Genomic DNA, 72,089 nt, shown 5'->3' with positions numbered 1-72,089 from the left:
TCAACTCGCCACTTTCACTATCCTTGACACACGCCCGCAGCAGTTGAAAAAAAAAAAATGTTTCCCTTGTTATTGTTTTCCCTTGTTTGTTTTCATCCGGTTCCCCTTTGTTACCCCCGTTCACCTTATTGCCGGTTCGTCTGTAGTTAGGTTTCTCTTGTCATGAGCTGAGCCCGTGCCTTTTTCCTCGCCATCTTTTCGAGCAGCAAGTTGAATATGTTTATCTTGATTGCGGGGTTGCGGTATGTATATATGTCTGTATTTCTGAAATAAACGCCAATTGCTAGTCAGCGCCTGTGTTGTGTTCTCGCTCCGTCCTGTGTTAGCGATGTTCCCAATATGATTGTAAAACGACAAGCCCAACTTTCCACTCTTCGGAGTCTATATGAACATTATGCTAACGCTGTGTTCGATGATGTTATTTTAATGATCAAGCAGTTACTGGAGAACAAATACAAATTATTATTTACTAAGGACTTCAGATCATAACCAAAAACATCTTCAAGCGTTGTGGCTCGGAAATTCTCCCACTTTTCGTGCAGTAATGATGTTTTTCAACACGAATTTCCAGTTAAATATATGTGAGGATTCCTGCTATAGATCGCATGCGCAGCCCAAAAAAATTAATGAGAAAACTGTGCGTTACCTATCCGCCACTATTACTTACGGCACCGTTAACGGCTGGCTATATAAGTTTGAGGTGATGTTCTCCCTTTGAAGTTACGCTTGGGAGGTGCATGTACGAATATTGGTGCATTTTAGTGCGTGTCGCCCTTGCTGCCCCATTCTCCTTGCAAAGTGTTGATTGCAGCTTTGGCAGAGACAGGCCTGGTCTTGCACGATGTTATGCCTCAGCCCCCTGCCAGCCTAGGTGGATTGGAACGTCGACTCTCTCGTCCGGCGTAGCCACGGCAACGGCAAGTCTCCTCGGGAAGTAGACAGTGCACCTTTGGCAGTGCACTCTGTATACATGCCGAAAATAGCTCTCAAGGCCTGCCGTTATGGACATTGAAGAGAGGACCCGGGTGCCATCTGGTCCAAAAAGTTACTGAAGACACTTAGGGAATTCTAAAGTGTGCTTGGCGAAAGCCTCGACTGCAGCGAGGCGTCTGGCGAAGGAGCGGCGGTGCAGCTGCCACCGCCGACGCGCGCGCGCGCTCGTTCTACCGCTACTGTGTGACGTCACGGTTGCTATGCACAGCTGCGCACCCCACCGGTGCACCGGTTGCCAAGGAGGGAAGGAGGTCCCAGCGGTAGCAACGGAGCGCCGCAGATCCCCGGCAGTAAGAGAGGAGACTGCGTTCATTTCGAGGAAAGGAAAGGCGTCTTATCAACTCTGTGGTTTAGTGGAAAGCTCAATAACACTTTAAGCTAATTCCGGCGTTCATAGATGCCCTCTCACATAGACAGCGCTGTAGACTGCGTTGATTTGAAGGAAAGGCGCCTTACCAACTCTGTGGTTTAATGGACACCTCAATAGCACTTAAAGCTAATTCCGGCGTTCCGTGCAGCACTCAGGCTTTCGCCGTTCAATACTTTAGTCGCTAAAGTTGCTCGTAATTTGCTTTCGCAACCTTCCGGGCTTAACCAAGCTAAGCCTCTGCCCATTTTTTTCTTCTATTCCTATAAAGTTTAAGGCGACTCACTCGTTCCTGCACAGCTCCTGATTGCAGCGGCTCCATGCGATTACATCTACACGTAAAGACGATCATGCACCAGGGACAAAGGCATGGTAAAAGCAAAGGCAACAGCCAGCGGAGGGAGCACCTCCTCTGACCGTTGTATAGCCCGTTGAGGCTCCACTTAGCCCGCCAAATCACATCTATCATACATACAGCCGCACGGGCACCCAACGCCGATGACGTGATGTCGGTGACGTGACAAACTTCAGTATTTTGGTCACATACGCCCGTCTCGCATTTCAATAAGGCAGCAGAAGAATAAAAGAACAGCTCAAAAAGATGTGGAACGATCAGCAAGCCTGTGAGATACCCTGAAAGCTCAGGGTAGCGCAGAGTGAGAACACATCAGCTACAGATCGCGGAATCTAAAAATTGTTTCAAAGGCAGAGCACAAGCAGGCCCGGGAAGAAGGTTTAAAGTTTTTATAGTGCGCAAAAAAAAAAACTATTCGAACATGTCAATACAAGGAGTAAAAGGTGAAATGTATAGTGCGTGACAGCTGGTCAAATGATGTCTTAGATCTGGACAGTTTCCACGTGACTCAAATCAAGCAGGTATAACGTAGGCAAAAACTTTCAACATTCAGTACGACGATGGGAGGAAAATAGAGCAAGCGCCAAATCAGACACATGAGAAGTAGGCAAAACATTCGTCGTATCCGTTAAATACGAAAATACCGGCCTTGTTCTGGAACGATTAGTTTTTTCCAAAAACGAATTTTATGGGATTCAAAACCGCACAACCGTATTCTAAGACCGTGCGAATCAGAGTTTTCTAGATAACTTGGGTATCCAGGGGAGAACACGCAAAGTGCAGTGCATAAATTAAGTCTATGGGGGCTCTGTTAGAATGCCTTCGATGTGTCTATACATTGACATAATGTGCGTGATTTGTATTCCAAAACTCTTTATAAGAGACAGTCTGTGAATGAATGTGGGAACAAATTAGATGTGCGCCTCAAGATTTTCATGAAAGCAGTTTTGGATAAATTAATCATCATTTCTCATTTAGCACCATACGTAGCCATATGCAGAAATTTGCAAAATAATCGTTAAGAAAGGCATGAATCTCAGATCTCAGGACGTCTCCAATGAACAGCGGTGTTCTTTTCCCACTGAGGCACGTTTCGCTTCTCACGTAACACTTAGAGTAGGCGATGTATTGCTACTTATCGGCCAAGGTGAGAGCACACTGCAACTCAGCAATCATGCACGCGCTACACATTGTACATTAGCTGCAGGCCGCAAAGTACAGTACAGGGCAGTTTTCAAATAAATTCAAAAGCAGCAATAAAGAACTCCATGAGCGACAACAAACTAGAGGCAGCGTTACGCAACACTTTGTAAAATACTTCCCCTTTTTCCACCTAGTGCTGGCACTTAATGCATACAGCAAACTCAGACAGTGCGAGGTGCTTACAGCTGTTGTGCGCCAAAACTAAATTTCGATGACGCAAGAGGGGCAGAGTCCACGTTAGGCGACACCCAAAATCCAAGCAAGTTGTTCTATGAGTTCGTTTCGGGTATTCTCGGCTTCGATAAGCGTAAACATGGGAACATCACAACCTCAGTGTCAACAGCCTTGCAGCAGCGTTTCTCATTATTCTGATACAAAAAGTTTCAGAGTCTCCAAGCTATTTCCAAAACAGTTTCTAGAGGATTAAATAGAACAATAAACAACATAAACAGACTAAAAAATTACGGGAATCTTGATGTAACCATTAGAGGAATTCGCTAACTAAGGTAAGTGCGGCCCCACATACATGGAATTGGCACTTTTGTTACTGAACGTCAAAAACACGAACAATAATAAAAGTCACAAACGGCTACGCGAGGTCCTTTCAATGGAAGCACGAAAATCTAATGCAAGTTTTGGCGGCGGTGGGTGAAGGCTATTCCACTTTGAGTCGGTTTTTCCAGGTGAAGCATTATTCTTTGTAGAAGTGACGTTGCAGGCGTGCCTCTTGGCCATATGTTTCGAGCTCTCGCATTGGAATGTCCTAGAGAACGTTCCAGCATGCATTAAAGGAATGTTAACATAGCTTCTGCTTGCCTGGTCAGAGCTTGCAGGACAGCGGTAGAACGCCTCGCGAATGTAAAAGTACTGGCTGTGCGACAAGCTCCAAAAGCTTCCCGTCGCTTCAACCTTGAACCAGAGCGGCTCGGAAAAGGACTTGAGCACCGACGAAAGGCCCAGGGAAGCTGCCACTATGTCTACATCGCTGAAGGTAGAGAGTCCAATCGTGCCAGCGGCAAGGTAGTGCTCTCGGAAGCAGCCGACGAGCTGTTTCATACGAAGGCGAGCTTGGTCCGACCACAGCCCCGTCTCGCTGAGGAGAAAGCGCCAGATGGATTCCGCCAGGGACCAGGGGATGATGGGCGTGTTGAAGACGTCTGTGTGGGCGACGTCGTTCCGTATGAACGCATAGACGACCGGAGAAGTCAGGATGTTTGTACCCTTGTGGAGTGAAAGGTAATGCCGGCCTCTTCCACTGGTTTCCTCCGCACTGCTTGGTAACGGCAGGCCCCAGCGCGCCAGGCTGAGCCGCGCCTCGAACTCGTAGGCACGACCATCGAGAATCCTCTCGAGGAAGCTCTGCGTCAGACTCGTCTCCCTGATTGCCGGACGAGCGCTTTCCCACGGCATGACCAGGGCCATGCCGGCAAAGAAGGTGTCCAAATATTTTTTTGTCGACGCCGCTGAAGAATGAGCTGACAATGCGGTCGGTCTGTATGGCCTCAATGATGGAATTCACAACTCGGGTCACCTGGAGCTTCTTGTCGGGAGTAATAAACTCGTCCGTGTACATTATGTCGCGAATGCTCGGCATCAGCTCGAATTGGCGCGTGCAGAAGATTAGCCTGTCTGGCTGAGTGTGCACGGCGGGCCAAGCGAGCTCAACTAGACCGTTGTAGACGCTACATGCGAGCAGGTAGGAGGCTCCAGCGTCACTCACGCTTTTTTCTTGGGAGGTGAGGGCGTCAAAGAGGGCGTGGATTTGATCTGTGCCGCTCACGCTGACTTCTGTCACGTGCTGCAAGCCGATCGATGTCACCTCTAAAGCTTTCCTGATGTCCCACTTCTGCAAGAGCGCGGAGAGGTTAAGGCCAGTGTAGTGCTCAACATTGACACCTGCCGGATCAGGAGCTTGCAATGAACCCGCAAAAGTAGTCACCTCGGCAACTTTTACATACTTCCCAGCAAAATTATTGAGCTTCTCAAGGGAGTCGTTCAGGCAGTGTTGAAACCGGTGATCATTCAAATCAAGGAGCGGCCTCAGGGAAATTGAAATAGCACTGTTTCCTTTTAAGGTGACCCCCACGAGGGACGGAATACTGTACTTGAGATTGCTGAGGATGAGATAGGCAAGCAGATTCGTGGTTCCACCATCCCGCAGGTATACTCCGCACGTGCTGACAAGAAATGCGGCTAGCTTTCCGACCACGGCGTTTTGGTCCGCACCCGAATGCAGACAAGAATCGAACATGGACCTCAAGAAGGCGCTCACCTGGCTTCGAGACCCGCTAGGAGTCATAACGGAGCTGGGCTTCATGCCTCGGTTCGAGCTGAGAGGCGACGGTAAGGTGCTGGATACGTTTCCCATCTTACGCCAAGCAGTATTTGAGCACACGAACTCAAAGAAGCTGTCGCAAGGCTCCAACGTCGCGTTCACGTATCTCACGAGTTCCTTGACTTCGCCGGGACAGCAGAAGTGTGAAGCACCACCGTCGCCCGGCGAGTTTCGTATCGCCAGGGTCGTCTTCAAGGCCATAACTGCGGCGAACGCCAAAACGACGAGGAAAGCGAAGCAAGCGATGAACGGCGCCACACCACAGCCGCGGTCCACTCGGCGGAAGACAGCGTCGGGGGGAGCCAAGATGGCGGCTGGTGCTGCAGGCGCTGTGGCGACCGAGTCTTCGTCATCAAAAGCCGACCGTATGGGAGACGTCTTCGTTCCGGGCGCTCGCAAGCCCTTGAACGCAGCGGCTGCATTGATTACTGCGGGCGAGGGCTCCTGGTGCCGGTCCAGATGCAGCTCGGCATCGCTCGGCGTCAAGGCGATCACCATTGCCGAATGGGCCTCGGCCGGAACGCCTTTCTCTGCAGCTTCAAAAGGTTCCGTGCCCAGTGTCTCGTGGTCCTGGAGAGACTTATCCGATGAGGAAGACGGCGACGATGGGTCTGAAGGCGCGGACGGCGAAGACACCGCAGGAGACGTCGGGGGTCCGAGGCCCGAACCAGACGGCAGATTCGTTTGCTCGTGCCTTTCCATTTTGGAGCCAGCCGAATTCTGGGTGCAACACAGCGCAGCAGAAAGACAAGACGTGGCTCGGCGCTCCGACACATGCTCGTGCGGGAGTCGTGGAAGACACGTGGTAGCATTGAACAAAAAAGAAGTACTAGCGGATGCTATTTTAAAAATTACCCCTTGTAACAGCCAATTTTTTGTTTTTTTCAAAATAACATCCTCGTCTGTGTATAATTATTAGAAAAAGGAACTCAGCTTCTTCACACGCATTCTTATACAATAATCCTTCAATGTTTGTTTGTTTGTTTGTTTGTTTGTTTGTTTGTTTGTTTTCTGGGCACGAAACTCCGGCCAAAGATTCATATCGGGACAGCGCGCCCCGCTAGTGGCGCGGCTGTCGGCGAGGGGGCACGAATGGCTGCGCGAGCCCTGTTCGCAGCGGCGGCTTTCTGGCCAGTAGGCTCATATTCGTTTGGTATTCGTGCTTTCTGGGGATCGGTACTTGGGCTCAGGATGGGGCTACTTAATGGTTATCACCTGAAAGCTTGGCTGCAACATGGAGACATTGAAAACCCTGTGAGACAGCGGCCACTAGTAAACCTTGATAGCGGCTGTTTTCTGGCCAACAATTAACGCGCTTCCTTTCTCTCGTTTCTTTTTATAAAAACGCGATTTTTTTACGTGGGTCCAGCCTGCGCATTCATTTTCAGCGCAACTGTCCTGCAATGTCACTTGGAAGATCGAGCGTAGCGGTCAGTAACATACCTATATGTCTCTGGGTTGCGCCTGTCTCGGCCGAGTCCTCGCTTTCATCTAAGTGTATAAGACGGCTCACATCTGGCGTTTACCATGTGAGAAATACTGAAACATCCGTAATGTTGAAAACAAGACGTCATGGCTCCATTTTAAGAACTGGAATGCGCGCTAAAAAAGCGATCACGTGACGAATGCAGGCGCAATTTGGTAGCTCTATCTCAATTTTTTTGTTGTTGTTGTTGACACTTTGGGAGGCCCGTGTACTGTGCGATGTCAGTGCACGTTAAAGAACCCCAGGTGGTCGAAATTTCCGGAGCCCTCCACTACGGCGTCTCTCATAGCCTTAGTCGCTTTGGGACGTTAAACCCCATAAACCAAACCAAACCATTTATTTACACTTTGTCACGCTGTGACTACGGGGGCGCTGGCGAGTGGAATAAAATTGTGATTTTTTTGTTCATTGCTCACGTGCTGGCTTTGCGCTATCAGAATAAAAGACAAGCTGTGAGCGGCCACACAATAAACCAAAAATGAGCAATGATAAGAATCATGGAACGACGACTTCTTTTTGCCACATCCTGCAGTCTTTCCTCGCCGTGACCACGTTAACAAAATAAAACGCATCACATGCCGTTCATTGCTCTACGCGAAATCATTCATTGCTCGCACTATAATAGATTGGAATAACTTGCCATCACACATAGCTACTGAGGTTAACCCACAATCGTTTCAGCATTCGTTAAAGCGAACCATGGACTAACAGATTTGGTATTTTTGTTGCATTATGTGCATTTACTGAGTATTTTATTCTGCGTTGTTTGTTGTTATTTGTGTACATTACTAGTTTTAATTCATTATTACGTGTATTTTGTTCAAATTCCTGTGCCATTTTTTATGCTTGTATCGCCCCCCCCCCCCCTATGTAATACCCTCGCACGAGGGCCCTTAGGGGTATTGTAAATAAATAAAATAAATAAACATGTACAAAACAATAAAAAGCGGTAGGGGATTAACGTTGTTAAACCGAGCAGACATGCGAACGGATGTGTTTAGCCTGTTTGGCTCATGGTTTTGCTTTGCTGGGTCGTCGGCCCGTCTGGCGACGATATTACACTCAATCTAAGCTCTGATCGAGATTAAGCTGGTCTAATATGCGTTCGGTCCACAACTGGAAGTTGATGAAGACGACGGTGTGCAATGCATGCAGCGGGAGAGTGTGTTGCAGTTTAGCACGATGCGGTGGTGGTGGTTGAAACATTTATTGCCAAGCAATGCAGAGGGGGCAAACCCTGCCTCCCCTTACGTGGCACGAGGCAACCCTTAAGGGGTTGCCCTTAAAGGGCAAAGGACAGTCCTTGGAGGGCTATCCGCTTCAAGGCGTCGGTAATTATCCGGCGCTGGTCAACAGCAGCGGAGCTGGCCTGTAGAGTCTCCCAGTATGACTCCGCCATGGTTGGGGATGGAGACTGTGGGAAGGTGGGGCATGTGAGAACGATATGAATAAAGTCTCCCAGTTTCCCGCAGAGCTTACAGGAGGAAAGGAACTGATCGGGGTAGCGGGCATGAAGAATAGGGTAAGGAGCAGTACGGGTCTGGAGTCGGCGCCAGTGGGAGGCCTGGGTTAGGGTTAGAGAGGGAGCCTGTGGTGCGTAAACACGCCGGGTATCTCGGTAGTGGGTAAGGATATCCCTGAAGGTAAGCAGACGCTCCCGGGATGACGGAGAGGGTCCAACTCCAGCCTGGAAAGTGAGACCTCGGGCGAGGGAGTGGACCTCCTCGTTACCCGGGAGGCCTGCGTGAGCGGGGGTCCAGATAAGGGTTACAGGGCGGGTGGGGTGCCAGAAGCGTAGAAGCCGAGCCGCGGTGCGGGATATCAAGCCTTTAGCGAAATTGGGCAGGGCGGATTCTGCCCGCGCCTCTGCCGATAAAACTAACCCTTTATAAAACATTAGTACGACCAAAGTTAGAATATGCATCTGCAGTTTGGGATCCTAATATAATCACACTGATAAACACACTAGAATCCATTCAAAATCGTGCAGCACGTTTCATCTTAACTAACTATTCCCGTTACGCCAGCATTACTTCTATGAAAAACACACTTGCCTTACCAGACCTTTCTTCGCGCCGGAAGTGTTTTCGACTATGTCTTTTCCACAGACTGTATCACCATAACCCCCTGTTAAAGGATCATCTTTTTTCGAGCCCTTCATACATTTCATCCCGTTCCGATCATATATTTAAAGTCGGTGTTCCATTTTCGAGAACCAAATTGTGTCATGATTCTTTTATTCCTAAAACCAGCGTTGACTGGAACGACCTTCCTTTCTTCCTGACCTTCCTGATGTTAGACGGTATATCATTTATGTAGATTAGAAATAGAAGTGGTCCTAATAGTCATCTTCTTCGACAGGTACAGCTGTCGGCGCGGCGGCGCCGAGTGCTGCTCCATCGTCAGTTAGTGTGCGACAGCTACTTGAGGAGGATGGCTCCCAAGCGGTGCAGCCGTAACAAACATAGGCAGTCACTGACAGTCGAAGTAGCGCGACAAAGGCTTTCGCCTAGCGCACTTTAGGCTGCCAAAGTGCCCCCATAGTTTTTGACCCCTCCTTTAGCAGAAGCTGCCAGCACTGTAGAGCGGTGTCTTCGGACATCTACCACATGCTGTGGGCCTGCCCCTCCTACGCGGCTATCCCCCCCCCCCCCTTCCCCAACCCAACCCGGGAGGACTGGGAGGAGATCCTGCTCGGCTGCCACGACTTACAGGCCCAACAAGCCTTATTCGGGCGCGCCCGGGCGACGGCCACCGCCACTGGGGTCCCATAATAGGGACCTGCACCTAGTGCTTGTAAGGATCTGTGCATTACGGGCTGATGCAAGCATACCTCCTGTCCTTTCCTAATAAATGTTTTCACCACCACCACTACCGCCACGTACGTAAAAGCACGACTGAGATATCCACTCTCCAAGGGGCCATTTATGCGCCTTTCGAAGCTCCCGCTCTTCATCGGTTTCGTAGCTTAACGCGCGACTAAGGTGTCTACTGTCCTGAAGATTTGACCTTGGCTGAGCCTTGAAGGTCATCGGCAACGCACAGCGATCTCAGCCTCTCAGCCCGAGACCTCTAGTAGTGAAGCTACCGCTTCAAAATAAAAGTGTAATCGCACCCATTCTTCTCTACTAGGAAGGTTGGCGAGTGTTTGTACTTTTCTCGGCATTGTATATAAGCATGTGATCCAGCTGCATAAAGCCAACACGTGTAAGTTTAGACCATAGAATTGACCATATTGCGATATTACATGTATAACTTGGCCTTAGCGCACATTTGTAAGAATATTGTGAATCTTACACTGTGATATGTATTGAAACCTGTCCAAGCTTGAGAGCCAGATGAACATGTCTTTTGTACTGCATACTTTATGGAAACAATGCATTCTCTTAAAATGTCTCATTTAATACCGGACTCCGAATAATTTAAGTCAATCGGCTACAATGCTAGCGCGTGTTGTGATTCATTTATCAATTTCTTTGACTGCCGGTCATCCTGAACAACAGACCAACTACTATCCTGCAGGGCAAAGGCATTCCCCACTGAGGATCTAATTACCCTATCGTGCGCCCTCCGCGGCCACCCTATCCCTGGGGCAGACTTCCTATCTCGTCTGCATACCTGGCCTGCTATCGCCCCGTGCTACATGTGCCTTTCCTTGAAAGATCATTGGCTGTCTGCTCTCCCCCTAGTCGAATTAGCGCACTATAATAAGTGCAGCCCGAATACTCCGCTCGCTTTTTTCGATATCTGAGATGCGCCTACCAAGTTCTAAAGGATTATGTGGGGAACTTCTCACCTGCATGATTGCCACACGAAAGTTGACGGAACGACTATACGTGCGTTCCAGCCGCCTCTTGAGTTGTTACTAAGAACTGATTAAAAATTTAGTGATCTAAATTTCCTTCCAGGATACGCGCAGAACTGTGCGTTTTTTTTAACGTGACAGCGTTAAGGGCCCCGTGTCGCAGAAAAGCCGGCGTCGTCGTCGGCGGCGTTGGCCGTGAGAAAAAAAAAACAGATGCATTAATAAGTCTTTCGGGCCGTAGCTTGGATTAGTCTACAAAATTTTAACTCATCTAGTGTACTGACTACCAGGACGCCCTGTCGTATACAAAAACTTGTCGTGCAGGCTTTCGTCGGTACGGAAATGCGGCTACCGTGACTCTGCAAGTTTCCAAGCATACACATGAGGGAGGGGGGGGGGGGGGGGGAGGGGGTGAAGCGATGCAAGCAGGCAGACAGCCGTACAAACTTGACACATTGATGCTTCGACCAGTTGCTTTCGCACACTCGCGCCCCTGCGCCATGATGTAAACTACGCGTGAGTGCCCCGGCCATGTTTTAATTTCTACTCCCACTGCTCATCTGCATCCTTGCGACCGAAGGCTAGCACTCCACGGTCGCGTGTGATACTTCACAACCCTCACATCTCACTCTGGAGTTAAGGTTAAAAAACAACAAATGACATGACGGTTACCACGTGTCAACGCGATATTCAGCGACAGTAGTTAATGCGATATGTTGTGGTGGAGAATATGAGCGCGACATCTTATCTGTGTAGTTCTATGGCGCTCTTTTGGTTTGGTTTGGATTGGTTTGGTTTATGGGGTTTAACGTCCCAAAGCAACTCAGTCTATGAGAGACGCCGTAGTGGAGGTCTCCGGAATAATTTCGACCACCTGGTGTTCTTTAACGTGCACTTACATCGCACAGCACACGGGCCTCTAGGATTTCGCCTCCATCTAAGTTCGACCGCCGCGGCCGGGATCGAACCCGCGTCTTTCGGGTCAGCAGCCGAGCACCATAACCACTGAGCCACTGCGGCGACCCATTATAGCATACAACACGTAGTCGTTTACGCACCGGCGTATACAGCTCGTTCGACCGAAAAGCCGTCGGCGTCGTAGCTGTAGTTACCGGCACCGCGCGTCGGAAAAAAGCCTGTCATGCCAACCTTTTGCTGCAGACTGTTCCAGATGGTGTACTGTTCCAGATTACTCATTCAGCTTTTCGAGCAGCATAAACTCACTAATTAAGTTAGCTTGCGGCAGGAATTCGAACCGGCGACCTATAATCGGGGCTGCGGGTGTCCATCGAGATGTGTGGGACAGTCCGGTGTCCACCGAGATGTGAGACAATTACTGTTTCCTCCCCTCAAAAATGCGTTGCGTTCAAAGCTGTTTCCAACGGACAAGGCGTCGTCGCGCTGAACGGGCGATGGGGTTCCGTGGACTCCCTGGCAGCGCTGCAACACGCTGTCGCATTCCACTCCTAAAGGCGAAGCTTAAGCGTCTTCCAATATTTTTTTTTAATGCGAAAGCATTGTATGTCCCATCAGAACGAAAGCCAGCGTCCACCGTCCACCGTCTATATCATGAAATTCAGTGGATATATCAGAACATCTCATTTCGGTGCCGCGTCATTGTGGTCAACGTCTAGGTATACACGCCACCATCATCCTAATTCTCTGACGCCGTATTTTTCACGAACAGATTTATTCAAGTTTTCATTGTTTCCTCGCACAGTAACCGACTGGAATGATTCTTTATTGCCTTTCGCCACACTTTGATGTTTACTAACTGTGTTATTATTGTTTTGTTTGCCATTTTACCCGCCATGCTTGGACCTGTATAAGGTTTGCAGTATTGAATAAAGAAAGAAAGAAAGAAAGAAAGAAAGAAAGAAAGAAAGAAAGAAAGAAAGAAAGAAAGAAAGAAAGAAAGAAAGAAAGAAAGAAAGAAAGAAAGAAAGAAAGAAAGAAAGAAAGAAAGAAAGAAAGAAAGAAAGAAAGAAAGAAAGAAAGAAAGAAAGAAAGAAAGAAAGAAAGAAAGAAAGAAAGACACATCTGCTCATGAACACCATGTGCTGCACATGATGAAAATTTTCGCCTGCCAGCGTCAGAGCTTTGGCAGTGCCTGTATCATCATCCTACGTCAACATGCGTAGAGTATTGTGCACCCGGACTCCACGTGGCGTCGCTGGCCTCGTGCTGGCTTTGCAGTCACTGGCCACGGCAGCATCGGAAGCATGCTGAAAACTATTCTGTTCATTTACCTTGTGCAGTTCCACATATTGATGCATGCACTCATAGCCGACAAAGTAATGCATGCGTTGGTAGAAACAGAAGTTCGTGGGCCTCTCGCACCTCTCTTTATCAAAACTTTCATGGTCTCTATCCCCCTCCCTGTAAAGGCCTCACCAGGGTGGAGGAGCGCTGGCTTCTCCGCCTCTATACCAATACTGTACTGTGCCCGGCAGAACTTAAGCACTTCAATTCTTCTTTCTCGGGCGCGTGCCCACACTGTGAGGAGGAGTTTTCGGACACCTACCACATGGTGTGGGCATGCCCTTCCAATCCTGCCTACCCACCCCACCTCCACCCCACTCGAGAGGACTGGGAAGCTGCCCTGCGCGGCTGCTCCGAACTCCATGCCCAACAGGCATCGGTAGCTAGAGCCCGGGCCGCTGCGGAAGCTACAGGGATCCCGGACTAGGGATCCCTCCTAGTGTTTGTAAGGGGCGGGCCCTTCCGGCTCGCCCCATCGACCTCTCACTGTAAATAGAAATAAAAGTTTTCCTCCGCCTCCTCCTCCTTGGACCACTTTCCGCCCACCACTCTGCTTCGCTATTCAGCTCTTCTTCGGCTGGTTCTGCTTCGTGCTCTACATTACAGTCTGGTGGAGCAGTGCTGGGAACGCCTCCCGACCTGCGCACGCCATCCACCATCAATACGGAACTCACACCGGTTCACCGGTGACCCAGCGCCGTCTCGGCGAAGGGTCTTCTGAATTCGGGCCCCTTGCCACCCCAACAAAGACTACGTAGCCTTGACCATCGAGTCCTACGGGCATGGCCATTGATACCAGGCTCCCGGCGCCGGTTCAACAGCAGCAACTTTGCCAAGAAAAAAGAAGCGTTGCTACTTGTGCCGTCACAGTTGCGGCCCGAGATCTTCAGTGCCTGTCATGATGACCCATATATACGCCGGCCACTTTGGAGTCTGTAGTACACTAGCACGGATTCGTCAAAGGTTCTATCGGCCCAAGTTACTCCCATCTGTTCGGGCATACGTAAAAACATGCAGTGACTGTCAAAGTCGGAAGTCTGTCCCATTGCAACCCGCAGGATTTCTTCACCCCATCGATCCATCAAAGACCCCTTTTCACCACGTGGGCACGGACCTCATTGGTCATTTCATATATCCACGTCTGGAAAGCGTTGAATACTCTTCGCGACAGACTGACTACATCACCAGGTACGCTGAGACCACGTCCCTAGTCAAAGACTGCTGAAGTGGCGCAGTTCTACGTCAACATCGTCTTGTGTCATGGCGCCCGTGCCGTTGTTGTTACTTATCGGGGGAAAGCTTTCATATCCCACATAATCGAGTCCGTGATGACTCTGACGCACGCCAGCCATCGACGTGCTACGGCGTATCACCCGCAGACAAACGTGTTGGTGGATCGCCTCAACCGAACTCTGGCCGACATGCTTTCTATGTATGTTGATGCAGAGCACAGGACTTGGGACGCACTTCTGCCGCACGTAACGTTTGCGTTCCACACCGCCCGGCGAGACAACCGTCGGCGTCACCACTCCGTTGGACGCTGCGTCGCCTCTTGAACCCTATTGCGACTCTGACTTCGACGTAGACGTATTTATTCGGAGTGCTGAGGAAGCGCGGTAACTGGCATGCCTACGAATTCACCGCCTACAGGAGACTGACGCCGCTAGGCATAACGTCGACCACCAATTCGTCAGTTTCGTTCCCGGCAACATTGTGTGAGTTTAGAAACTTCCTGAAAAGTTGCTGCGCAGATACTTCGGCCCTTACGGAGTCGCGCGCCACATCAGTTTCTCCAGCCACAGCGGCTCGCTCATCGCGCCGGTCGCCCCGTACTGACGTCATGAGCATTGCTCGCATGATGGCTTGACCACCTTACTGAACTTGCGGTTAATTTCAGCTCTGTCCTCCACTGAGCTCCGATCCTTTCGCTGACTTTTCCCTCCTAGCCGCGCCACGCCGCATCGTGTCGATGCTACAGAAGATGGTGGCAGTGATACGTGCATTTATAGCCGACGAAGTAATGCATGCGTTGGTAGAAGCACGAGTTAGTGCCCTCTAGCTCGCGCTCTCGGCCTACTTTGGACTCATTCAACTGCTTCACTTTTCGACTCTGCTTCGTGCTGTACGTTACAATATAATGTTTCGCATTCTCACACGTAAGCAGTCTTAAGACTCTCTGCCGAATTTTCTTAAAACCCTGAACGGTGCAGCATTCCTCCTTGCACCGCCTCTCAGCAGCTACGCACCGACGCCGGCTGGCACGGAACAGCGAAAACCGCAACGCGGCAGCCGTACGATCTCGGAAACCCAACCGCGCAGACGAGTGCGCGGACGGGCGAGTGAGAGGGCAAGCAGGTACGGGGATGAGGAGCGATTGCGTTACGCGTGGGCATTCTTCGGCATGGCGATGCGGATAGTCGTGCAGGGGCGAAGACGCCTGGTTGTGGAGCTAAGGGTGTGAGGCTCCTTCAACATTAGCACTCTTTAACCGCTACGCCAGTAGGACGTAAACCCAGACCTGATTTCCACGACAGCTTTGCTTCAGGTAATGTTTCCTGCATTTTTGTTTTTGTAAGCGATTTCCACGCGAGTGACTAGCTTTATACTGAGACAATTCATGCATGTCAACCTTGTTGATTCGATTACCTGCGTAGCCCTCAACTTTATCACTGCATTCAAGATGAAATTTTATGCACCAGAGCAACGCAGTGACGCCTTACAAGACATGTTGCTTGAGAGGTAGTCTTGACATTCGCCTTCGTTGTGCCCGAGACATTGTCTCCTAATTAAAGCGCGGCAAAGAAAAGTCGATAAGGCGTCATATATTGCACCCATGGAAACCGGGCAGTCGAATTACTTTAAGAGCACAGAGTAGGTTAAAATAGACAACTAATCATTTTTGGGGGATTTCTTCCACTGCCGAACACTGAAACAATCCTGAACATCATTCAGTGACTCAAAACACGCTTCCCCGCCCTTAAGTAAAGTCAGAACACGCTGGTTTTCGAAACCATGTGGCGCACGGGCTCGCCCAATTTCTTTGGAGCTTCTACTCTCAGATGAAAAATTATGAAAGAAAAACGAGCCTTTTCTTAAATGAACTTATTCTATATCAGCCACCAGGTCACGACGAAATCTATATTACATGTTTTATTGAATGCTGACAAGTTTTACTCTCTGCTGTTGTTGCTTCATGCGATGCATGCAATTCCTTCTCTTTCGAATGCTTGTTTTGGAAGTCGGTTTAACATCCGGTTCGATAGTTAGAAAATATGCTACAAAACGTATTTGCACGTGTTGCCTTCTGACAGTCAACGGGCTCCCTTGAAAAGATCCCGGGACCTGATTTTCGCACGAGAGTCAGATAATGACCGACCCTTTTCTGCACGAATCCTCGCCAAATTCATTTCTTAACGTCAAAAAGCCCGTTTTCCTGCATGCAGCCCAGCCTGAGCGTCTCAGGAAATGTCATCACGGGTGAGCCCGAATGCCAGTCCTTAACACGTCGACTCGCAGTCCACACAGAAGGATGCCATTAAAATGCACACCTTAGACGCACCTCTAATATTCAGGCACTGCAGCATGATACCGGTTAATATCCTTAAAGCACCTGGGATATCACCGAGGTACTAAATCCTGATATGGTTGCGTGGGGCGGACCGTCATCTAATATACTTCATTTGGAGAGGTTCCGAACAGGTAGCATAGGAGCCCATTGGGGCAAACGTGACAAAGAGACGACAAAATTAACACTGGCACTCAATACGTGCCTTGTAACTACCTAAACATACGTTTCAAAGTACGTTGTTAGCAAAAAACACCCAAAAGGGAGTAAATGGCTTGTCCTCTAAAGCACACCCAAAAGGAGGTTTTTTTACTCCATATGTATGGTGTTTTTTTATTTACTCCCTTCTATAAGGGAGTTATTTTGGAGTGAAAAGGGAGTAAATTTTTTACTACCCACAGAGATGGAGCCCAAAAAAGGCGTCATATTTATTTATCCTCATTCAGGCTCATTCTTACAGCAGCGACAGCGGCGGAAACGTGCAGTAGCTCTGCGGGCCGCCGGCAACCCAACTTGGGAAACTGCGCTGCCGTAATTTGACCCCGCGTCACGCATTCTTTCCGCCGTCTGCTAGCCCAGCGGCGGCGTACGCGGCAGGCGTCGTCTGCATGTCGTCTCCTTTTGCTGTACGAGCTCGTTTGGTTGGCCATGTTCGTAGATAAAGGGATGTAACATTATAACCAGTAGCTCAAAACTGAAAAGGAGACGATGGGTAGTTTTCACGTTCATGCACCAAGCTATATTTGACCCAAAACCAGAGCAGAAAAGATGAAAATACACCTGATGGTAGTTTGGAATGGCAGTGTTTGCTTTCATATTCGCTTCATTCAGGCTTGGGTTTTAAACATGGCTGAGAAAAAATGTGGCCTCATGAGCTCAATCAAGAGCTCAGCGTTGACACTATGTTCTATCACAGTTCCATGTTCATGAAACACACAATCTGCTGCAACACACTGAAAAAAGCCTGTGAGAATTAGGCCTAAACGGGGGCTGTAACGGGGTGGCGACACAAACAAAGGAAAGTCAGGTATCGTTAGAGCACTGGAGGTTTCACAGGAGCAATTCAATTATGTAACGCACTGTAGCGGAAAACGGCGACAAGTCGATATCTTGCACCACGGCAGGCGCCCGTGAAGGAGCAGAAGTCAGCAGAGATCCAGCGACGATGGTAACCAAGCGGTCGTCACTCACCGCCATTATCCGACAACTGGCCAGAAGCAGACGAGACGCTAGGCGGCGGGGCGGATTGCACAAAATGGTGTTTTTTTACTCCATTTCCGCACTGGTGGAGTATTTGGCCCAATTAACTCCCTTTCTAGACTGGAGTAAATGCTAGTAAATCCTAATTTTAACTCCATTATTCCCTCTGGGGAGTAAAATGGAGGACAGTCCACCTTTTTACTCCCCACTCATGGAGTAAATGTTTTAGCAAATGGAGTAAAAAGGGTGGCCGCCACCATTTTTACTCCCTTTTGGGTATATTTTTGTTTACAGTGTACGTTGTTTCCGGCTCTAGCAGCTGTAGTAAACATGTTCTTCTCTTTGACCTTGGATGACTGAAAATATAATTTTATTGTGAAATTTAACTGATTACCCGATGAACACAAAAGCAGACAGCTGATTCTTCTCCACCTCAATCTGCACTAAATTTATCAACGCCACTAAACTATAATGGCGTACATATACGCTGCCGCTTTATTTCTAGAAACGCTTGCTTGTAAAATGAAAAAACTTTGAATCCGCAAAATATTTGAAAAAAAAAATTTAAAGAAGACTAAATGGGAAATAGAAACAAAACCGAATGAGCTATGTGCAGCAGTCGCTGAGAAAATAAATCTTAAATATGCCTTGAAATATGTGGTAAAATAGCGTCCCTGTGTCCATACAAACTCTCTCTCTCTCTCTGTTGTTTTATCGGTCAGTAGAAGCAGGAAAGAAATTAACAACAAAACCGGCCCAAAACTAACGGATCCTTCACCAGTACAACGTATGTGTGAGAATAGCCGCCTCCGTTTGTTGGTTTTGCATATTGAGGTTCGCAGAAGCCAAAGACGGCGACTGGAGAAATGTACAAAACAGCACGCGTTGTGTGTATTTCTGCTGTCCTCGGTTTTCGTTCCTGCGCTGTTAACGTCAAGTGCGTAGCAACTCATACGCGCACTAACGACCAACTGTACCGCTCAAGCGGCGGCAAAAGCGCATGCTTTGCCCAACTGCTTCACCTCTTCAAGTTCTAGTAAGAATAGCCCCATTTAAGTCGAGCATTCGTCAATAATACTTGTGCAGAGTGTTATCCGTACCACCCTTGTTGAAGACTTTAGTGGTGTGAACATAAAAACAAAATTATTTGCGTAATCAAACACTTCGACGCCATATGCGCATAGCCTCGCGGAGTCGAACCTTGTGGACATATGGCAAAATCGACATCAAAAATTTGGGGGTTCGCGTATCCTGCAGTGTATATTAGGGAGATGACAGAAATTGTCAAAACCACTAAGGAAATATATACCTGAATGAAGAAATTTGTCATCAAGCTTAAAGTGCCCACACGTTGTATTGGAAATTCTACTTGTAATTTCTCAAAAATGACTAACCTTCAGTATTCTACAAGCCCTAATCTTACGGATAATATACTCAGGGTGTAAATCTAAGTACATGCGCGCGAGAGAGAGAGAGAGAGAGAGAAAAACTTTATTGTAAAAGGAACTCGGGGCCCGCCCCAGGGTCCCCGCACGACCCCACTGCACTAAAGTGTTCATGTTCCTAAGGTCCATAACAGTGGCAGCGCAGCCGGTGGCGATGGTCTCAATCTGCACTACTCAATCTGGACGTAGTCTCCCTCCAGGAACTCGCGGAGCTCTTTAATAACCACTGGCAAGCTGGGACGCTCCCATCAGCCTGGACCCATGCCAGCATGCGATTTATACCCAAACCGGGCAAAGCCCTCACTCTTCAAAATTTGCGCCCCATCTCCTTAACGAGCTGTGTCGGCAAGCTCTTCGAGCATGTCATTCTCAATCGCCTGCAATCGTTCCTAGAAACAACAGGCCTTCTCTCAAACGTTCAATACGGCTTTCGCCCAAACATCTCGGCGCAAGACATACTTCTTGCCCTTAAAGAGTCCCTCTTTTGCACCAAGCACCGTACAGCCAGTACGCGAGCCATAGTGGCCCTGGATATTCATAAGGCTTTCGGCACAATAAGCCATGACCATATCCTCACGACATTAGCCACCACGGGATGCGGCACCCGCATATGGCAATATATTCGGGCCTTCCTTCAGGGACGCACGGCAGAACTCCACCTTGGGGATATTGCCTCCCAGCCTTTCCCCCTGCCTAACCGGGGTACCCCACAAGGGGCGGTTCTGTCACCCTTACTTTTTAACATTGCCCTAGTGCCACTGGCAAAGGCCCTTGCTGCTATCCCAGGGCTCCACAGAGCCATATACGCAGATGATATAACCCTCTGGACAACGGGAGGATCCCTTGGAACAGCCCAAGATATCCTGCAATCTGTCATAGACATCACCACCACTCATTTAGCAAACACAGGCCTCCGTTGCTGTCCAAATAAATCCGACCTCCTGCAGCTGAAGCCCCTCCCCAGTGACCCCCAGATTGAACTGCACATGTACGGGAATCCAGCGCCCATTGTGCCTCAGGTGAAGATTCTCGGCCTTCTCATTAGCAACACACTCGATGCAACCGCCACCCTTCAGCTCTTGCAAAGACAGACCAAACAGGTCGCTGCACTTATCAGGCGGGTGGCAGCACGCAATCATGGGCTGTCTGAACGCGAGATCCTCAATATGACAAATGCACTAATCATTAGCCGCATTATATATACCACCTCCCATACCACATACTCACTCAGCGGCAAACACAACAGCCAGACATCTTAATACGCACGGCTGTCACCTCCGCCCTACGTCATCCACGGAAGGTTAGCACGAAACGTCTCCTGGCCACTGGTACCCACAATACAGTGATCGAATTAATAGAGGCTCAACGCACCAACCAATTAGTCCGCCTGAGTCGCACAGAAACAGGACAACGCCTAATGCGACAGCTACGTCTCAATCCACCCATTCCCACCCCAACAAGTCCTACACTTTACATGACTTCTCTGCGCACTCAGGATCACATATATCAGATGCCCCTACCGCGCAATATGAGCGCTAGTCTCCATCAGGGTAGGCGGCAGGCGCGAGCGAGCTATTACACGAAAACATACAGCAACCGCTCCGATATCCTTTATGTCGATGCGGCAGAAAATTCGAAACCAGGATACTTCACGGCAGTCGCAGCCTATGAAGACGGCACAGTGGGGGCCGCCGCCACTATCCGGACTAATAATTCGCCTGCAGAAGCGGAAGGAGCCGCTATCGCACTTGCTCTGGCCCACTCCACCATTGACAAAAACGTAACCGAAATTTGCACAGATTCCCAGGCCGCGTACCGCCGCTACCTAAAGGGCGTGGCGACGCCGGCAACACATCGTATTCTTACCACGGCCACCTCTCTCCGAACGGTTACTCTGTCGTGGGTCCCTGGGCATGCCCCGATCCCCGGTAATGAGCGCGTTCATGCGCTGGCCCGAGAACTCTCCTCCCGGACCCCGGATGATCAGGCACCCAACCCTGCGAAAGATGCCCCATCGGTCCTCTCTACATATCATCAAATCACAACATTCTACAAACTCAGCCGCATGACACTGCCACCATCCCACAGTACCTTGTCGCCCTCAATTTCCCCTCACCGTCTCTCATGCTCTCACCCCACCTTTCCTCCTGATTGTACCACCTGTGGCGTGCCCAAATCCACACTTTTCCACTACCTTTGGGAATTTCCTTCCCCTAAGGCAGTACCCCCATCCCCAATCCCACTCATTCTTCCTGGGAGGCTGCTTTACGGACCGCTCAGCCCGCCGGCCAGAAATGGCTGGTGGATTGGGCTTTACGTGAAGCACAAGTCCATGGACTCCTGGACCAGTAGGAGACCACCCTGGAAGATTTTTTTGTGTAATAAAGTTGCTTCCATCCATCCAAGAAAATTATGAATCATATGTGTCTCACTTCCCCGTGTACACCTCAACCGCACCGGGAGGGAAGGGAGGAAAGTGGGAGTGAATGAAGAGAGAAAAAAGTACCGTAGTGAAGGGCTTCGGAATAATTTCGACCACCTGGGCATCTTTAACTGCATTTCGCCTCCCTTGAAAGACAGCCGCCGCGGCAGGGTTCGAACCCAAGCGCTCCTGCTCAGTAGACGAGCCGCGTAACCACTGAACCATTCGCATTGGAAACAAAGCCGGCTTACGGAAAGCAGTCCCTTTAAACTTTACAGTAGATAGTTCTCCGATTCCTCAGGTAGAAACTGTTCGTATTCTTGGCCTCCTCCTTCATACCTCTGGGACTGGCACCCCTTGGCTGACAGCCACACGTAAATCAGCTCACGCTACTATAGGTCTGATTCGTCGCATAGCTATGCGATCTGGTGGCGCACGTGCTCATACGGCCCACCAGCTTGTGCGCTCTATCCTTCAGCCACGGATAATATATCAGGCACAATTTCAACGTCTCACCCGCAGACAGTGGGACTCCCTTGAAGCTATCAATCGTGAGGCTATGCGCGCAATAACATTTTTGCCTCGTTTGACTCCCATACCCGTGCTTCAGGAGTTCGCCCAAATTAATACTCTCAGTGAACTCATCGACCAGCGGGTGGCAAACAGAGCTCGCAAACAGTCTCTACAACTTCATCGTTTAAAGACGCTCCCTCCGTGGTCGTATTGTCAGCTCACAGACAATCGCCCCACTGTTTCCCCGTCGGTATCAGCCGCGCATCTGCCTGAAGGGTGCATATTGTACACCGATGCATCACATACTGCAGAGCGGGGAGTTACTGCTGTATATAGTCCCTCCCATCCGCATCTCAACTCTCGTGCGACGTACACCGCAGATACATGTACCCCCCTGGCATTGGAACTTCAAGCCATTTACAATGCCATTGCTTCCCTTCCGCTCGTTCCCACATTCAATGCAGTTCATATTTATACAGACTCCCTCGCCGCCCTTAAACAGCTTAAGGCTGTTCGACGCACATTCCAGATTACACAATCAATTCACCTACTCTGTGCAAAATACCCATGTCCTGTACGCATACACTGGATTCGCGGTCATGCTCACGATCCACATAACATTCAAGCAGATGCTATGACTCACATTGACACATCAGATGACCCGCCACCTTCCCCTCTTCCCCCATATCCGTTCCTGTCCCATGTCGCCGATTCACAAGCTATGCGCCAGCGAACACGCGCTCTAATTCCTCCGTGTTCGCACCCTCTCCCCCGTAGTCTAACTCGGCAGGAGGAGGTATCAGTGCGCCGGATTCGGGCAGGGGCGGCCCTGACCCCATCTGTCCGTTATCGGTGGGGTGATAAATATCTGCCAGCAACTGACAGGTGCCCTCACTGCGGCGCTGCACCGGACATTTGTGATGTGCGGCACCTGTTGTGGACTTGCCCAGCGACGGCCCCTATTAGAAAACGGCTCCTCAGGGAGGTCGGCCTGTGGTGGAACCGCGACGGGGCTATGTGAAGTGGACTATGGACAATCACTTCACCAGCAGCCTATGCGAGTACCTCGCCGAAACTGGTCTACACTCCTTCTTTTAACTTTCTGTAACCTATATTCCACTCCCCCTTTTCTCAACTTATGCCTCAAGGCAGACTTCACGAATAAAAAAAAAAAAACCACTGAACCACCGCGGCGGGTATACTGCCAACGTGTGGCTCAACTCGGCATGGGGAGAGAAAGTGGCGAGGATTGAAACTGGAAGGCGAACTCGCAACAGCCTTTTTACCCTGGCACGCAGGCTGTGGGCGCGCTCCTACTCTCGACACCAGTCGCCATCTGTCGGCGCGCGCTGCCCGAGGGACTGCGGGTCGCTCCGGCGCCGCGCGTAGAAGGCATGTTTTCGTGTTCGCTTCAGTCGTTGTTGTGCTCCATCAGCTAACGTATGAGGGTGTGTGCTGTGAGTCACTACTCACATTTTCCCTCTTCCAGACAGTACTGCGGTTATCTTGCGCGCAGTTACTCGTTAACGTGACATCCGAGGGTAGTCTACCAGGTAGTGTACGGACTGGAAACCGGCACTTCTAAGCAGATTTCTGCGCTGTCGTGTCGTTTGTTGTCGCCTTTTACGTGCGCTATCATCTATGATAATTTTATGCATCAGAATGTAGATTTATTGATTTGACTTAGTGGAGTAGTAACTGGATAGGCGAGCTGCAGACCAGGTTGTCCCGACGGAGCGCGTGTTTTCGATCACCATGTACGTGTTCGGCATCCTTGCGCTGAGCTTGCTCTTGTTCCCATTAAACACACTTCATGCACAGGATTGTAAGCACGACCGCTACCAATTTCAGCTGCTTTTTCCACACGCATGTCAGAGGGATCTCGGGGGTAAAGGTTTATCTATAGTATCTTCCTGCTGTTGGTCCCAAAGCGACTCAGGCTATGAGGGACGCCGTAGTGAAGGGCTGCGGAAATTTCGACCACCTGGGGTTCTTTAACGTGCACTAACATCGCACAGTACACGGGCCTCTAGAATTTCGCCTCCATCGAAATTCGGCCGCCGCGGCGGGTTCGAACCCGCGTCTTTCGGGCCAGCAGCCGAGAGTCGTAACCACTGAGCCACCGCGGCGGGGCAGTATCTACCTTAATCATAGGAAAATATGCGCGATTTCATTACATTTTCCACACTTAGCCAGACGGCTACGCTACGCTCTCACACGCGGCGAGAGCTCCTGAATAAAATAACGCGACTTCGGACCACAGAATTAGTGAAAGCTGGATTAGCTGCTCATACCTATTCAAGCTTTGATAAATGAAATTAAAAATTGAAAGTAAGTTTTTATGCACCAGGTTGCATAAACCATGACAAAATTTGCTTTCTGTTGGCGCTGCGACTCAGTTGAGCTCACAGCGGTAATTTGTTGATAAAGAGGCGCACCACGCAGGCGACACGAAAGCCCTGTTTGTAGAAGGGGGGGGGGGGGGGGGGGGGGCTTTATGGCCGGCAGGAAGGAATAAGAGTGCATGGGAATTGGAACTGCATGCTAGCCGCACCGCACACCTAATGCTTTTTATTGAACAAAAAGTTTCTTTGCGGTGGAGCACCAAGACGAAAGCGATATGAGCATGAGCGCATTCTAAGCGCCGGCACAATTCACGTGAATGTCAAACTAAATGTCATTAAAACGCGTCAATGTTATCGCTTTGATAACGTAAATACTTCCTGCAGCACAGCCACGCTGCGGAAGTATGCTCCACAATGTTTTTTAGCGCCCGAAGCGCGGCTATATGCAGGCGCCGCCGCGGAGCTGCCGCAGCCACGCAGTCCCCAAAGAAACGCCCGCACCGCGGCGCGCCAGTCGGCGCAAAATGGCTACGCCCGGGAGCGGCTCTGATATAGTGCCTAGAATATACTAGCTCTGAATTGGCGCAGTAAGTACTCGTCTACTGAGCCGGAGTACCCGGGTTCAATCCAGGCCGCGGCGGCCGTGTTTCGATGGAGGCGAAACGCAGAAGGCGCCTGTGTGCTGTGCGATGTCAGTGCGAAAAAGTAGCTTTCGCGGCTCGGAATTTTACCCGCGCCCTGTGCTCACCAGCCGAACGCCACGCGACTGGGTGGCCCAGTGTTTAGGGTGCTCGGCTACTGAGCAGAATACCTCGGTTCGAACCCGACCGCGGCAACTGCGTTTCGATAGAGGCGAAACGCAAAAAGCGCCCGCTTGCTATGCGATGTCAGTGCACGTTAAAGAACCCCAGGTGGTCAAATTATTCCGGAGCCCTCCACTACGGCATATCTTTCTCTCTTCCTTCTTTCACATTCGTCTTCGTGCCTTCCTTTACAACGCGATTGAGGTGTCCACCGAGAATTGAGACAGTTACTGCGCAGTCTGCGACAGGCGAGAACGTGACAAAATAGAGTAAATGGTGCGTAATTTTTTTTCGTAGGTTCCACGCCATGTCTAGGCAGTCGCTAGCGCTTATCTTCTGCGTGCTGGTGATGGCGGCTCCAGTGGCCAGCGGCAACCAGTTCTACAACGTGTATTACGGAATCCGACTGCTGGAGACCGACCGGGTGTATGGATGCCTTCAGTGCTTCGCGCTGCCATGTGCCCCCAGGGAGATACGGGCGCGGCCTCTGGAAGGGCTGACGGAGTGTTGCCGTGCCTGCACCGTTGTGGGTGGGTGGCGCGGCTGATTTTAACGTCTCGTATGTAGTCTGACTGGTTGTTTGGTTAGCTGAAGTCCAAAGATGATCGAATTCGTTTAGCCATTATCTTCGTAAGCACTTTGTAAAGAACGGATAGTAGTGATGGTTTGAAAATTTTCAAGCCCTTTGCATCTTTTTTATAGATCAAGGTGATGGTAGCGTTCTTCCAAAATTTCGTTAAGCTCGAGATCATGAGGCACTGCGTGCACAGGATGACAAGACTTTCCAGCCCAATATCCTCACCGTATTTCAATAAATCGGCAGATATCTGATCTTCCCCAGCCACTTGCCTCCTTTGCATTGTTTGTAATGCTTTCTTTACTACCTCTTACGTTAGATGTCTTCACTGGCTTCGTTATTAACATCCTAATTATTTTGGCTACCGCAGACAGATGCCTAGAGTTTGTTGTAGAATTCTTCAGCTATTTTAGCTATCTTTACCATAGTGGTAACGGCACTACCCTTCTTGTTTGTAGAGGCGTACATCTTATTTTCGACAATGACAAACATCCGATTGGCCGTTTTAGGTTGCATTCCTTATTCACAGCCAGCTCGATCCTGTCGTTCGTTTGCTTTACATTTACTAACGCGATTTTACTGATTCGCTTTGACAGATGGCTTTCTAAAAGGTTAATCGACAATGGAACATATTCACATCATCAATCAGGTGATATAGAAATGCGCAGAATACAATTAGTCTCTATATATAGCCTTCATTGACTACGGGAAAGCATTTGACTCAGTCTAAACCCCAGCAGTCATGCATGCATTGCGGAACCAGGGTTTAGAAGAGGCGTATGTAATGGTTCTGTAAAATATCTATAAGCTGCACAGTGGCCGTAGCCGTTCATAAGAAATGTGATAAAATATTGTTCAGGAAGGGTGTCCGACATATGTCTTTGGTACAGTTCACCGCTTGTTTACAGAAAGTATTCAGAGAACTTGATTGAGAATAATTGGGGATAAAAGCTAATGAACGGTTCGCTGCTGAGATCATCTTGCTATGTAACGGGGACGAATCGAAAAATATTATCGAAAACCAAGACAGGCAAAACAGAGCGGTTGGTCTAAAAATAAATATATGCAGAAAACTAACGCTCGACAGTCTGGGAAGGGAACTGTAATTTAAGATACGAAGCGAAGCGCTGGAAGTGGTAAAGGAATACATATATTTGAAGGAGGTAGTGATCGCATATCTGGGACCGCGAGAGAGAAGGAACCAGATTAAGAATGGGATGGATCGGATTTGGCAGGTCCTCTCAGATCTAGAATGGCAGTTTACCAGTACATTTTAAGAGAAAAGTATACATCTGCTGTATCAGGCAGAAATGTAGGGACTAACGAAATGGGTTCTACTTAAACTGAAGACAAGCAGTGAGCAATAAAAAGGATAATGATAACTGTAACATTAAAATACAGGAAGAGAGAAGAGTGGGTCAGGGAATAAGCGCGAGCTAATCACATCGCACTCAAAATCAAGAAGAAATGGGCATGGGTAGGGCATTTGTTTGTTCCAACTCAAGTTGATTGTGGAGCAATTGTAGAATAGTCCTGTGGCCGGCTGTGGCTGTATTTCTGACCTTCTGCGACTGTCAGGTCAGGCGAGAGTCCCGTCAGTCCAGCACGGCCAGTTGGCATCATCACCAGCTTTGGTTATGCCAGCTGGAAGACAAATGTCTCCCACAATAATTTACTAGCAGCCCTTTCCCGTTCCAGCCACTCCTCCCACACCCTCCCAATCACAACAAATAGTTGGTTTTCGTTTGGTTTATGGGGTTTAACGTCCCAAAGCGACTAAGGCTATGAGAGATGCCGTAGTGGAGGGCTCCGTAAATTTCGACCACCTGGAGTTCTTTAACGTGCACTGACGTCGCACATTACACGGGCCCCTAGAATTTCTCCTCCAAAGAAATTCGGCCGCCGCGGCCGGGATCGAGCCCGCGTCTTTCGGGTCAGCAGCCGAGCACCATAACCACTGAGCCACCGCGGCGGTCCAATCACTACAAATATCACCCTTGCCTCATCTCGCCACCAGGGTTCCTACCACTCCCGACTACGTCCCCCTTTCCCTTGGAGTTCGCTATCTATGACAACCTGGAATTTTCCTGTGTCGATGCATTATACCGCATTGTAATGACAAAAAGCTACTTTCGTTTAAAATTGAGTTTTTATAAGCTATAAACATGTTAATCACCTAGAACATGTTAACCACCTTGATCTAGCATAATTCCACAGTGATGCCTCTGTAATGATGAAATTGTTATTTTGTGTTTATTTGTGCATTGTGGAGTTTTAATTGGGGGAGATATATACGTTCTCCCCCGATTAGTCACGGCTGACACCGTTCAAAACCGCCGGACCCCACCCCGTAATCGCGTACGCTACCGAGCGCACGCCGACAACGGCGGGCCTTGCTCTACGGCAACAAAGGAACGACACACTGGCTGATACAAACACGGCATTTATTGCTACAACAACAATAACGCCAGCTAGCAAAAAATACGCTGAGGAATCGAGGACGTCCGACTCACCAGCACGGTTACGAGCGAATGTTCGCCCACGCTAGGGCAAGGGATACTCTGCGGCCGGACGGGACGAGATCAGGGAGAACATTCCTCCCCACGAGGCTTCGCCATTCGCTCCGCTATATACACCTTTCCAACCTGGGCGCTGCCATATTGTTTCCGGCGGCGGAACCGGTTTCTAGCAGTCCAGAGAGGAGGCGTTTCGCCGCTTCCACCGTGCTAGCGGGTGGTGCCCACTGCAGTCCAGGGAACAATATGGCAGCGCCCAGGGAGCCCTTTTTGGAAAGGTCTATATTCTAGGCACTATAGCTCCGCCGACGAGGAGCGAAGCGCCGCGCGACACGCTCGTACGCGGCCAGATCCCGAGCTAGTACACTCTACCCGAGCCAGAGGGCCGTCTAGCTCCCCCGCGCGCAGCAATCACGCCATCCGTGGCGCTCGTGTCGCTGCAACACCGGCGCCCTCCCTTGTTAGTTAAGGTAACTAACCAAGATAAGGAGGGTGCATCGCGGGGAATTAAACCAAAAAGGGAAAGGCGAGGGGCAAAGCCCCCACAGCATATATTCGTTTCCCTTATTCAATCCACTATTGTCATTTTTTTCTACCTTGTATCCACTCCTGCATGGGCCCGGAAAGGGCCTGCAGTATTTGTAAATATATAAATAAAACGATAGAATGCGGGTGTCGCTAGCTTCGACTGTTTCGCAGGACTACTGTGGTGCATCAAGACAACTTTAACAGCGGATCCTTGAGGCTAGGCAAAGCCGACATTCAGTGCCAAACAATGATCACGGAGTCCTTCACGGTCTTCGCATCAAGAGTTCCGAGAGGAAAAAAAATTTAATGCAATTTTCTCAGCTTTTAAATGCTTGTTTTAGTGTCGCACAAATACCGGCATGGCTAGAGCCTAGTTTTTAAAAGAAGATAAGTTAGATGGGGTTGTCCTCACTCTCCCGTTCACAGATCGTTGGTTATTTAGCGTCTACGTCACATCTTCCGCGCTAGGTCTCTTCTTTCCGTACCTCTTCTTCATCCCACTCAACGTGGAAGAGAACAAGTGTTGCTAAAACGCTTTTCTCTAATTCCGGCTAGATTATCACAAAATTCGTTGTGTTCTGCAATCTACTAGGCCCTCCTTTCTTCTCTAAAGACTGGCCCTATAATCTTCCTTTCTGCACCGCTGCAGTGTCTTCAGCTGAATTCTCACCTTTACGCTAACTTCCATATTTCTGACCCGTGGGTGAGTACTACCAGGATAGCATTATGCAGTTGCGTTCAATATTTTTGGATAAAAATTTTAAACATTAGAAAATTGTAAGGTAGTGTTATAGAAACATTAAAGGTAATGGCCCATTCTATGATGTGCAGCAAAATCTTTATTTTTAAATTTTTCCATCGCTCGCATGGTGCCACAGTGCCACAGAAAACCAATGGAGAACGTGTTTGACGATTGCAAAAACGTTTAGAGCAAAAAAAATGCAAGCCTGTTGACGGGATATCTGCGGATATATTGATTAATCAATATAACAATTGTTATAACGTTATTGTTATATTGTTATAACAAAATATAACAAAGCGGCCTTATGAGGTAACAACAGACGTACATCGACTCCCGGGACCATTTGCAGCTTAACCTGGTTACAGTGGACCTCTAATGACCTTTAGGGGACTGTACCCAAAGCATATGCTACGACAGAACGTCTGTTTACTTACTAACACAATGCCACAGGAAGCGGTTAAGTGAAGAAGACGGCACTCTCAGGAACCATCATTGCTCTCAGGTTCTGTCACGTAAAGGTAGCAGCACCTTTCCGTTGTCTTACTAAACCACACTGAAAGCTGCCTGGATTAAAGTGTGTATGCTCATGGCCATGTTTCTTTTTCTAATGCAGGTCCGGGAAAAGAGTGCTCGGTCTATCGCGAGCATCCTGCAATTGTCTGCGACAGAGCTCGCAGGTGCGACACCAACACGCAGGTGTGCGTAAAATAATGACAACCATGGCTATAGCTGACGCCTTTCCACAGCGCTGAAAATAGTTATCACGCTCCGACTACAACCGAATGCATTTAGTCCGAAAAAACTAACGTGTCACCTTCAAAAGCGGCGTGGAGGAGAGCCGCACAAAGGCTGTCATTGTGCATAGTCAACGACCATGCGGATGACTGAGCTAAAAAACATGGGAACTTTCGAGTACCTTATTTATAAACATCGTCCGTCGCTTGAAACGACCATCGTTTGACGTAAACATCGTCTGACGTGAAACTACCATTGTTGCACATGTTGCAGATAAAGGCCCTGCGCCGATGCGGGCAACCATGTACACCAAGGTTGCTAGCCGCTGCCTTCTTATTCATTACTTCTTTGCAAGTATGCCTACATTCAGAAATAAAGTTTTCTCGTTGCTCAGGATTCCTGGCTATGCACTTGTTTCTTCTCTTTCGTATCATCAACGTGCTTTAGAATGCGTGCTCTTAATGAGTGCACAAAGCGCAGAGGCACGGCTAACCGGATAAGGTGCCCAACATATGCCTGCAAGCCAGGCCTAAGAGTGCAGCGCCATACACCAGCCAGGGGGTGGAACCTGTTCTGCAGAAGGAGGGGATTAGTTTGTCGCGTGGTCACGGAAACCAGAGGCCCCACTATTCAATTTTAGGCGTTCGTTTCAGTGCCACCAGACAAGTGTCATGTGCGCGCAGCTCTGAGAGGCGTTCCTTGGCCTTTCGTGCAACGGCAGTCCTCGATGTCTGGTCTCGGACGTTCAGGCTGGAGACAAACATCATCCTGGGCCACAAACTCAATGCTGCGCAGCCGCAGTACTATTCATTAAGGCAGCGCCACCTAGGCCATCATCCGGCCTTGCTGCCCGCTTGGCCATGCCCGGACCGTCAGGAGTTGCGGGAGGCCCATCTCATGAACCAATACACGCGGCTATCGCAAACGGTTCCTGGGCGCCGCATGCTAAACCGCTTACACATTCAACACACATGCACACCAGAGGGGCGGTGCTGTGGCGCCACATGCTCTAGGTCGCTCCGCCCCCGCGTAACATTGACATGGCTTCATATGAAGGCAGACGACAAGCGCGGGTTCGCACGCTTGAGAGGCAATATGGATCTAAAGAGAGCGTCTACTACGTGGACATCACAGGGCCGTCGCCCGCGGGATTCTACACGGCTGCCGTAATCCACTGGGGAATGAATGTCGATGGGCTATCTTTTCGGGCCCCAAACTCAACACGAGCGGAGGAAGTCGCAATAGCTCTCGCTGCCGCCGATCCAAAATCGAGAACGGTTATCACAGACTTTCGCCGGGCCTGTGAACATTATCTTGCAGGGCAAATATAACCTCTTGCCGCCCAAATTCTAAAACGCGCTCCCGCCGATCCAACTCGCACAAAAGTGATCTGGGCTCCTGGCCACCAGGGTCTACGAGGCAATGAGGCCGCTGATGCGGCCGCCCGAGCGCTCACACACCGGGCTCCTCATCCTAGCTAGCTCTCCTGGCTCAGAAGCTCATAAACCGCTTCTGCGGTTCTGCGAAATCCTAATTAATTATTACGACTGCCACCGTCTCTACCCGGCACCTGCCAAGAGGCTGAGTAAGGCGGAGGATCTGCAGCGCCTGCAGACAGGAACTCTTCTCTGTCCTGCCATAGCAAAACACTTCGATCCGAACACAGATGGGCGCTGCCCGCACTGTGGAGAGATCTGCGATATCTTTCACATGGTGCGGGCATGTACTCAGAATCCTCACCTTCCCCCACCCCCACCTAAGAGGCATGGGAGACTGCCCTCCTCAACTGCTCCACACTGGAGTCCCAAAGGGCTCTAGTAAAGCGGGCACGAGACGGTGCCTCGTCGTGCAGTGTCCCGTACTAAGGATACCGACCATGCATGCAGTGGGGTTTTCTGACCCTCAAACTATCTTAGTATTAAAGTTTTTCACCACCACCACCATCGACGGAGCTGCCGCGTGCTAAATTTAACGGGTGAGAGTGAGCTTGTAAAGTGAAGCGCAGCAGAAACGCCATCGCGGGGGCAGCTTTTCGTGGAATTGGTCTTGTAAAGCACTACCTTTGCCGGTGTAGCTATTTAATTTACATACGGGGAATTATATTGTTCACGAAGTGGGAGTAAAGCAAAGTGGCATCCCGCGTGTACGGAATGAACGAAGTAGAAGAGGTTGATGGGTCTCCCTGTTCGCGTTGGTGCTCCCTGCTAGGTACTATTCAGTCTAGACCCCAACCGCTTGTAAATAAATGCAAATAGTATTTCCCCGTAACAAGAACTTAGCTGCGCAACTGTCTTTCAGAAAAGCGAACTTTTTCGGGGAGGAAAAACTAAGGAGCAACAAACGCATCGCTCACTGCGATGTTAAAAATATTAGCTGCGGTTTAACTACTGCAGAACCTGGTTAGAGAGCAAACGCTACGGCATATCGGGCAACTATACGCGGCTTGGCGTCTGTAACGTTGAGCGCGTTCCGGACACTGGGTAGGCGGTGCGCCCAACCTGGCACCCTGGCAGGTGGCAGCTAATGGCTGATCGCGAGAGTTCGCTCACCCAATGAACACTTCGGCCTATTGCTGCAGTACCGCGGGCCTGCTACAACGTTGTCAACGCTAACGCATTCAGCCCACATATCTCCCTCTCACCACCAGCACTCGGCTGCTGACCCGAAAGACGCGGGTTCGATTCCGGTCGCGGCGGTCGAATTTCGATAGAGGCGCAATTCTAGAGGCTCGTGTACTGTTCGATGTCAGTGCAAATCTGCTCCCAGCATTCGCATCTGCATCCCAGCAGATGCGGCTACCCACACTGCTCCTCCTCTCTGCTGCGCTCGCGGCAGCTGCGCTAACCTCTCTACAGCAGCTGGCCCGCGTGGCGTTCGTGACTAGAAACACGTGCGGCTCTTTACGGGTCAAATTGCAAGGCCAGAGGCCATACGCTAAATCTCGCCGGAGGGGGGTCATGATAGGGGTAGAGCACGGTGGGTAGAGCTATATCACCTCTATTCCAACCAGGCTAGCACTGGCCGTCACCGGATGTACTGCTCCGGCGGGTTCAGTCGCCACCCCTTATCGCCCCTTACGTTGTGCAGCACTCCCACGGGCATTCTGGGCCTCCCGGTGGAGGCCGTGCACGCTGCTTCAGCAACTTGTGGGCCGTGCGGTATCCGCGCAGGCTTAGACCCTCGGCTCTTGGTCCGCCCGCTGTACTCCCACACACGCCAAAGGGCCCCCTGCAGTTGTCACCGAAGGAGAGGTGGCCAACATCCGCCCAAGCCTGCAGGCTAGCCCAAACCCAGCTACCATGCACTACAGCAGAATCCCATGCAACTGCGGCGTTGGCATTGGAACGGCAGTGCGAAAGAAAAAAAAAACCTGCCATACATATGGCCTCCAGCGGGATTTGAACCCACGGAGGGGCGCGAAGAGATTCGCCGCTTCAGACCACTCGGCCATCCCTGCTTTTTTTTTTCTTTCATGGTATTTATTTACATGGTTTTGTATACAAAGCTTATAACACGCGGAGAGAAAGTCAGCGGGAATGGCCGAGTGTGTGTTGTGTGTGTGTATATACACACACACGGCCATCCCCGCTTACTTTCACTCGGCGTGTTAAAACTGAAAGCTACAGTGCTCTAGAAGGGGGCAACGGGCTCACTGGGATATCCCTGCGCCGCTCCGATATCGCTCCGCCGCGTAGGTCTCCCTGATGCCCGGCAGGGGCGCTGCTGTCTGTTCCTCCGAAAAAGCTTCTCGCTTGCTGGCGGAAGACGGCGGTTGTGCGCTTCGTACAGCTCGGTTCGATCGCCGTCGTCGGCTTTCGACTGCGAATATCACCGGTGTTGTACACCGTAGTGCTTATTCCGAGAACTAAACATTTCGACAGAACTGCCTGCCTGTTTGGGTTTGATAGCTTATAGTAAACTGCGGCTCCGAAACGTTGGAATCTAAATTTAAAAAGTTTTGGTTGGAGATGTGTCACAGTTTATTATAAGTGCTAATTCTGTGTTTGATGCCTTGCTCAATGCGCAGTATGAGTGAGAACACCTAGCCGCTGTGGAAATTACTGTTCGGCAGCACTAGGAACTTTGAACACCTAATAGACGGCAAAGATGTGCGCCTTCCTCGTGACTGACCACTGCTGTCTGAAGACGTCATCCCGTCTATTCTTCCAAATTTGCCACAGCACATAATGAAGAAAACACCTAAACCCAGGAACAAAAGGAAGAGATGCAAAAATGATGAAGCACCCGCGAAGAAAAAAAACTGGTACGGATGCTTAAGCTCCGCCTTAAGATTACGACACCATAGTGTTAATGAGTTAATGCCCCTATATGCTGAATTGGTCATTCTCAACTTCACATTCACAGGTTCCTGCGAGTTCTCATACTACTACTTGTGTAATGGTGCAGCGGTTAGGAAATACGCCACTACCCCGTGATGGCAGGTGCCACCGGTGGGGCTTGTGCGACCCAAGTTGCTCTTCCCGAGCAACCTCTTAAAATCAGTCATTAATTTAACTGCTACCCATCACAGTAGTCAGTTTGCTATCAGGTGGCCAGACTGTCGTGATGCCACAAGGAGCTAGGTGGCCGACCTAGGTTGCTTCTCCGAGATGTGGCCTCCTGAGCCACCCTATTGTTCTCTCACAATGCCAACGACGCTGGATTTTCTGCAGAACAGGAGCCTTAACGATGTCGCGTTAAAAAAGGCCAAAGCGCACTTGACAGCGAGCGTTGAGAGTTGCTATCAACTGCTCTCAGGTCTTGGATCATGACTAACACATAATGCGACTCTCGCATAACTCTCAATGTGTCAGGATATGTTGCACGAAAGTGCACAATGAATACTACCCGCCAAGGCTGCACGAATGCTCTGACCGAGTTATCTGCAGACAAGTGTCTTAGGCTTGTTGCAGTGACACTGTACAGGGAGAGAGAGGGGCTTCTCTATCCGCATGGCACACTTTTTTCTTTTGTAAAAATGCCTGAACACATGTTCACAGGATGCTTCACCAAGAAAAAACTACATGCCGACAGCATCTTGGATATGCTCAGCATGGTGAAGGCAAAGTGCATGCGTGAAATTGGTTGCAGTGAACATTCAGCTAGCTCACACAGAATTTAATCCGCTTTTATATCACAATGCCGCTTCATGTTTCTTGCGAAAGGCATTAACTCTGAAAAACACGAGAAAAGGAAGACAACCATGCAATGGAAGATCATGAAAACTTCTTGAGGTAAGTCTGCATATGGTGCATGTTCTTAAGCAAGAAATGCTTTTAGCTCCCATTGTCGGCTACCTTGAAGCAACGTTGAGCCAAAACTGTGAGCCAACATCCGGGCACTGATTTCCTGTCATCCGAGCAGTGATTTCCCCGGGATCACCAGGTAACCAAACGAGATATGAAATGAGTTCTCTGCTCAACAGCGGCTTCTGCACCATCCCCAAGGATGGTGCCGCGGTCCCACACACTCAAGCACGCTGAAGACCGCCTGAAGCTGGCAGTCGAGGTGGCATAAGTTTGAAGCACCTTCAGAGGAATCAAAACAACATTTACAAAGACAGAAGCCAAATAGAAGCCGGAGACAGCTAATGAGGCAGAGCCACAGAGATTGCCCCAGACACCGACAGGAAACGACTGGGTCCATATGGGCCAGAGCACAGCATGGTGTGGTGTGGTGTACTGTGCACTAGACCCATTTCAGGACTGTGACTACAGTACCACCTACAACCACTTAGCTACGCCCATAACCATTTCATGCTTACATCAACTCTCGATTACGGGAGAGGCAGTAATTTGATAAGTTTGTAAACATCTCCATTTGCAAATATTTAGCCATTTAGCCTAAATTTTCTCGTGCACATGCTCCGCATTTCTTTATAAATTTAAATTGTCAGTGAATAAATGTACCCAGCGTTTCTTTCCTCTCCTTGTCATGTCGGATTAATGCTACAGTAAGAATGACGTGACGCAAATAAACAAATAGCTTAACTCGAGGAGCAGCAATCCACTGATATTAAATTTCATGCATGGTCATCATGCTGACAAAATTTTGCTTCATAACATGCATCCCCTCTGCAGGCCAATAGTTAGACAAAGAGAAACTGTGCAAGTGATGTTAAATTCTGCCCGCTGGTACTCACACCACAGTAGCACAGTCGATACGACAGCTACACCAACGAAACCACATAGCACATTTTAACAGTAGGAGAAAACACAGCAGTGTCCCTTGCTTCGCACCTTATGGGTGACTGCAGGGTTCATGTTAGGAATGTCAAAGAACTTCGTTCAGCTCATTAATTTGCGTCCCTGGTACAAACCGTCACCAATATTTCATTGATCACCTACAACTATGGTAATTTTTTCATAGCATGCTGATATAATGCACCAGGAAAGTATCATGTACTCCACATAGTGAATGTTGCATTTCATTTGTTAAATGCAGCAATGTGCAATATCCGCTCTACTTCAACGCGCATGCTAGTTTCAGGCGGCGCTGAGAACCGCGCCACCTGTCGAAGGCAACAAGAAACGCGTCAAGCGCTGCCGCAGTGTGAACGCACTACAAAAATTCCAGAGCAACATAGTACTTCCAGCCTCCCACACTATGGTTTGGAAATCATAGTTTTCATGAACCCTTATTCCTGCATGATACTGTCCAAATGCAAGATCACCCAGGCACTTGGACGCACGACCCAAGCCTACGCCCGATGGCAGTCGGTCAAACGCTTGATCAAACTGGTCATCTCATTTGAACAAAATCGACACCAAACTGCTCATCTCATTTAACAAAATCGAAACTATCCCAAATGATTTCAAAGAATTGAAAAACATGCCAAGCAGCCTTCCTCTCCACATGTTAAACTTACAGCCTTGCATGCTGTGGCGCATTTGAGCAGCAGCGCACAGAGGGCGCCACAAATGTGTGGTGCACGTGCTAGTTTGTGTCAATGTGCAAAGCGGGAGCCACGAGTCAGTGTGCTCACATGATCAGAACCCACATGCTAACGCATGCCCCTCCGCATCAATCGCATTTATTACCCAGGAATTTTCTGAAAGACGCTGGAGCTCCCCTGATTTGTAGATGCAGTTGCAAAAACTGGCTCAACGCTTCTGTTTCCGTCATCCACTTTTTCTCATCCCACATGGCTATACATACACAGTTTATTGATTCTAGGGAGAAAGTGGTGGCCATGAAAGTACCGTCACAGCACCCGCGTACGCAGCTTACCCGTTTCCATGCACACTTAGTCTTTTATCATCATCAAAAATTACAGAAGCACTGTTTCCCATTCACTTCATTCGCTGGCGTGTTCACGGCCAGTCGTCAACTGCATTGCGGCACTATGCATCACACCAGTGCAATGCTACACTTCCTACTCCGAGAGAACGGAGCAACCACGTCGCGGTGGCTCTTGATGACTGCCACAGCATTTCTTTTGTAGCAGGCCTAGAAGGCGCGTGCGTTTTTGCTGCGTTTCGGGAACCAGCCTCATTGACAAACTGGTGTCGAGCAGTCACGTTACCATTCATTTTGGCAGGCAAACTCGCTACTTGCACCTTACACAAGGCAGCGAATTGTACCAAGCTTTGCCACTGATCATGCAGTAGGAACGACAAAACAACATTAAACATTGCCACCTAGCAGGTCTAAGCAAGTGGTGGTTATGATGGTAGATTGTTTTAGACACGGATCTTGCCGTAAATTCAATCACTTGCATTTCATGGCAAGGGCTTTCCAACAACAGTTTACAATTTGGTACTTACTGCTACATAAGACTGACTACAGCAGAATAAATTTTTCTTAAAAAAAGTCCCTATTTATTTTCCAGGCAATATATTCTCCTGGCTTTGATGTACACAATTAACCACAGTTATGAATGCTACAGCAACCACAGCACTTACAGTAATGTTCTGAGCCATCAATCAAATAAACTGCTTTATTACAGTGAGAATTCTTTCACACACCAGTTTTTACTGTACATTGATGTGGAAATGAATGACAGCTGCTGCAAGGCATGTAATGTGCAATGGTGATGGCCCTATGCTTCGCATGTTTCTAAACAGTCATGCAGCTATGTAAATGCCGCAACATGCTAAAATGTAGCATGGCACCCATGGCAATACATTCGGAGTGCAGAACAGATGGCATACCGCTCCATGGTTCTTTGCTTAAGCTCACCATAAAAGGCAGTGCCTATGTAGTAGACAACAAAAGCTTGCTGCCATGTTCATGTATTTTAGCCATGTTGATTCATGCTCGAGCTTACACGGCATGCCCAAACCATTGAGAGCACTGCACCTTTTTTCAGGTAGCTTTGAGACTCGCATGAAAACCAAAATGGCCAGAATGTTTCCATTTCAAATCTCTCCATCTCTGTGACTACCCTACTGGGCACTCCTTATGACAGCAGACATGTCAAAACTGATGCGATCAGATATCATGTAATTAGGGCAAAAAAAGTAACGCAGCATTAAAAGTGACCCTGCTGCTCATGTTGGGATGGGGAGAGCATTTGCCACCAGGACGAGGATGTCCTCAGTCTTTTTCCGCCAGTTCACAATGTCCTTGGACACCCGGCACCAGTTCGGCCCGTGCCTTGGTTCCGCCATGATGCAGCGCCGCTTCACCTCCTCCTGCTGCTCCTGCATGTGCAGCAGTGGCAAACATTTGGAGCGCTTCAGTGCAAAATCCTCGTTTTCCTTGCGCGATTTCACTTAAGGCGTTTATCGTATAAAAACGTGCAAGGGCCACACCTGTGTACGGGCTGCACCCTGTTTTCCTGAAGGAAATATTAACAAACAAAAAAAAAGATTTGCGCAAGGCTTGCACCTAAACATTAGATGACACACGCGGGAATAGCCTTCGAAATGCACGCGCCGTGGCCTCCATGATCGGTTCTGGCTGCGAGCAATAGTGCACTCGATCGCGGAGGCCCCGCACGCGCACAGGAGCTTCCAGGTGCCACCCACGAATGGCGCCTGAGGCAGCGGGTCATCGTGACCATCGTCACCTTTTTTTCTCCGCCGTGACCTTCCGTTATCCACATCGGCAACAGCATCACCAGCTTCAGCTTTTTGTGGCTGTCAAAGGCATGGGAGTTGTGGTCAACATTAGTAGAACAAACTTGGTTGTGGTAGAGTGTTAGTTTACCATAGTTGTGGCTTTCGTGTGCTGCCATCAAGCGTTGCAATTTTAGCGCGATGGGCAAGCACCTTAATAGGTACACGGCTGGGAGTTGGCTTTCGAACACGGCAAGTGCGCGGCGGGCAGGGAATTCGACATGGCCGAGAAGTGCATCCGATGATGGCTCAACCAAAAGGATGCATTGAGAAACAAGCTGCAAAAAGTGCGCTTCCCAAGACAAGCCATGTAAGTTCCCCAAACTGGAAGAAGAGCTGCTCTGCTATGTGATGGAAGTGCGGAACAACGGCTACGCGTTGACAGCGGACATGCTGCTCGACTCCTTGAGGGATGAGCAAGCACCGGAGCACAGCCCCAGCTTGGAGTCTGAAGACTCGACGAGTGAAAACTTAACATAGAATAAATACCGCTCATTCTCTGATTGGTGTATTTTTACATTTTTTGCACATCACATAGTATATGGGCCGCACCCCGAAAATTAGCCCTCGAATCAGGAAAAAAAAGTGTGGCCCTTACAAGTGTTTATAAGGTAATTTACGGACCGAGGACTGCATTCCATACAGTCTCATGCCAACAGAGACTGTCTGCACTAACTATCCTTTTTTTTGCAAAACTAGCCGTTAATGTGAAGTTTTTTGGGCCAAGCGTGTTTACTATGGTCACTGTGAGGGGGGCACGGACGGCTACCCGGCAAAGAAACCCCCCAGGGGCGTGATCATGTCACCACACTGTGCATAGTCACCAACAGATTTTCCGGAGTCTGAGCGACCCAAGAAATGGTCCAAATAATCTAAAAAATCTTTAAAGAAAAATACTCTGCTGTGAAAAAACCTGCTTGCAAAATCTCCAATCCTGCTATTTACCATTATCCGCCTGCAAGAGATTATTACTAGCTAGTATTTAAGCCAGAGTCATGCCGTCGTCAAGTCTGTTTGTGTACTTGTCCACGCTACACCTAAAGTAACCGACACCAAAGGTACGAAGCCACCACTCCTCATGCCACGAACCACGCCACAAGCCAGTTCTGCACTGGTGCACCGCAGTGCACACCTCCCATCACCCGACAAATGCTATGTGAGGGAGGTGAGGACAGCATTTGTTCTTTTAGGCAACGTGGTTGCAAAGGCAGAGATGGAAGCTGCGGGAAAAAGCGAGCTCCATCCGTCCCCCTCTTCCCCGCGCACTTCCCCACACCCCGCCCGCATCCCAGGTAGCAGCGTAGTCTGAGCCATGGTAGGCACTGCCACTGTCCTGTTATCATCACATCACGATTACCCACTCTTCTTTGCACGCCACCCCAATGGGTGCAATATATATGTACCATAATCTTGAGTGGTAACTACAAAAGTTGAAAGCCTAGCCAAGCCAAAGCCGGTTTGAACTCAAGACAACCCCTTTCACGGTGGCGAAGAGCTGGCTTGTTGCGGTAGCAATCCTAACTCACATCTGAGTTGATTTGAAAAATCGAACTTTCGTACACCACAGAGCCTTACTGGCATCAATTTAATCTGAAAAATTGAACTTCTGGACTCCACTGAGTCGGAAATATTTGCTACGAAGGTACATGTTCCTATGAACAGCATGACTGCGCCTTAGTGAATTAAAGAAATAAACTTGCACAAAGGAATTGAAGAAGAAAAAGAGACATGAGGACAGGACATGTCCCTTTCTTCTTCTTCAATCCCTTTGCACAAGTTAATTCCTTTAATTACTGTTATGAACCTACTAGCCCAGACAAAAGTGCTTGTTGAGCCTCAATGAAGTCTGAAATTTGTTGTATAAGTCCGGGTTACTGGAGTCGAAAAGATCCAGTCTTGCCTTTGCAATAAATAATGTTGCATATTGCATCAAAAGTGATCACTCCTAACTGTCGAATTTCAAGCGTGAAAAGCAGCCCCCACAAAGGTGGTGCAAAAAAGCAAAGGAAGCAAAAGCTGGAAGCCCGAAGGCCACCAACCTCACTGCCGTGGAGCAGTTCAAACTTGTAGAAGTAAGCCCACGCGTCACCCAGGTCTGGCTCAATCTTGACCGTGCGGTTCAGCCACTCTCGAACTTTGTTCGTCTTGCGTTCAGTCCAGAAGAGCCTAAAAGCAGCCAATCGCAGTAGATGTCATTAAATTAATGCAGGACAAATCCAAGGAGAGCTCTCTTGATAAAGGGCATCGTCAAAGGCAAAAGCATTGCACTTTTTCCAACATATGCATGTTCCAACCGATCATAATCTTGAGAGTACACATACACAGACTCAGTGCACAACTGACATACTTTAAAACTGGCTGTGGCATGATAAAAGTTGCGATTTTAAGCACAGTTTTGGAATTTAACACACAAATCTCGGGGTGCGGAAGAAACCATGCAAACAGAACAGTCAAGAGGACCACACTTCAAGCTATGTGCGAGACAATCATATATCTTGGTAGTCAGGGGTTAAACCAAGCTGTTTCACAGATTATTTTCTCAATAACAGGTAGTCCACAAAACTATGCAGCCACTTATAGTTAAGGAGTCTAATCTATGCCAGTAGTTCCCCGTGTTTGGGAGTAAACAAGCAGCAAATTTTAGTGGTGTTGCTAATACATTTTATCACTAGAATCAGAAGCAAGCAGCCTCAGCCGGTAAAAAGGCAGCATTCAGAGCAAGAACAAGCCATTGAAGTGACAACTTACAGTTGGGACAGTGGCAGTATAAGTTATACACATCTTTACTCTCTTGTGAGTGCAATACATAGGGATGAAAGAGAGAAGCAGACCCAGCGTCTTTACTTCACGTAGATAACTTGAAAAATTCCTACCAAATCAGCAAGTTTTCTGCCCTCACAAATCTTCACACACCCACACATAAATTATGGCCACTGACCACAGTTCTCCTCAGCACTTAATTCACAGATGAAACAAATTATTCATATACAGACAGTAAGTTTCAACGTGCCTGCCATCACATTTGCAATCCCGAGTGGAGAAGGTCTGCCGAATCAAACACTTCCAGAGCTGCATAACATCAATTCCCAGTTAAAACCAGGTTCAGCCTACACTTCCCTTCTCGAGAGCGGATTCTTGGGCAAGTTGGTTGTACCCACCAAGGCACTATCGCGCAATAAGACACAGATATGACAAGGGCCTTTCCTCCCTTTTCACACGCTTGCACAGTTGTCCCATCTGTCTTGCCACACTACAGCACCTTATCCTTCTTTTCATTTCTGTAGCAATGCTTACAAAAAACGTGTATGAGCACACTGTGCCATTTCATTCATTGAAACCGTTCAAGAGTAGGGAACATGCCCTCCATTCAGGCTACAAATACAAGCTGCAGCATAGTAACACTGCTTAGCCATGGCAGCTCTTCTGACAGGAATGAAAAGCATGCTTCCAAACACAAAAGGCTGGCCAAAAGGTGTTCCTTAGGCCAGGCGAAGAGGCTTCAGAGGGGGAAAGGAGGCCCACTCACTTGCTGACAGCCAGCAGGACGTGGGGGTCGTGCTCACAGCGCTTGAGTGCATCCACACTCTTGGTCTTGCGCTGGGGCCTGGGCTCCATGAAGATGGCCTCCGCCCACAGGATGCCACTGGCCGGGCAGTCCTGCATGGCTGCAAGGGGGCCAAGACCACGGTACAAGGTCACAGCATCAGGACATCGGGTTCCACAGATTTCAACCCTCACACACGTAGCTGACAGTCACCGCCTCTACTGTTCCCTAAGCCTTGCTGATACTTCTGTGAGCAATGGCACATTACCAGCACTCCTAAGAAAAGCTGCTAATGCCTTTCTTGGAAACAACTGCGCATCTTTGCCACCCCAAACCAGTACTGCAACTACTGTCCTACACTGTTCTTATGATCAATGGCACATCTCTACCAATCCTAAGCAATGTTGCTACCACCCGTCCTGCAAACAGTGGCAGATCTCTGACACTAAGCCAGTACTACTCCCATTCCACACTGTTCTTATGATCAATGGCACATCTCTACCAATCCTAAGCAATGCTGTACTATTGGCCTGCACTGTTCCTGTGAGCGCCAGACGACCGCTTGAAAATGAGGCAAAAAAGACTAAGCGGGCTCGGCTGCCCGAGGAACGACACGAACGTCTCGTGAAGAACAACAGGAACGTCTCACAAAGAGACGCCGCCAAGCTGCTGAACGACGACAGTGTGGAGCTACTGAAATGTCAGTAAACGAAACTGCTTTCACTACGTGTATCCTAGCCTAGCTGAGCTAAGTCACTGCCAATCTCTTTAAACCAACACACGTTAAGCCAAATCAGCAGAGTGCATACTGGAACCCATGCCATCACCAACAACTGATACAGTAAAGATATCAATATAGTAAAGCTTTTGCTTCTCAGTAAAGTGTTCTTCCTGTGCTGTCTTCAAGGTTGTAGATTGGATGAGTATCTGGCAGTGAAAACAGGCCTTGAAATATTATTTATCTCTCCACTATTCCATCCACACAACACATCTCCATCTCCTTTCTCCCAGCTGTGCCAATGTCGTCACACGGCCTGCCCAAAGATATGATGCACACTGCACAACAAATATAAAAAGCAAAAAGCAAGGAACCAAAGGCAGCAAGGGGAGGAGTGTCATGCATGACTGACCTTTCGCCATGAGGTTGAGGGCGATCTCCCTGAACCCTGCACGGACCTCCACCCGGACAGCCTCAAGCCACAGCTCGGCGCATCCCGGGTTGCGAAGCCGGGCCTTTTCCAGCACTGAGCGAGCCTTGGTCAGTGCACCCGTGGACTCCTCCAGCCTGGAGAGCAGCAGCCACAGGGGGACAGATGTTGGACACTTCTTGAGCTGGAAAAGAAAAAACATGGGCGAGGGTCAGCTGAGCAGGATCACGGCAGTTCCACATGGAAGAAAGAGGCATGCTTAAAGAGCACAACAAGGACTCTGCTCATAGCCAGCAGCCTACTCCGTGAGGAAGCGGCTGCCTGTCAATGTGGTCAACTCTGCACACTGCACACTCAGCACTGCTTCAATTCCATGCAGAAATGAACTGAGAGGTCATGATGTTCAGGAAGCGGTCACAAAGAAAACTCTCTGCTACTACGTATGGCCTCATTGTCATTCCGCTAAATGCCCTTTTCATTCCATGCCCCAAACCCTCTCCCTCCACTGCAAGCAGTGAAAGCCAAGCAATGCGTGACCTCTCTATTGTCGCTAAGCATTCAGCGGAGAGTCGACAGCATATTATGTTTTTCAACGTGCTGATTGGTGGCTGCACACCATCTGTGAAGCATTTTCGGTGTTGATGCCCCCTGACAACTTTTCCCAAAAACCACTCACACTGGCACCTCACAAGCCTAGAGAGCCACTTAATGTATCTTACAAACCTGCAGAAAAGCCCGAAAATGTAATGCCGTCAAATCAATCTGAGAGACATAAAAATCCAGGAGGGCACTTTGTCGACCTAAAGTGCGGTGAGGGTGAAAGCCTTAAGCGTGGTGTTGCTGCTTGTGTCACTGAAGTGTAGTTAAGATGTTAAGCCACATGACAGCGTCTTGCAACGTTGCCAGGGAGTCCACAGTATGCCATCACTCATTCGGCTGTACACCTTGCTCATCGGTAAAGTGGTTTTTGAGGAAAGGAAATGTATCTGTCTTGCATATCTCGGTGGACACCTGAACATTGCCATAAGGGAAGGGAGGAAGATGGGGATGAATGAAGATGCCTAATGACCCACCTTTGTTCATTCCAAACCACTGAGCTGGCATGGCGGAGTGGTTAGCATGCTCATGTCACACTCCGGAGAACCTAGTTCGATTCCCCAACTCGACCAATTTCCTACTTGGTTTTATTTATTTATTTATTTTACTTGGAGCATCACCATACCATCCCTTTAATTGGTTGCATGGATGCTAGCCAAAGTACAATTGGCCCGCTTGAAATTCGCACACTGTGACATCACGACCATTTCAACCAACTGCAAAGCGTGACATTTTCTGTCGACAACTCCTGCTTACAACGATGAGGCATTAAAGGCTTCCGCCTTAACAATCAGACAGACTGACTAAGGGCCCAAGCACTGTTTCACCTCTGCTGCTATTCATGCGTGCACACCGTGGCGGACTGGATGCACTGCAGTCACACTCACCCCCTGGTTGTAGGTGTTTCGTGCCTCATCGGTGTGGCCCTGGCTCTGCTCGATCTGCCCCTTCATCATCCACAGCTGGGGGAAGTCGGCGTACAGCTTGAGCCCTTCGTCCAGCAGCTGCAGGGCCTTGGGCAGGTCCTTCAGGGCCCACTCCAGCCGCACAGACTTCATCATCACCTGCACACACAAAGACATCAGGACAATGCACGTCCACATGGGCAGGCCTTTTGCCACCCTTCACGACTTCTTCTCTCACCCACCCAAATGTGCTTCACATAATTCCTGCACTGGCTTCACATGAGGCAAGGACACAGGCCATTTCCCTTGGTAACAACGGCCCCTATGTAGCAGCATTGTTTGAGCGTTGATGGATTCTTTGTAGGCCTGTGCAAATATTTTATCGAATAGTAAAGTATTCGATATTCAATTCGAACTGAATGTTTGGTATTTGCAATCTCGAAGTATTCGTCCTGAGCAAATAACGTTTCTGGATCTCTTACTTTGTACTCCAGGATCGCAACGCAGCATGTGCACAACCACGCACACAACAGGTGCCCCTTTGCGACACCTGCCGCGGGTTGGCACTGGGCGCGTGGTGCATACGCCTAGCAGGTGTTCATGAAATCACTTAAAAGCACTAGCTGCACAACAATGCAATCGCAATTAAGACTAACACATGGGATCTCACAGATAGGTCTTACGCCCACCAAATATGTTGGCTCCGCCTGTAGGCCAACTCCCTAATTTCTGATGGCCACTTTTGCAGGCATCGACACAGCTTGAACGAGTGCAATAAAGTTCAGTGCATTCTCTCTTTTTTCTTTTCATGTAATGGCCTAGTGTGTTCGTAGCTATTCACCATGTGCCTTTCTTAAGGAAAGCAGCTGCTCAAGCTGAGCATGTGCAAACAGGGCTCCAAAGAATGCAAAGTCAGGGGAAAGGCATGGAGAAAGAGAAAGAGACAATGAGACACTGACCCTGGCGGTGGGGGCGCTGGAGCGTGCCTTGGCAAGGAGCCGACGTGCACGCTCAAACTCATTGTTCTCGCTCTCCAGCTTGACGGCAGCCAGCCAGATCTCCTCGCTGTTGGGGTTCGCCTGGAAGGCCAGCGACAGGATGCTCCGTGCCGCTGGGATGTCACCCTGCCAGAGGGAGAAGGAAGGGAGGAAGAAAAGCACGCCTTGTCATGCCTGGTCTCTAGACTCTCAATGAGCTCACAGTTGGTCAATAAACATTCTAGTATTTTTTTTTCCTCAGCTTTCATTCTTCAACCTATACAACATCCAAACTTTTTTTTTTTTTGTCCGGTTTCCAAACTTGGGTGGTCGACCTGTACAATGCATCAACCAGTATGCAATTAGATACTGTAAATGAAATCTGATAGAGTTCCTCTGAGTGAGTTGCAACAGGAATGAATGCTGCACTTATTGTATACACACACAAGCAGAAAACACATTTCGCCTAAGTTGGGTGGTCAATCTGTGCAACGCATTGACCAATTTGCGAGTAGATAAGGCAAAAGAAATCCCTTGGAGAGCAGAAATGAATGCCGCACTTATTGTATACACACACAAGGAGAAAACAGATGTTGCCTAACCAGATCACAGCCACGGAAGAGCATTGCATGGAGCTGCTGCAAACAGGAAGTACCAAGTTGGGCACCAGTTAGGCATCACTGAACCTTCTCCGAAAGGCACTCTCGATAAAGGTGCGGTATTCCTGGCATGTTAAAGGACACCACTTCACGAATATCCTCCAGCAAGAATTTTTTTTAATGTGTTTTGAAGAAGCTGAGTTATCTCTAGTCAAAGTTTAAATTTCAGTGTTTTCAGGCCTTTTCCCTATTCCTCTAGACCCTTTTTGCATGCTCAAAAGTTGGTGTGCCTCGTGCGCGAATTGCCCGAAAGGGCACAGCTTTCTGACCCGTCGAAGTAATGTTACAGACTGGCCGCGACCACGGTAGCTGCAGAACGCCTGAAAGAAGCCAACACTCAGCCAGAGGCTTACTTATGCGAGCCTCACTAGCCTTCCCTGGCTTTCTGCTACCGACAGTAATCAGGTTCACCTTGACTTGTGCTGCTTCTTGCAGCCCAGTGTGAATGCAAAAGGGCTACAAGTTTTGCATATAAGGTCATACAGTGCACTCTCCATAGTGCAAGCTCAAGGAGTTGAAGAGTGCTCATGCAGTCGGTGCTCAAACGGGAGAAACAATATGCGGCAACTGCCCACTACTCACGGCCATCCACTTGGACTTGGCACCCATGAGCCAGAGCACCTCTGCCTTGGGGCAGTGGGCCACCGCTCGCTGCAGGAGGGCCTCCAGGGTCTCCCTGCAGAGGACAAGAGCACCAATGGCACCAATTGACAACGGCCCCTGAAACTCCACCGTACATCACGGACAATGCTGAAGATTGACAGTGATCGACACAGGCCCCAAAGCAATGCCAGGAACTACAAGTCAGTACAGGCCTTCTGGTAAGCATTCACCACTCCGGATCTTTCAACAGGTGCAGATAAGCATGCATGCTGCTGCCACCACAAACATGCACCGAAGAATTCGTTGACGTTTGCAGTCCAATCCACCCCAAATACAGGCACCATGGCCGAATAAAGAACCTGCAATCTTGTAACAGGAAGCAGCCAAGGCAGTGATGCAGGTCAACCGGAGAATGCACACCAAAAAGGCTGAATGCGAAATCAGGAAGAAAGAAAAAAGGTACAGGTTCCTTTCCTGTTTCAAGCATAACGTGAGGTGGTTCAGCACGATTTTACATATCCTATCACTCACCCATTCACGCAAAGCTTTGCATCTTCTATCATGGTGATCTACAACTTCGACAGCAACACTTGTGCCAGTTTTTCTTCGCTGGCCCGATTTCTAACTATATACGCCCTCACAGAGATTCATGGCACTTCATCAAATGAAGTGCAATGTTGCACTTCATTTCTGATCCACAAGTATGCAGCAGCTCAGCCACAATCAGCAGCAACTCACAGTGGACACCAACTACTGATTTGTTCCGATAGGTCCAATAAGGACAACAAGGTGAACAAAGGCACACAGATGCAATGACTATGCTTGGTGACAACTTGTTTTGGCAATCAAAAGAAAGGTAGAGGGGCGCAGCGCCTGTAACTGTGTCACATCGCCGATAGTTCGGCTGCTGCCAGGCATGTTGTTCGCTGCACGATTGATTTGCTCCGTTGACGGTGTAGGTGGTACCATCTATGAAAGCTTCGTGTAATCAGACGTACTCAAAAAAATTTGCTGTATAAACAGAGTGTTTTTGCTACTACTCCCTAATGTTGAAAATGTGGAGTTATGTTAGAAATATGCCTTAGATAATGAGTGTTGTGAATAGACAGTGTTTAAAAATAAAACTATTAACTGCAACCTGGGATTGGCTCCTGCAGCGAAGAATGAAAGGGTGTGCTTCAGCTCTGTAGCTGGAATACAAAGTTGCAAAGTATAGCACTGTCAAGGGTTCATACCTGCTCTGTGCAGGATACAAGTGCTACAAGAAAAGAGCAAGTTCAATAATGGACCATGGCAACACTTCGTAAAATTTATATAGAGTGTACTGTTTTAAAATCCAGCAACATTTGATTGTGCTTGCCAATGAACAGGTAAGTGCCACAACTGTTAGTATATATAGCAACTTTCGAACCTTCGAAGAACTCAAATATCGTATTTAATTAAGCAATTTGCGAACCTTTTTTTCTTCAAGTAGGCTTCAAAACGGGGGTGTGCAAATTTTCTGAACATGCCCTAAAAACAATACAAAGGTCATAGCATGCAATTATAGTATTGTATATTGCTGCCTATACATAGACCCCCCCATCTTGCACCCCTCACTGGCCAAAAAAAAAAGGAAAAGTTCACACAAAGTACAAGACGCATACATCGTCCCACCCCGTCTCACGTGATCTAGTTCCCACTGAACGGCATGATGGCACGCAAGCAGCTCCAAGCAATAAATGCGCAACGACACAATTGCGAAGCCAGCAGCGAGATGCAGAGGAAAAAAACGGTCAATAAACCGGCGCTCTCGCGTGCGGCCCGGCTGACTAGCAGCGAACCGAACAGCAAACAGTTCGGCAGTTACATATTCGGGTGCGCACATAACTGCTCATCCGGGAAAACGACCTGCAACTCGCACCTTTCGCAACCGCACACAGAGACGCGGCCGCGCCAATCTTCCCAAGCCTGCCCTGAGCACACCTGTGTATATGCTGGTGGTCTGATGCAACAGAGAGCGCATTATGCGAGTAAAAGATTTCTTTCAAAAATCCAGCTAAAAAGTGGGAGGGTTAGCAAATTATGCGAGTAAATACGGTACTTCTGAACACTGAAAGTGCAATGCGAAATGAATCAAATAGCAGCCACTATTGGCAAGGTATTCAAAGTTTAAAATATTTACGCACCACCAGCTCTACCTTTAACCGGAACAAGTTTAGCATGCTTGCAGTCCGTGAGCACTCACTGTATCCTCACTCCTCTCTCGCGGTGGCAGCGTTCTGTGAGTGCTAACCCTCAAAAACTTCTAGTACCAGCACAGTCCCCAGATGCATTTTTGTAAAAGCAAAATGCAATGACTCAATGCATGTAGAGCTGCTACAGAAATAAATCTGGCACCACTTGGAGCAACACAACTATTCAGAGATCCCCTTCATTCAGCAGCAATTTCCCGAAGAACTCGGACCAAAATAAAGCCAAAGATGGATTTCCTTCATTACTGAGAAACCCTGAAAGCAGAAAGCCCAGTAGACGCATGTGGATGAATCACAGCTCATTTGCTGAATCAAAGATTATACAGCCATGTAAAATCCAGGTTCAACTATATTATTACGCCTGGCCACAAAGACCATAGTTCTGTAGAGAGCCAAGAAGATAGGCCTGCGCAGCGATTCTACCATCGTGCCTTTTCCATGCGTCGAGAAACAAGGTGAACAAGCTGCAGTTGGGAGAAAAGGAAAAAAAGAGAAACAAGTCCATGGGGAAAGAGCCAGGGAGCCAAAGAACAAAGAAGGAAGCAGTCAGTTAACATCGAAACTCACAGTTGATTACTTTGTCGTTTCTGCGCTCCATGCATGCGCCAACAGTACCTAACTGAGGCAGCAGTTAAACGACTGCTTACGGAGCTCCACAAACATAGTACGCTCACATGACTGGTGCACGCACATACGTCAAAGCCAGTGAAGGCCTCATCACCTGGTGCCGCTGCTCTTCTCAAAGTAGGCTGCCCGCAGCCAGATGCTCTTCTTGCTGGGGAACACCGAGAGGGCATGCGCATAGATGGCACGGGCACACTCCTGGGCACCCTGGGACGCCACCTGTGGTGAGTGTTGTGGCACAAGGGGATGAAGGCCAAGCTGTACTCTTCAAGCCAGGTCATTAAGAAAGAATTTCATTCCTGGACTCAGGAATTAAGAAGTCATACCAGAGTAACAAATACATAAGCAATCACAGCAAGCCTGTTTCCAACTCTCACCAAATTCACCGTCAGTAAGCAAGCCTGTAACACCACAATACAAGTCTCGTAGTTTTGCGAGCTCTTACCAGCTATGCTTTTCATCCTTTGCTCAGCAATTTAGCTCACTTCAGCAAGACTTTCCTGCACAAAATTTGTGCAAATCTGTTTGCCCTATGTGCATGACTAATTAGGAAATGCCACTGTCGAAGAAGAAATTCCTGCAGAAGCACTGCGGAATACAAGACTCAACCTAATTTTTGCTTAGTTTTGCACGTTTTCTCCAAAGTACACAACCTTAATCTGTTATCAACATTTTAAATGATGGGTATAGCCCGATCTCGATAGTAAGCTGGTGCTCTAAAACTCAGAATTTCTATCACCAACACATCACTATCAAATCTGAACCTGGGGTAAAAAGTCTGCACGTATTTGCAGGCAGTACATTACTAAATCAATCTGAAGCCTTCCCTGCCCTGACACTAAAGCACTGATAAGAGCTACAAGCTTGTTTGCCCTAAAGGTCAGTCAGCGTAAAGAGAGCCAGCTCAGCGTACAGCCTCGGCGTCTTCCATCCAGGTGTGCTTGCGGTCCTCATCCTCAACGCCGATGCCCACCACCGTGCGGATGATGGCCTGGCAAGTGAGGATCGACTGGGACTTCTCACACTCCACGGCGTCCTTCAGCCACTGCTCGCGGTTGATCTCCACTCCGTTGGCACGCAGGGATTGAATGGCTGCACCAAACAAGAGGACACACACACTTGTGCCTGAAACACTGTACAGTCGCCGACCGATTTTTCGTACTCGGCGGGACCCGGAAAATGGTCCGAATAATCGAACAGTCCGAAAAATCCGCGAACTTAAAGAATAAACATTTCTGCGAAAAACCAGCTTTCAAAATCGCAAAAATCACCGCTCCCCATGTTCCCCCTACAAGTGATAATATTAGACTATCTGAGTCATAGCCATGCTTTCTTCATGTCCGCACCCTATCACATCATGATACCAGATAGTGCGACGCGGCCGCGGTCATGCGGCAAATGAATGCACTCGCTGCACGAAGCAAGAACGGTCAGTTTGCATGGGGCAGTGACGTTCGCGAAGACCGAGCTAACCCATGGGTAACCCTCAGGCAGACGCGAGCAGAAGCGGGCGCCTCCGAATGCGGTCACCCCCCCCCCCTCTCCGCGCACAGCGAGGGGGGGGTTTTCCATGCGATCATGCGTCCTTTGTAGGCCATCTCGATGGCAACGGAGAGCATTTTATTATCTCGAATGGCAACGATGGAGAACAAAGAGCCAAGCCTATCCAAGCCAGTCCGATTGCGCCCGTCGAGCTTATTCCGTTTAAATCCCAGATGGCGCCTTTCGCGGTGGTGGCAAACGGGTTGTTTGTGACAGCGATGCCTGCTCGCGTCTATATTAGGCCAAAATAACGAACTTTCGGTTGAAAACCGATCATCACAATATTGTTGGCGTCTATTTTAGTCCGAAAATTCGAACTTTTAGACTCCACAAAGTCCGAAATATCGGTCGTGAAAATGTACACATTCCTATGAAATGCACGACAGTTCCTAAGCGAAGTCCGAAATATCGCGCTAGTCCGAATTATTGGAGTCCGAAATATCGGTCAGCTACTGTATATATATTTTTGAGCAACTGTTGCACCAAAACTAGCAAAAGACCACAGTTGCAGCGACTTCTTATTTATGTCAGGTGACCTCGATAATCTCTGCCACATGCTTCTGGGCAGAAGAATGATAACACAGTGGTGTCAGTGAGTTCACATGTACCAGCCACTTCTGTTCTTGCTGGTACTGATAATTTTACAAGCCAGCAAACCCCTTACGATCCAAAATAAAATCAACTGCCTCTCCAAAAGTGCCCAGCGTGCAGCCGAGGATGGCACGTCTTACCTCTGTCGATGATCTTCTCCACCATGTGGGTGTTTCCATTGGCCTCCTCCAGCTTGGCGGCTGTGATCCAGATCTGCCGGTCTGTGGGAATGTTCTCTCGAGCCTTGTTCAGAACCTGCAAGGAAGATCAGCCACAAGGGGAGGGGTAAGCACAGGAAAACACACAACTGTGCGACCTGCGCCAATGATACGATTGTCTCACCATGTCCCTAGCTTCCGTTCATGGGCTATTTTAGCTAGTGACTGTGCGTAACTGACACTCGGTAGCACACAATTCAGTGGCATACAATTCAGTGATACCAACCTTTTTTCGTTAAAACCGAATTTCAGAAAAATTGAAGTCTGTGTATCTTTATCGGCAACCCCTACACGCTATTCTGCTGTGTCGGAAGAGAAGGAGTGTTTCGGCTCTGTAGCCTTGGCTCCATTGGCAAAAAACGTTGTCACAGAGCATAGACAGAGCTACTTCTTCAACATGTCAGTGCCCGTGAGAAAATGGTCTACTGGTTGCACTACTGCTCTATCCGTTACCCGCTTTGCGGGCTCAAGTTCACCCAGTAAACAGGCCGCTTTCAAGCTCATCGACCTCCCAGTTCTACCACTGACGCTGTGACACCGTGTGAAGACGCCAGTACCTTGCGGGCGTTGTCGTAGCTTTCCAGTCGGGCCAGTGCCAGCCACAGCTCGACACTGGTGGGGCAGCACTCGACGGCACGGCTGAGCAGGATGCGGGCGTCCTCTGGCTCTTCCAGCTCCACGGCCGCCTTCCACAGACGCACAGAGTTGGGGATACTCTCCAGGGCCTACGCGGGGAGAGAGGAAAAGAAGGCAATCGACCACAGCATCCCGCAGCACATTTTACTCTTTTACCGACGGCAGTGCATTAAGCGACAGGCTGTAGCACAAAAATGGTGTCAGGTCCCTTGGAAGGCAAAAGTAGGTTTCGAATTGTTTTATCCTTTTCTTGTCAAGGATATCATCGAAACAAACATTCCATTCAGCTTACATACATCTTCATCCCAATGTTTTCAGATGCACAGTTGCTATCTGAGGAGACCACAACTTCTCAAGGTAACTCCTCAAAGTAAAAATGGCGAGAGAAAACATTAAGCTGTAAAGACTGCTATAGCGAAAAACAAGACACAGCACACTCCAGTAAATTCCAATAGCCGACTTAGTTGAACAGATGGTTTGGTTCGATCATCACCAGGTGTTATTAAAAGGGCCTCCAGTTCCAAAGCTACATCGTTCGAACAAATTTTCTGTCCCTTTTGAGTCCAAGCTACCAACAGCCAACTGCAGTACAAAGCATTAAGAAAGATGCAATAAAGAACGGGCGGGAAGCGGTAACATACCTTGCGGAAGACCCTCTTCTTGGCCTTGAGCTCACTCTCCAGGTCGGCAGCCTTGATCCACAACCGCACCGAGTTGGGGATCTGGCGCACGGCCTGCGCTATCACCGCCTTGGCCAGGTCTGTCGGCTGCACACACAACGTCAAAGCCAGCATGAACGCTGAAATCCAACAGGGGATCAGAAAACACACTGCATTTACTCACATGAACTAGGACAACCTGCTTTTTCAAAATTGCGCTCTTTGAACTCGAGCGTTGGCTCATATGTGAACTACGGTCAGGGCAAGGTGAAAATTCAGCTATGTACGTAGAAAAGAATGCGCAAGAATGGCGCCATTGATGCTACTGAGTCACTGTTTACTTGTCAAAGATTTCATGAGCCCCTTCTTTTTCAATACAGACACGCAGTAGATTCTCAGATAAGGCCGATGTGAAGATAAGCATGGAGCAACGCCATGCCACGCCAACTGTGGCCTCGTTGAAAAAGCTAAACTGTTCTCGGTAACTGTTCGGCAGATCATGCCTCCCGAATGTTGGTGACAGTTCTCAGGGCAGCATCCAAAGGGACTGACAACTGAATTTTAAGCACCCAATTTTTTGCGCTGCAATGACAACCTTACTGCCTAAAATCTCGATTTCACAACAGTTACATTAGAAACACTGTTGAAGAGAATGCTTCCATCAGTGGATACACCTGTTTTAATGCATCCTGATAATGTAAACAGAGCTCAGTGAGCAAGATTATTATTGCGTGTTGGCAAAAGTGATGAACACAAAGGTGATATATAGACCTAGTTGCCTGACATTAATCAGACAGCTTTAGTACAATGTAGTGCCCATTTCAGTTTCAACGCCCAAGGTTGTTACGGCACAGTAACAGATGCCATGTCAACAACATTTTCAATGGACCGAGGTTCCCGTTTCAAACGAGAAGTGCCAAACACTGTGGTGCCATCTAGTAACAAAAGCTGAAAGCTCTTCATCAGCAATCAAAGAGAGCATTGTTTATGATCGAAGGGAGCACTGAAGAGCATGAACTAGGATAAATGTGATGAACCCTCGCAAAAAAAAAAAACAATACTACACAGTTAACAATAAATAAGCAATCTTTCCTTTGAGATCTGCTCGTGTGGTGAGATGCACACCATTAGTGGCAAGTTTTCACCATAGGATGGCGCTTCAGCTTGTTTTATACAATTTTCAGTGCCGAATTAAAATTAAAAATACTCATTTCTTCAATTTTACAGCACTCGATTCTTACAATATAAGGCAAAATCTTTCCATTTCCACCAAAATCTCATGACATGCTTCTGCCAGTTGTCAGTCTTTTTTGGGGCAAGCAGTGTCTTATATGCAGAGGTGTCAAAAAATGCATGATGGCCCTCAAGTTCAGGGGCACCAAAAAATGTGTGACGTACTGAGGAAAGCAGCAAAGGTGCCTCTTAGCATGCTGTAATAATGCTAAGCTTTTCGTGCACAATTGCTGTTGTTGACACACAGCATTGGTGACACTTTGGAAGTTGACGTCTCACGGGCTCTATTAGTACGCATATCTTGGGACAAAGTGCCAAATTCGCATCGCCTCTGCCGGTGAGTTTCTTGTGCTGGCGGCATGCCGATCATCTAAATGAAATGAGGACCGAAGCTTCCGTTGGTCAATCTGCAAACATTCCAGAAGTTGGGGGGGATTACTTGTACGATGTATAGACCAATACGTATGCGCGTATACACAGCATCTTGCTGTACCTAGCACTTCCGTACATATACGGTAGATTCACACAAACTCACCCAGTAACTAGTCCCTGCGTCAAGAGCAAATGTTACCTAGAAACAATTTAAATAAGTATATTTTTCCCCTCTTTTACTACATTTCACTAATAACAGGTCAAAGAAACTGGCAATATCATTACAGCTCATGCCAGCATCACCCTTAAGGGGACACAGAGGAAAAGTTGAAGGTGTCTATATCAATACATTACCCCGTTCTAATTACAAAGACAGCACTTACACTAAAAACAGAGCTTTTATAAGCTACAAAAAGGTGAAAAAATATTGAATCTAGGTGTTGCCCCCCAACCATTTTCACAAGCAAACTGCTGTGCGCCAAAACAGGTTCTTCCATGCGGAACCCTGAAGTTAGGTAACACTGCCACTGGCTACCAAACGGCGATCATGGCATGCTTCTGGGTACGGATGTCACAAGTCTGATTCAAAAGGCGGGAAAACTTTTAATTCCAATTTCCTCGGTAATAAATGCACCTTCTGGTGCTGGACAAATGTGAACATAGCCAAAACAGCCACAGAATCGATTTTTACTAAGAATTAAAGTCTGCTGCAGTAGTCCTCATTGTCCGTTTAAAGGTGCACTGAAGAGGAATCTGAACTCGTATTTTTATCGCTGGAACTAGACCTACATGTTCCCAGCGTTCTTAGAAACTTCGATTTATTTCCCTGTGTGGTCGATTTCCTTAATTTAAAGCGGATTAACGTCCCGCTCCTGCCTTTTTTTTTTTTGAATTCCCTGCAAACAGTAGGAGGAGTCGACCAACCATTCACCCAGTTCCGTGGCGGCTTGTTGCTCTGCCATCGGCAGAGAGTCCACTCGTATCTTTATTTCCGTGGGCCTAATTTGCAGCTACGTAGTCTCTGACTAGACCTATTTATTCACGGAAACCTAAAAGAAGCAAAACAAAAGCAAAAGCAAAGTCGCCACGCGACTGCCTGATAGGCACTTCATGTGTTGGTCTACTCCTCCCACTGTATGCGGGGAATTAAAAAAAAAAAGGCAGGAGCCGGACGTTAATCCGATTTAATTAGAGAAATAGGCTGCACAGGGCAATAAATTGAAGTTTCTCAGAATGCTGGGAACGTGTAGATGGAGTTGCCGCGGCAAAAAGATGAGTTCAGATTCCTCTTCAGTGCACCTTTAAGTTCCATGCCTTACAATTACTACCAGTTGCACACGCCATGACTACTGTCAGCTTAGGTGGTTTCCTTCAGCTTCAACACCTACATACCACTTAGTTCACAACTGCAAGCAAATTACATAGCACCAAGTATAACTGCAAGATGGTTGTAAGCCACTGCAAAGGAAATTTGCAAAGGCATATCAAAGGTGCCACTACACCGCAACGCCCAACTGCACCAGAAATGCAAGAACAAGGACTCTTACCTGCAGCCTGGCAGCTTCCAGCCAGATGTCCTCAGAGTTGGGGCACATCTCCCCACCCTTCATGATGAGGTTTCTCGCTGTCTGGATCTTGCCCGTCACTTCTTCGAGACGGGCCGATGCAATCCACGCTGGAAATTCACACATAAAAGAAAAAGATGCTAGCATTATTGCATGTGATCTAAAGCTGCAGGATGCATCTACACATACAAACTAATATTATACACTGCTTGGCCACAGACAATAAACTACACAGAGAGCATACACTTCCACTTTTAGTCAGAGAAAGGCATGAGGCTGCAACTTCGATAAGTCCACAGCAGTTAAGACGTTTGCAAGCTTTTAATTCGGGAATAAAGAAGGTGGAGAGAATTTAAAGCATATATTTGTTCATCCCTACAAGGAAGTAGCACCAAAAGCTTCCTAATGAACTAAGGCATAAAGAAGCCTACATAACACCCATAACCAGCCTGGTTGCCTCCTTGCCGTTGAAGCGTCAAGTAAAAAAAATTGTTGGTGGTTTAGCATTGTCAACGACGAAACATTGTACGAAAGCAGTCTCTGCAGGCGGACACCCAATGCCATGTACCTGGAAAGTGCGACTGAAAGTGCGTGTTCTTTCCTTTCGTGACTTGTGCACAGATGGAAGTTCACAAAGACAACGACATGCAATACACAGCGCAAGAGTGTGCTGCAGTTTAACACGAGGCGTGACTGGCTGCAGTGATAGCACAGTGCTCTCATGCAGTGGCCAGCAAAGCTGATCTGTTTGCACGGCTGTTGATTCGAAACTCAGTCCCGGCAATACTTACTTCATTTCTCCAGGTTGGCCAATGTGACTTTCATTCAAAATCTCGCTTATTTCTCGTCACTTCCCGCATCACGTAACTAACTTCAGAGGCTTCACCCCACATCGGCACTTTCCAGGTTAGGAGGCCAATTGCTTTCACACTAAAAGCAAAACGCCCAAGACTAACAGCTTGCTCAGATGCTCTGATTAATCAGGAACACATCTTGTTTCTAACGTGTGCAGACAGACAAGGAAACTATAGAAGCAAGGAGAGAGAGAAAATATGAACACAATAGAGAAAAACGGGACGATGGAAAAGGAGAGACAACATGAGAGTTTTTTAAGAACAGGGGAAAAATGTGATGTCCCACCTGGCGGGTGGTTGGGGTTTGTCTCCCGGACCGACTTGAGAAGCAGCCGAGCCTTTTTGATGTCACTGCAGGGAAAAATAGAAGCAAGATGGAAACGTAAGCAAGAATGGGGCACACCACGACATGCAGGCCTGGAAAAATGCCCGAATGATCCGAAGGTCCGAATCAATGAAAGGACACCCAAAAACTGCCAAGAACCGTTTGCATCACAGTAAATTTAATAGGCGAAAACCTGGCCAGAGTTGTCTGCGTTTGAGATTAAATCCGCACAGCATCAATATTTTTGCAAAGAAAGATAATTTATTATGTGCATTTAGTCGGGAATACCAACGCAGAAGTGCTCTGTAATGAGAGAGATCATCGCAGCTTCTTTTACAGCACAGCCATGCGTGCCGTGGCCGCAGGCCGTTGTGAAGCACGGGAAAGAAAAATCACCGGACTATTTTTCTTGTTATGGCGCCTCCTTGATCGCCGTCACGCCTGCCATTGCGTGCATGTCGGAGGTTCGCAGACAACATTTTGAAAAAAAGTTCTGACTTGAAGAGGGTAATTTGGATAATCACTTGCTATTGTGGTCATGCATCGACAAAGTCCTAAACTGGCGGCCAGTTCAAGTAACTGGTGGTGTGATCACTGCTGCGTCTGAATTAACGAACGACCTATGCAATATAGACTTACATGAGCGTAAACTGGGACTACACGGCAGTCCGAATTAACGACGACCACACAATGAGGTTTTACTGCAATACGTCACCCACCTGATGTCAGCCCCATGGCTAGGGATCATGGACTGCAGGTCAGTGAGGTACCCCTTGGGGTCCACCACAGTCTGGCCGCTCACAGAGTCCGACACCTGCACAGGAAAACATCCATTACAATGGAGAGAAGTTGTGTTGTGTTGTGATGGGTTTTATGGCACATAGGCAATTGAGGCCATCATGCGCCACAATGGAGAGAAGGGCACTTCATGTCTGAAAGGAACTGCAAGGACAGGCTGAAAAGGTTTTCAGAAATTAAAACTGGTCTAGCTGGTCTGTAGCATTTGCATTAATGCAAAATGAACTGAGCATTCAATGGCACAAATACAAACTGTGCAGATTTCCCAAAGTACTAAAATGTTTCTGGGGAATTTATCAACTTTGCTTTAGAATGTGGACACACTAGCTTGCACCCCGAAAATTTTTTGCTGATTCTTTAAGGAAGTGGGCATTAAGGAGCAAAGAGTGATAATAAGTGAACCAAATCTCTACTTCGAATTCAGAGCCCTCTTTGGTTACTAAGGATTAAGTACATAAAAGCTGGCAAAATATTTCAGCCCCAGCATCAGACACAACAACCAAACTAGTTGATGTAAGAGAGGTTTGGTAAGGAAGCTTTCACTGCTGCTTTTTTCTTGTCCATTTACAGTAAACAACTAGACAGCCAGTATGGCTGATTCCATCAACGGTGATATGTACTGGTACATTCGAAGGGTTTGAATGGGAGATATGCTGTACAATGAGTGAAACCGAACAATGTCAGCTGGGTAACGCTTGCCCACTCCAAACGCAAGCTCTTGTAATCAAAAGAGCTACTAGTGGGGCTAGTTGGAAATACATACTTGAAGGAATTGGTGAGCACTATAAAAACACGGAAAAGGGACGAATACACAGGACGAAGCGCTTTCTAACAACTGTTTAATCTCAATAGAAACATGACTATATACACACATTTGACGTCATATCAAAAACCGAAGAGGGAGGAACGCACGTGCTGATAAGAATGAAGGAAAAAACAAGAATGAAGGAAAAACAGGTAAAAACTATGTGCGCTTAAAACAGCCGAAGATTACTGTTCTTGAGGTAGGGAATGTTAGGGGGAACTGAGTTAACCTACCTCTTCGGCTGTTTTAAGTGCACATAGTTTTTATCTGTTTTTTCCTTCATTCTTGTCAGCGCGTGCGTTCCTCCCTCTTCTGTTTTTGATATGATGTCAAATGTGTGTATATAGACATGTTTCTATTGAGATGAAACAGTTGTTAGAAAGCGCTTCGTCCTGTGTATTCATCCCTTTTCCGTGTTTTTATAGCGCTCACCAATTACTCCTGTAATCACTGCCCTCCTTCTCATCAGTAGAAGGGTTTGCATGCCACTTCTTCACAGCTGTCACAGCGTACAAATGTCTGACCATGACACCACGTCAACAACACCGCTCTCAATGTGTGTAATTCTTACTTGAGCAAGTGCTGCGTGGCATAGCAAGCCGTGTGCCTTAGTTCAGAACTACCACTCGCATCGACAGCAAGCTATGGGCACAAGTGTCTGGAAAGTTGCCTTCGCCTGAATGAAGACCTTATGCGCATGCGTCACTTTTTTGCTGCCACAAACACATTTCCTGTCCGAGAGAAAAACGTGCGAGAACCTGAGAGAACGTTCACGCTCAACTGCATCTACACAACACTTAGAAAGTTTTGAATAGACATTCCACGGACTACCCTACCAACTTTCTACTGACAGTCTGAAGACAGTTCTTGCAAGGGAATGCACCTAACACCAGTCTAGATTCCATTAGCTTTGGAAGCCTTCACTCGCATCCAACTCGAGAAAAAGAGCTGCCTCACCTGGTTGAGCTTGATGTCCATGAGGGTGTTCCGGGCCTGGCCAATCTTACGCAAGTCCAGGTCAGCCGACGGAGTGGCCCATCCTGGAGTGGCTGTGCCTGGGAAGGGTGTTGTCAGCCCACCTCCATATGGCTGCATGGCATTGGCAAAAGGACATGTCAGATTTTGCTTCAAGGAGCCACACTGGCAGAGAGAAAACAAGCCCAATTGCTCTGCAAATCTGGACTTCAGTATTACAAGCAAATGGTTGAGAGGTCACATTACAGGGGTGCTGCCAGCCTAATTGGCAGAAGAATCACTTGCATGACCACAGGTTTAAGTGAGATTCATCAGTGTACCTGAGAACACTTTTTTGGACACCCAGCACGCATTATTAAGATCGACGTCAGCGGGTCTCGTTTGGAGCCAGCCAGCACACCTGTTTCTACTGTGCATAGCTGCGAGCAACTTCAGCGTGATTACTTTCGGGCCTGCCGCCATGGACCGGACGCACAGAGAGGACCCAGGTGAAAGCTGACTTCAATTACGGAGTTTGCCCGGTTGGAGTACAGGACCAAAACCAGACCCCCTTCACAAAGTGCCTGCACGTGTAGAACGCCGCCGCCGCCTCGGGGAGACGAACGTTATCTTCCCCATTTGCCGTGACCGTGCCAGGGAACAAAGGGCCTCGTCTCCGGCTGCTCTTTGTTGTGCCAAGCACCGCGACAAGCTGGCGGGCATCATCTCCGACCCAAGCACGAGGAACCACTTTCGGCCTTTTCGTGACCTCGAGTCCGGCCTCGAGCGGCGGGTGTCTTTGATTATCAGCAGATGTCGGTGACCCGCAGAAACCTTCGACTGGCCGGAGGCCATCACCTACCGCAGTCAACGCTACCTCGACGACAACCTTCTTTCCCTCAGACTCCACATGTGACGGGGGCGTGGCCCTAAGTGCAGTGGTGTGTTTGTGCGCACAAGTTTGTGTTGTTTGTGATCTGGGCCCCTCCCAGCCCGGCGTGGGCGTCCTCAACCTAGGGAATTTAGGGAAGGAGAACAGGATAAAAGTCGACAACGAGTGCGGCAGGACAGCCTACGATACAGCCTCCCATAGCCTCCCATACAGCCTCATTTGGAACCTCACTTCAGTCTCTTATGCTTGTAAAAAGATGTAAATAAACCCTCTTGTAATCTTCGTCCCATCACTTAACTCTTTGACATGGCGGCACTCCTGTCCTGGTGGTGGTGGGAACGGGGTGTCGAAGCTTGACCACGGTTCCGTCAAGCGAGCAGCAGCAGCAGCAGCGAGCTAGCAACGACCCCGAACCGACCCATCTTCGCCAACAACTGGTGGCAGCGTCAACAGCATGCAGTTACCACATACACCAATGGGAACAATACCAAGCTGTGCAGAAATTGCCAGTAAATAAATCACACAGTTTTTGCAACACGGAGTACATGAGCCATATTTTTTTTATCATGGCAAAGCTGCCCTTCAGTCCTCATAAATTCACCACAACTCTATGGCTCCAGAATTCTCATGGTGTTACCTTTTTTTCGTGATTGCACATAAGCACGGCGTCTGATGCAGCTGCAGAAAGCTCTGTTCAAACAGACCACGCTCAATCATGCAGGCCACACAAATTGGAGAGGAAATTTCTGCATCAGCGCCTTTTGCATTATCGCTAACACTGATAACCTCCCTACTGCTGCTTCTGTGTGAGTAGATTTATCTATCTTTGACGTTGTAAGCTCCTCGCCCCCAACTTCGAGAGAAAAGTATGTGCATATGTCTCGACTCAGCCAAATACAATGATGAATTATATGGAATAAATTCTTAGCACAGAAGTTTTCTTCTCCCCACACACAAGGAGAGTGGAAGAAGACAACCAGTACTAAACAACCAAAACCATGAAAACAGGAAAATGAGAAAAGACTAATAAACAAATAAATTAACCAACACCCAGTGTCGTCCTCAAGGAACAAATGAATTGTAGCAACAGACTACTTAACACAGTACGCCGAGACACAGCGTCAAGACACAGCCACTGGTGCCGAAGTAGTGCAGTTCTTTGTCTTGCGTTACGGTGCAGCACCAGTTGTCACCACAGACAGCAGCACCACCTTTACAGCTTTAGCACAGTCCCTATTCAAGCATACCAGCACCTCCACCAGAAAGAAGTAACGAACACTTGCCACAGTTGCACTGCGAATCGCACACAAGACTCTGCTCCGACAAGATGGCTGACTCACACACAGCCCATTTGGCCCTCGCTCAAGAGCACGCAGTAAACATCAATTTCAAAGGATCACTTCCTACCTGCTGCCGTGGGTCCAGTGTCGTCACTGACTCGGAACCAATGCCTGCCTTGGACAGAATGGAATCTGGCATGGGGGTGAACCTGAAGGAAACCGCAAAACGTACATATGTAGAACCTATTATATTTCTCTTGTAGCCCACTAAATATTGTTTTCACACCAAAGCAGAAGCTGTTTGCACTGGCAAGGCACAAGACAATAACGTCAATGCCAGTTTTCAGCAACAACAAATTTCAGAAGGCCTGCACCTTGCAAGGCACCCACGGTGGATTTGCAATTAAGAGTACATTGAGCAGAATGTGCAGAAAAAGATCCATGTTCTGGTTGCCTAGCTACACGCATGCTGCCTACAACATAGAAAATCCGCATCGTCATTTATCTGCGAGCACTAAGCAGCACCATTGCACCCGCGGGTGCATACGGGAAAGCTATAGCCTCCGGATGTGCCCAAGGAAAGCCAGTTTCTTTTTTAGTCACCCGGTGTTGCCCGAAGTTTGATCTATCAGATCTCACGGCAAATTTTTGTACAGTGCAGATGTACGATTTCCTATACATTCACAACGTAGCTTTACGGTGCTCAGAAATTATTCAATGTAAAGGATAATTCAATCCAACTCAGTTCAATATAAATGGGTTCAACTGTATATTACTAGCTGCTCTAAGGCGAAAAAGAAACAACCTGAAAAGTATAAGCAAAATTAAATAAAAAGCCAAATCTTTTGAGTGAGGTTGACGTTACGCACCAGATAATTATTTTCTTGCATAGCGAACCCGGTGCTCAAGGGCAATACACGTCCAATGCAACATTTCTTCTTTTAAAAATCAAGGAAACGCACTTTTCAGGTCGGGGATTTCGCTGCCTCTTGTTGCGGGCATCGCCAACCTCCGGGATGCTCTTCCAGTCATCCATGGTCACCTGCTCCAGATCTCTCTGCATTGCAGTGGGGTGGTGTGCAAAGGGGAGACAAGTGCCACTGCTTAGCAACCAGTGTGGTATTAACTAACACTTGACGTTCACCACCAAATGACTACGCGGCGTAACAACAAGGCATTTCACACAGGAAACTAAAGAAAGAGCCTGGAGGAAAAACATAGAAATCTTGTTTCTGTTATATAGGACACCTTTCACGACTGTAAGGCACAAACACTTTTGTTCCTTTTCAGGACATTTCTGGCTTATGACATGGCTCAGCATTTAAATAAAGCTACACGGACCTAATATAAAACATAAAGGCAAAAAAGACACAAAATTCAGCGCCCTTTAAGATATGATGGCACAAAAACAAATCCCCATGCCTTGCATCAATCAAAATTGTGGCCAACCTATCCTGTGATAGCGGTGGTTCTGAAGACAAGGCACGACTGACCTTGAGGTCGGAGAACTGCTGCTGAATCTTGGGTCTCTCCTGACGGTAGCGCTCCAGTTCCCGTCTCAGCTTCATCTCTCTGGGGAACGGGGAAAAGAGAGGAATTACAGACAACACACCTTTCCGCCCACATCCTACTAGGCAGTCAAAGGCCAAAGCTGCCTACAAAGCTCACAGCAAAAGAAATGCCCAAGAATCTTTGTACACAGCTTTGTACATGTTCGCTCTTCCATACATTCAGTCTATGTAAAGAGAAGCACGGCAACGATAATTTGATTTGCTGGACATTCAGACGCCCATATGCTCCCCAATGTTGGTTTCTGATATGAAGTATGCTGTAGTATACTGTTCCAACCCAAAAAATGCAAAAATATACAGCTCAACACTGCAGAAATTATACACTTACTTATGTAGAAATATCTAAGCAACATATACTGCTAAAGTGCTCCATATACTTGTCCGCAGTGTGCAAACAGTACACTGTGGAGTTTGCTGGCATCATTTGCGAGTAGTCGAGGGTGAGAAAAAATATTGCACAGGGTCACTCAATATCAAGGGGAAAGGGCATCGTTCTTCAAAAAGCACTGCCACCAAGTGCCGGCAAGAATCAGCAGCAAATGCGCATGCGCAGTAAGAATGGCTAACTGCTTCTTCCGCCCATGCGCTTGGTGCCACCCATTCTCAAAGACTCTCTCTGGCAGCGCTTCGCAAAACGCGGTGGCCATGCGTTTGTTTGTTCCCTTTCATACTGAGCAACCCTGCACATGCCCTTTGGTATGTACTATAGCTCACTTGTCACGCCTCAGAAAGCTATACTGAGCCTAGCACGATGCGACAAATGCCATGAACATACACCAGAGCACACTAAGCTGGTTTATGGACATATTAACAACAGGTGCAATGTAGGAGATATAGGGACCTGCGTTAGTACCACTCAATCGATGACCAAGCATGCCAAGGAACATGGCATCTATATACATAAGGTATAACCTTGAAAAAAAAGGAGACAGGCATCCTCAGTGCCTATAGCAAATAGCCTCTAATTTGCTCTTCTGTTCATATGAACGTCCCAAAATTGAAAGAGCGATTGGCTGCTAGAAAATACGGTGCTCAGTGCAATGGTGCACAGAATGCACCCACTCTACTCTTGCAATTAGTACTTTACACAATCATGTCCTGTGCAGAATGATTCTTATCTTTCCAAGATAATTTTGATAACTTGCCAATTTCAAATAGCCTTCTTCAGTTCAATGAGGCTCCACTGTTTCATAACTGCTATTGTTAAAATGTTGGGGGCGTAGCTCAGCTGAATCTGCAACATGCTGAGTTTGCAACACGCAACAACGGCTCAGCTAAGCGTTCGGGCTGCAAACGAGCTTCACACCACAGGGTCGTCGTCTTCTTTTTCATCCCAGTTCAACACAGTGAGTGAGTGGGGCTGCTACGCTACAGTGGTTCTATGCGTTTTTCAACATGAACAATTGCCACCCGTCCCAAGTCTTGCAAAAAACCTTACACCATTAGGCATAAAAGTCTACAGGTCACAGTGGCCACAAAACCGAATTATCTCAAATCCCAAGCATGCGGCTTGAAACCTAAAAACACAGACCGCATTTGTACACTCAACCGGTACAATGCACACTCAAATATCTGGATGTACAACAAAGCTGCAATAAAACTAAGTTGTGCCATCGCAAACATCCAACCATGGGATGCCTGTAAAGGGATGCACTCACCTGTACTCCTTGCGCTTCTCATCCATCCTGCGGTCGATGGCCTCATAGATTGCATCGGCCTCTTCATCGTCCTTGTCGTAGGGGTCCTTGCTGAACAGGCTGCCTCCATAGCCAGCAAACTGGGGTCGAACGTGTTGCATGAGAACAGCGCACCACACCTTGCAAAGTTATTCTGCTCTACTTCAAGCCTACACCAACCACTGCAATCTAGAGCAGTGTTTAGAGACAGAGCAAGTGTCTAGTATAAAAACAGTTTGGATGTATCCGTAATTGATAATGTAATGATTTGTTGCAATTTTCATAAGCAAAACCCGACATGTTTTCTTTTCAAGTGAATGTTGGCTGGCCGGTTGTAATGGATGACTCAAGTTTGAAAAACAGGCCAAGAGGCTCTTTTTTGAGAAAACAGTGCTCTTTACACCATCCAGAATAACTATGGTTGTTTAGTTTTGCACACAATAAGTTTCCATCAGCCATCTGGGTGTAGGTGTCACTCTGAGCAATGAGGCACCTGACAGCAGCGGGTGCTGCAGGCACACACTATTAATACACAAAGGACTCTATTTTAGGATAAAGTTGTTGGCAAGCTATGATGCTGTAAGTTCCTATGCAGCAATGGGGTACCCTGGGTATAAGAATGATACGGCTGTGCCACTAGAGTTGCAAAGACGCAAGTAGGTCGGTCCAATAAACTGGCCTCCCCAAGCACCACAAGAAATCTCTACAGCTATGCAGTGCAGATCCACGTGCAGCTGTAGGCAGGTGCGTCCGCATTCTCACGCCTGTCCTGAAACGGTGGTGGCTTTCTGACTGTAAGTCATGGATACTAACCCCATCTTAGAAAACTTAAAAAGGTGAGCGTCCAGCATCCTGGGCAGAAACTTTACAAAGATCGATAAAGCTAAACCATGGTGTCAGTCGTCATGGATACTAACCCCATCTTAGAAAACTTAAAAAGGTGAGCGTTCAGCATCCTGGGCAGAAACTTTACAAAGATCGATAAAGCTAAACCATGGTGTCAGTCTGCTTTTCTCAACGCTCCAGAAATTTCAAAGCGAAAAAAACACGATTTACGTAGCTGTAAGCTCTGAGACCATGCTTTAAAAAGCGTTATATGTTAAGTTCACAAACCCGGAGATCGACCTCTCACCTCGTCATAGTTGGAGTCGTTAAGATCTTCATCGTCGTCCTCCTCTTCTTCTTTCTGTTTGTTCTTTCGCTTGCTTGGAGGAGCGTGACGATCGTCACTGCAAACGTCATGGCCGTCTAAATCGCAGTTCAGCTAGGTGTCTACAGTTGCCTCACAATACAAAGACCATGCGATGCGTGACGATAAATAATTGGCATGCAGCTTCACTCTAATCATCGCTACCTGTGAGACAGAGCATGCAGCATTAGAAAATCACAAAAGTATCAACATAAACAAACCAGTGGCGCACCTGGCAACATCAACGCACTCCTGTCATGCAAGCGTGCAAGTCAAACCAACCCGATTTCAAATAGAACGTTATAACTAGGAGAGGTAAGAGAGATACTTACGGAACATCACTTGCGTCTCTCGCGGGACCGATATCAGAACGTGTGGTGAAGCCGGTCGCGCTGCAATAAACAAATGAACGACGATGTTTCGTGGGACCGAAGGTGGGCGCCTCAGGGCACCTTATCCAGGCATCAAGCAAGAGTTCTAACGAAACTGTATGAAAGTATAAGCTCCTTACCCTCTGCCGACGCCAGCAACGTATCCTAAGGGTGCTGGAACGCCGAGAAAATGCTTTCGTTTCTTCGCAACCAGCGATGTGGGGGCTGCCATTGCCGCCATGTTGCTTCGATTTCTTTCTGTCAGTGTTGAGAGACGTTTCTCTTGAATGCGACAGGCTTGTATTCAACTCTCCGATTCACTAACCAGCGAAATATACAGTACAATGTAACTTCTACAAGCGCAGTGAAATAGCAACGTTTAATTTGTAGTTGGGAACGCTTTTTCCGCCCAATGAACTAAGAGCGCGAACTTCGAAACGTCTACGATGTTCCTTGTATGTTCTCTCAGACAGTAAGGCGGCTGTTAGGAACTTCGGCAAAGGCCTAATTTCAAGGCAGGCGGCCAGTCTACTGAGGAAGCACCCGCTAAACCGTGAGGTTTTAGTAATCTGGGTTCCAGCTCATAGGGGTCTCTATACAGGCAATGAGGCTGCCCATCGCCTCGCTCGAGATGTATACACCCGAGCGGCCGTACAGACCCCACTAGCCGGAGACAAAGACCCATTTATTACCTACGAAGAGCTCTCTGAGACTCCCAGACTAGGCCGAAGGATCTATCCATCATCAGATAGGTCCCTAACACCGTCAGAATGTAGGGCCTGGCGAAAAATTCAGGCCAACCGCTTCTTCCATGTTACACTGCATAATGAGCTTACAGGCAACCCGGAGGCTTGCAATCTCTGCAACGTACCTCTGAGTCAAAATCATCTAATCTGGCAATGCCCCGAATCCTCGGGAGCTAAACAGACTGATCCCCTTGATCAATTAAGTTGCCTGGGAGTCCTACATCCGCAGCCCAAATGCGGATGTACAAAATACCGTCCTACGCCTGGCGGAGGAGGCTTAATCCAAGACCTTCTCTGCGGTCACGGCGCAGGAGGGCCGGCAAGGGGGAGACCCTCCCTCTGGCTGAGCCCCTGCCCCGAGGCCCAGTCGGTGTGAATAAAGTCGTCTCTCTCTCTCTGTTGTACATACTACTTCCACAAGCAACAATAACTTTAGAACTGTTGCTACTAGTAGGGCACCCTACCACTGTTCTAAACCATAAGCACAAAAAACTGTTGCAGTCCTGGCGATCATGAGTCGGCTGTGCGACCAGAGGGAAGCTCAAGGCGCCGACGCAAAGCTCATGGCTCGGCGGGCTCTTACGATACTTGGAATGATCCCAAGTGGCAAGGGCGTCCGCAGAATTTTTTGCAGGGGGGGGCCCCCATTGGTTGTTGGCGCCGGAGGGGGGGGGGGGGGGGGGGGCATGTTCGTAGCAAAAAGGCACTATTTGCGGTATGAATTTATTTATTTATATATAAATAAAAAATAAGTGAAATACACACATGAAATAAAAATTACAAACAGCAAATTAAAGTGTGGCTAGGAGAGATACATTGCAGTTTATCAACGAAGAAACAATTAAAATTAATAAAAAATCCAAAAATATACTGTCACTTCGTGGAGAAGAGTGCTCAGTATTGCTGCATACGGGTTCTCGACTCACCCGGATTGATGACCAGCACACAGCACAATATGGTCACAAACACGCAACTACAGTCACTCAGTCAGTCTTCCTTGAACAGCAACTGTAGACTCCACGGATTTTTCTGGGCGAATTGCGTGATTACACGGGTGATAAATTCATTTCTGTGCTTCATTACACGCTCTCGGTGCACACTCGTCACACACATTGATTGGAAAAACGGTTGAACGCGTACGTTGAAAACAAAAGATGTCTATACATACAACGAAAACTTATTTACAAGATAAATGCACGCTCGCAGCTTCATACACCTCGCTCCATCTTGCTCGCGCATCCGCACAGTCGAGCAACCGCACGCACTGCTCGCCGCTCGTAGTTTTCTCGTCCACTGTCTTGGTTGTTCTCAGATTCGTTGACAAACGGCCACTAAAAACACCGAAGCACAAATACAGAGGCGCGCACACGTGCAAGGGCTTACTTCCGTGCGACTTCCAAGGGGAAGGGACACTTTGTGTGTTTTTATGGGGTTCAGAGCCCCAAAACGACTCAGGTTATGAGGAACGGAGTAGTACAGAGCTCCGGATAATGTCGACCACCTGGGTCTCTTTACCGGGCACTGACCTCGCACAGTACACGGGCGCTGTTGTCATTTGAGGCCCAGCCAGAGGTGACAGGCGAGCCAGGCAGGCGCCATCGGGCTGCGTTGACCAAAGGCGCTGGTTTTCGGAGAAGACGCAAGGGACGCTGGTGTGGGGGCGCCTCTGGAGCCTGCGTCGCCGTGAACAAAAGATGCTAATCTCCTTTGCCGAAGATTCTGATAGCGGCGCTTCTACCGCACTGCGCTCTCCCGTGGATCGGAGGCACAGCGAGCGGCGGCGGCGCCAACTGATCGCCCGCTTGCCCATGAGCAGCCCGACAAAGCGGGGGTGGACACGGCTGATTTGTCTTTCCCTCCTGAAGAATTCATCGGTGGCCGGCATAACGAAGGCGAAAACAAGATGCACTGTGCACTGTCTGCCTCCGTGTCGCTATCTGTCTAGAGATCAAAGAAACAGGCACCCATTTCAAGACGGCTTGAAACACATATGCTCGCCGGTGCCGCTGTATGTCTGCAACAGGTCGGCCTTCAACAGAGCTAACGATGGCGTGGTTTGAAAACGGCATAAAGACGCGTGCCCGGACGCGGCATTTCGCAGATGTGACCCAAAGCGTGGAAGCGGGGCTGCTTTTACCCTTTTGGCTGAGTCCACCACGGCCCCTGGCGTGCGGCCATCACTCACGGTTCGAGGGAGTGATTTTCCAGGGGGGTGCAGCCGCCCCCCCTTGCCCCCCCCCCCCCCCTCCGGACGCCCATGCCAAGTGGTATATGCTTCCTGCTGTGAGTATTTCAGCGTGCGTTAAGTAATACAATCGAACTGGTGACAGAAAGAAGTGCGATGTATTTTTCAATACAACATGCAACCATATTCTAGAATTCGGCGTAAGAAAAGCAGGCTGTCAAAAACGTACTTTATTGAATCACCGCTTTTTTTTAAACCGATGTTTATTGCTCCGTGCTTCCCACACGTGTGAACAACAGTCCAGCAACGCAAAAGGGGTGCTTTCTGCAAAAGTCAGTATTCATTCACTCATCTTGGTTGTGCGATAGGATGCCGACAGCAACGGTCGTACTTTAGTAGAGACGAGATGCAAATCTGGCACGATTTCAGAGCACGCTAAAGAACCCCAGGTGGTCGAAATTTTCCACACGACGCCTCGCGATCTACGTGATACCAAACCGTAAATTGGTGCGCGCGTCTATCGCATACCACCACCGTCAGCATCACCGTCTGACACTTCATCTACTGGCACCCCCGTTGACGCTGGCGGCTGGCGTCCCCATGGATCCATTCTGGGATCGCTCTTGTAGCGAGAGCTACACTACGCTACCCAGTCTAGCATTTCGCCGTGAGCCTGGGAGGCCAACAGTGCGCATGCGCGAAACCATAGAGGGGCAGCAGGTGTGCGGCGCATGACGTCTGAGTTCGCCGCCTCCGGCCTCTCTTACGTCTCTACTTACGTTTCTTACACCTTTTATTTCTTTCTTCTTTCTTTTCACACCTTTCTTAAGTTTTGTGAAGTCGCCATCCTCGCCAACAAAGAAAATGTGAGATCCTTTCGACCACATCGCGGTATACCATAAGGGTCAATGCTAGCCCCACAACTTTTCGACATTAGCCTTCTACCCTTGGCACGGCGCTTTGGCGACACTGCTATCTGCACGCACTCATTTATGCGGATGACATCACAGTGTAGGACGTCCGTCCATTTGTCTCTCCAAACACAGCCCACAAGTTTATGGCTCGCTGTAACAGTTA

General features: G+C 48.4%; 2 protein-coding genes across 2 annotated transcripts; one reads left to right on the top strand and one right to left on the bottom strand.

Moving 5' to 3' along the window:
* The first annotated feature begins 25,406 nt into the window (after nt 1–25,406).
* Nucleotides 25,407–30,593, top strand: LOC149370607 (uncharacterized). Its single transcript, XM_089583777.1, has 2 exons — nt 25,407–25,629; nt 30,076–30,593. The coding sequence occupies exons 1-2, from the start codon at nt 25,407–25,409 to the stop codon at nt 30,171–30,173; spliced, it is 321 nt and encodes a 106-aa protein (XP_089439903.1). The 3' UTR covers nt 30,174–30,593.
* A 7,524-nt stretch (nt 30,594–38,117) lies between these two features.
* Nucleotides 38,118–68,338, bottom strand: Prp6 (pre-mRNA processing factor 6). Its single transcript, XM_089562368.1, has 23 exons — nt 68,222–68,338; nt 68,043–68,102; nt 67,654–67,750; nt 66,504–66,622; nt 64,768–64,846; nt 64,237–64,331; nt 63,402–63,483; nt 61,106–61,237; nt 59,265–59,359; nt 58,507–58,571; nt 57,349–57,476; nt 54,179–54,304; nt 53,459–53,626; nt 52,824–52,938; nt 51,464–51,642; nt 50,648–50,769; nt 47,672–47,765; nt 46,413–46,577; nt 45,436–45,612; nt 43,934–44,135; nt 42,786–42,924; nt 41,299–41,425; nt 38,118–38,842 (listed from the first exon to the last, which is right to left on the bottom strand). The coding sequence occupies exons 1-23, from the start codon at nt 68,320–68,322 to the stop codon at nt 38,690–38,692; spliced, it is 2,820 nt and encodes a 939-aa protein (XP_089418494.1). The 5' UTR covers nt 68,323–68,338; the 3' UTR covers nt 38,118–38,689.
* Between the last annotated feature and the right edge of the window lie 3,751 nt (nt 68,339–72,089).

Source organism: Amblyomma mixtum, chromosome 1 (genome assembly GCF_055824585.1).
Source record: "Amblyomma mixtum isolate Tamu chromosome 1, ASM5582458v1, whole genome shotgun sequence".
Taxonomy (NCBI): domain Eukaryota; kingdom Metazoa; phylum Arthropoda; class Arachnida; order Ixodida; family Ixodidae; genus Amblyomma; species Amblyomma mixtum.
This window is presented reverse-complemented; position numbering and strand designations above follow the sequence as displayed.

Coding starts and splice junctions, on each gene's coding strand:
- Prp6 (XM_089562368.1), bottom strand. CDS start 68,322: ATGGCGGCAATGGCAGCCCCCACATCGCTGGTTGCGAAGAAACGAAAG. Junction 54,305..57,348: donor TGGAAGCTGCCAGGCTGCAG/GTAAGAGTCCTT, acceptor TTGTGTGTGCAG/CCGACAGACCTGGCCAAGGC. Junction 46,578..47,671: donor CCAAGTCCAAGTGGATGGCC/GTGAGTAGTGGG, acceptor TCCCTCTGGCAG/GGTGACATCCCAGCGGCACG.
- LOC149370607 (XM_089583777.1), top strand. CDS start 25,407: ATGTCTAGGCAGTCGCTAGCGCTTATCTTCTGCGTGCTGGTGATGGCG. Junction 25,630..30,075: donor CCGTGCCTGCACCGTTGTGG/GTGGGTGGCGCG, acceptor TTTCTAATGCAG/GTCCGGGAAAAGAGTGCTCG.